At 37.6% G+C, this 72,089-nt stretch overlaps 4 protein-coding genes and 1 non-coding gene across 6 annotated transcripts; 1 reads left to right on the forward strand and 4 right to left on the reverse strand.

Moving 5' to 3' along the window:
• Positions 1-1,639: 1,639 nt before the first annotated feature.
• Positions 1,640-2,098, reverse strand: LOC147938070 (uncharacterized). The gene has a single exon (XM_087465450.1). It carries the CDS (start codon positions 2,096-2,098, stop codon positions 1,640-1,642), a length of 459 nt encoding a protein of 152 aa, XP_087321576.1.
• A 3,402-nt stretch (positions 2,099-5,500) lies between these two features.
• LOC147938071 (uncharacterized) lies at positions 5,501-7,185 on the reverse strand. The gene has a single exon (XM_087465451.1). It carries the CDS (start codon positions 7,130-7,132, stop codon positions 5,501-5,503), a length of 1,632 nt encoding a protein of 543 aa, XP_087321577.1. The 5' UTR covers positions 7,133-7,185.
• A 12,057-nt stretch (positions 7,186-19,242) lies between these two features.
• LOC104710821 (uncharacterized) lies at positions 19,243-21,593 on the forward strand. Its single transcript, XM_010427481.2, has 6 exons — positions 19,243-19,494; positions 19,601-19,933; positions 20,017-20,162; positions 20,258-20,534; positions 20,629-20,901; positions 20,970-21,593. The coding sequence occupies exons 2-6, from the start codon at positions 19,622-19,624 to the stop codon at positions 21,447-21,449; spliced, it is 1,488 nt and encodes a 495-aa protein (XP_010425783.2). The 5' UTR covers positions 19,243-19,494; positions 19,601-19,621; the 3' UTR covers positions 21,450-21,593.
• Positions 21,594-21,703: 110 nt separating this feature from the next.
• Positions 21,704-27,971, reverse strand: LOC104710822 (ABC transporter G family member 38). Of its 2 annotated transcripts, none has more exons than XR_015566888.1 (21): positions 27,568-27,971; positions 27,345-27,465; positions 27,079-27,167; positions 26,829-26,913; positions 26,572-26,731; positions 26,419-26,495; positions 26,185-26,329; positions 25,795-26,096; positions 25,085-25,683; positions 24,836-24,996; positions 24,645-24,748; positions 24,433-24,568; positions 24,283-24,354; positions 24,090-24,193; positions 23,710-24,008; positions 23,287-23,577; positions 23,127-23,210; positions 22,918-23,051; positions 22,439-22,838; positions 22,103-22,357; positions 21,704-22,011 (listed from the first exon to the last, which is right to left on the reverse strand). XR_015566888.1 is itself a non-coding variant. In XM_087467106.1 (21 exons), the coding sequence occupies exons 1-21, from the start codon at positions 27,873-27,875 to the stop codon at positions 21,754-21,756; spliced, it is 4,218 nt and encodes a 1,405-aa protein (XP_087323232.1). In that variant the 5' UTR covers positions 27,876-27,970; the 3' UTR covers positions 21,704-21,753. The 2 variants fall into 2 exon arrangements, 1 of the variants encoding a protein (XP_087323232.1); XM_087467106.1 differs by having other exon boundaries at positions 23,676-24,008; positions 27,568-27,970.
• Positions 27,972-41,415: 13,444 nt separating this feature from the next.
• Positions 41,416-41,522, reverse strand: LOC147938072 (small nucleolar RNA R71). Its single transcript, XR_015567686.1, has one exon. It is a non-coding gene; the product is annotated as a small nucleolar RNA R71 (small nucleolar RNA).
• Between the last annotated feature and the right edge of the window lie 30,567 nt (positions 41,523-72,089).

Raw genomic sequence — 72,089 nt, forward strand, 5'->3', positions numbered from 1 at the left:
TTCTCATATACCCAAGAGCTTGAGAAGAATAAGGTAATTGAAGTAAGATATGTTAGATCATCTGACAATGCAGCAGATCTTTTCACAAAGTCATTGCCTACTTCAATATTCAGAAAACATGTCCATAACATTGGGATGTGTCATCAACGGGACCTCTAGAATGTTGCACTAAGTTATTTGAGGGGGAGCAAGTGTGATTGTATCTTTTACCTTACTAGGATTTTTCTCGAGGAGTTTCCAAAAGAGTTTTTAACGAGGCTACAAAACATTTCAGAAATACACAAATGACAATAAGCTCCAAGGGGGAGTGTTATAGAAGTCAAGACTTTGTGTATTGTTCTTAAAGTGGAGCCCATTAACATTTATTACCACAGTAGTATATGTCTATTTCCTTCTCTATATATACGAATGTTTTTGTATGATTAAAAATGTACTATTACCTTACCATAAAAGATCAATGTGAAACTCTCTCTCCCTATGTCTTTTCTCTTCCTCCGTTAGTTTATCATACATACTTCCATCTCCTTTTATAATACTCAAAGTTTTATTTACGACATAAAATTACTAGATTAAAACTGTTTCTTCTCTCTTTCGTGTTTTTTCTTTTCTTGTTTTTTACCTAAATTCTTTGTTTTTATACTAGTAAGAGTGTAAGACTATTTTGTGTTTTCTTGTTTATAAGACTATTTTGTATTTATAAGACTAGTTTCTTCATTATAATTTTTTTGCGAGATGCATATTTGCTTATTGAAATTACAATTAATAATGCCTAAACATATCTGTACATATATATTTGACATAATCTATAAAACTAATGAATTATATTTAATTTAATATAAAACTAGTCTTCTATTAAATTCTAATTAATCCCTGATTTTTTTTGTTAGGCGCTAGACCCATTCTTATCGCCCGACTAATACCTAGCAATTTCTTAACCAGGATCTAATAGCATTAATTAACAAGCAATACAGAAAAAGAAAAAGAAAAAATTACCGCCGACTCACCGAAAATAAAATAAAAAGCCGACCAATTGTTCAGAAAGATATTAAAGTGTTTGTTTAGGTCATAGGTCAACTAATGTTTAGTGGAGAATGAGATGTGCAACTTGATCACTTCGTAATCATATGTACCCAAATGCAAGTTTTCTCTTTCAACGAGAATATTATTATATTCCAAACAAAGCGAGATTCTCATGAATCTAGTCATAATCTATTGGTCGCTGACTATGTATATAATACTTTCATAATATAGAATGTCTTGAAAAATATTTTATTTCATAATATATATGATGTTTTCAATTTTCAATGCAACTTTTAGATTAATTTTATATTTTATATTATACAGTTTTGTATATAATTAGTCAAACTTTTTAAAAGTTACTCTTTTTGTTTTAATATAGTGGATGTTTTGAGGTTTATTTATATTTTAAAATGAATTACTTTTTTTTAAAACGTTTTTATCTTCAAAGTTCACTAGGTTTTGAACTCATGCTATGCGTGGGTTTTTTTTTTTTTTGTCAACCTCACATTAAATAATTAAAATAAAACTCTTCGATTGGTTGCCCAAACTGAAGGAAAAGTATTTACAAAAGACGATTCTGAAACTAAATCTCTAGAAGAACGAGCTAAGCAATCAGCCTTCACATTGGACGTCCTTGGGATCTTGATAAGGGTGAAAAAGGCATTGAAGAACTAAGCACCTGAAACTCCTCCAGAAGCGTTGAGAAGGCCGGCCACTCCTCCGGAACTTGCACCATTGATAGCAACTCTGCAGAATCCGTCTCGAATCGCCGGCAATCAATCCCTCTGGACCGGATACACTCCATCGCCCATAATAATGCTTCTAACTCTGAATGAAATGGGGATGTACTGCGACGCTGACATTTGGCACCCATTACCAAAGTCTGATTCTCACCATCACCACACCACCAGCCTAACCCTGAATGAGGCTCCGTGGCTTTCCACGAGCCATCCACCTGACAGTGAATTGACGTCTCCAGCGTAATCAGCGAATCCGTCGGAATGGAGTTGACCCTTGTGGTTAATTGTGATTCCTTCCACCACAATTGCTCACGTAAAGCCTGATTAATAATATCCATTGGCTCTGATTGTAGTCTTTGAAAAACTTTGTTATTCCTATCCTTCCATAAAAACTAGACCAACCATGGGATCGAGCTATGAGTAGTGCCCAAAGCCATATGAGCTAAACCTTTGCCATATATAAAATCTAAATTCGAATAGATTGAACCAACCGGAAATTTATCCATGTCAGGTCCATCAAAAATCCTCTCCCAAACCTGACGTGAATGAGGACACTCAAATAAGGTATGATTAATAGACTCTTCCTCCAATTCACATCTCTTCCATATTGTGTCACAATTAACTCCCCGGGAGGCTAATCGCATTGTCACCGGAAGGGAACCCGAGGCGATCTGCCAGAAAAAGTGTTTGATTTTAGGTGGTACCCTGAGGTCCCATGCCATAGCCTTTAGGGCATTAACATTAGGACCAACCTCAATTTCCGTCTTCATAGCTTGAGCTACCTTATAACCTGACTTAACCGAATACCGACCCGATTGTGTGTAATGCCATACCAATCTATCTGGCCTAAAAGAATTGCTAATTGGCAAACAAAGAATAATTTGGATATCCTCCGGATCCATATATTCCTGAAGTATAGGTAAATGCCATTCTTTAGTCCGAAGATTAATCAGATGGTTTACCATTAAATTTGGGTGCAGATGCTGTCCCCTACCCTGTGCAGGTTGAGGGTGTTGGTCAGGGATCCACGGATCACGCCAAACCGATACATTGAACCCTGAGCCAATCGTCCATCGGGCTCCTTTTTCCACTATACTTTTAGTTGAGAAAATGCTTCTCCATCCAAGGGAGGGAGAATATGGTTTTTTTGCCATTAACGGATGCTTGTTCCTGAAATATCGACTCCTAAAAACTTGATCAAACAAAGAATTTGGAAATTGTATTAAACGCCAATATTTTTTGGCCAATAAAGCATCATTAAAAATCTCTAAATCCCGAAATCCCAATCCTCCCTCAGCTTTATCTTTACACATTTTATCCCAAGCCACCCAGTGGAGCCCCCGATCGTTCCCATCAGAGCTCCACCAAAAATTGGAAATAGCACTCGTCAATTTGGATGTTAATCCTTGAAGAAGTTTGAAACAGGACATAACATGCGTAGGAAGGGCCAAGGCCACCGACTTTAATAAAACTTCCTTTCCTCCCTTAGATAAAAATTTTGCCGTCCAACCATTAACCCGGTCGTTCAACCTATCTCGAACGTAACCAAAAACTTGTACTCTTGAACCACTTAGGCTCTCTGGGATTCCCAAATAGGAGCCCATTCCCCCTTCATTAGAAATTCCAATGACAGATTTAACCTTGTCGTTGACCTCTGCAGGCACCTTTTTACCAAACATGATCGATGATTTATCTAAATTTACCTCCTGGCCGGATGATTTACCATAATTGCCTATGACATCCATAACCGTTGAACATTGTTCTTCATCCGCTTTGCAGAAAAATAGACTATCATCCGCAAACAACAAATGAGAAATAGGGGGGAATCTCGGGCAATCTTAATGCCTGATATTTTTCCTTCCCTCTCTGCCTTTTTGATATTAGCGATCAGCACCTCTGTACACAAAATAAACAGATAAGGAGATAAAGGATCCCCCTGTCGCAGGCCTCGTTTTGGCAAAATGGAGCCACGTGGTTGGCCATTAAGCAACACCTGATAGGAAACCGAGCTCACACACCACATTATCCAAGAAATCCATTTGGAATCAAATCCTAGCCTTATTAAGACCGCTTTCAGAAAATCCCATTCTACTCGGTCATATGCCTTACTCATATCCATTTTGAAAGCCAGAAAATCCGAATTGTACATCTGATTAGTCTGTAAGCTATGAAACATCTCTTGTGCTACCAGAATATTATCTGTAATAAACCGTCCAGACACAAAGGCCGATTGTGTTTACGAAATAATCGAGGGCAAAATCTTTTTTAAACGGAAGCACAGAATCTTCGATATAATTTTGTAACCCACATTACACAAACTAATAGGCCTAACGAGAGCAACCAGATCCCCTTTAAGATGCGGCCAAAACCTCTGAAAGAAAAGTGCGGTCATCCCATCCGGACCCGGGGTTTTCTCCGGATGCATTGCAAATAAGGCCTTACGAACTTCTAACTCTGATATATCCTTAGTTAACTTCCGATTCATACGCTTGGTGATAAAACAATTGACCGCTTGAACCATTTCTGAAATACCACTCACCTCTGATTGAGCAAATAGTTTCTTAAAGTAATCGGATGCAATCCTCTCTATACCTTCATTCGATTCATCCCAAACATCCTCTGAATCAAACAGTCCCACAATCTTATTCCTAGTCCTCCTCTGTTTAGTAGACACATGAAAGAAACTAGTATTCTTATCCCCCACCCGTAACCAAAATTTTCGACTTTTCTGTTGCCAATACAGTTCCTCATCATGATATGCATCCTTTAACTTCTTCTCAATAATGTGAATCTCCGCTTGTGGAATAGAATCATCGTTTTTAGCATCCTCTAAAGCCGTCTTTAGGGAAGAGATAAGAGTGTTACTATTCGGAACATTCTGCTTCCTCCACCATGAAATAGAATTCCTACAATTTTTGATTTTATCCACAAACATTGGTATCCTGATATTTTTAGTACAATCCCACCCCGATTCCACAGCTGCGGAGAACCCGTCTTTCCCATCCACCTCTTGTCGAAACGAAATTGGCGAAAACGTCGTCCCTCAGCTTTCGCACAAGAGGCTAATATAGGACAATGATCCGATCCTATCATTTCCAGATAATCCACCCGCAAACACGGAAAGAGTGTATGCCAATCTTCATTCCCTAAAGCACGATCCAACCTACAACGGACCACATGGTTATTGCAGCGATTACCTCGCCATGAAAGAGAATCTCCATAACACGGAAACTCTAACATCCCACATTCTCTAATCATTGAAATAAACGGAAGGAAGGATGAAGCCGGTCTAATTGCACCTCCCAATTTTTCATGATTACCAATTAGTTCATTAAAATCACCAATCATAAACCAAGGATCCTACCGAATAGCACCAATTTGAATTAATTTGTCCCAAACCACCTGTCTACACCTGGGGACGGGATCTCCATAAACAAAAGTAATAAAAAAGATTTGAGATCCCAAAAAAGTTTGAACATCAATTAACCGATCACAAGCAGAAAGAACTTCAAGTTTTATATTATTATTATAAAAAATAGTTAAACCACCACTAGACCCACAGGGTTCAACCGTATACAAATGATGATAACGAAATTTATTCTGAAACTTTTGTAAATATGAAAAACATTTTTTTGTTTCTGATAAAAATAAAACATCTGGTTTATTCTGCTTCCACAAATCCTTCAAATAGTTCTCTGTCAGATCCGCACCAATGCCCTAACAGTTCCAACTCATGATCTTCACGTTTGAGCCGGCGGTTTCGGGAGAGCCACCATCCCTTTCTTCAGTTTGCGGGTTCCTCCTCCCATATTGCCACCCTCTGACTTCTTCTGGTTTGGCCTGGCAATCCCTTTACTCTTTGCAGCATCACCTGCAGTTTTCAACAATAGAGCCTTAGCTAATAATCTTTTACCAGGCGAAGCTATAGCTACAACATGTCTTTTATCCCTACCACCCTTAGAGGCCAAGAAACCAGCTCTCTTTACCTTGACAACCTTAGAATTTCCCAACTCAATTTTTTTCATAGCCTTATTAACATGCCCCAAATCCTTAACAAGGGAAGGAGAGAGCGAAATGGTACCTTGTGGAGTGTCATCATCGGTCTCTGATACACCCTTCTCTGTATCCGACTGAGCATCCTCATCATCCTCAGCATTATCATCAGCTTGACCCTCACCCTCCTGGTATTCCCCATCCTCAAGGAGACCATCAGAACTCATGGAGAAACCAGCCTCATTGTCTCCTCCACTAGCCCCAGTAGCATCCTCCATCAGTGCATCCTTCTCTCGGTCCACCATATCAGCAGCCAAAGGGACTTCAGGCTCAAGAACACCCCCAACCTGCGAACCATTATTCTGCTTCGCCTGATATAAAGGCTTAGGCCAGGCCGGTCCATTCCCCTTCCTAGGAGGATGCGATCGTGCTTGTTGAACCATAACAGTACCCGGACCCTCTCTACCCTCCGAATATCTCCCAGAAACCCTTTGCTGACCCATAACTCCCTGATTCTTTGCCTGATATCTGAAACCACTCTTTGAGCTCTCACCAATACGCTGCTGCTGATGATCCCTATCTCTGATTACCTCTGAATTAAAATCCAATGAGCGCTTAGCAAACTTCCTTGGCTTTTCCCAGGCCCCTTCAAAGTGTTGAACAATTGGTTTTACTAATGGCTTATTCCATGGACCTCCTCTCCTATCAGCACCTTCACCCTGACCACGACCCCCCTCATTCTTGCTTAGCTCTGGACAGAACTTCACATCATGTGTTAGCCTGAAACAGTGACTGCAAAAACCAAGGAGCTTCTCATACTCTAGTGAGGCCACCACCTCATCACCAGTGTTAAACGGAACCACCAGGTGAAAAATGAGAGGATTAAACCCATTTACAGTGACAAACAAGCTACCAGATTCCTCATCTACATCACGGAGAATTCCTACTTTCTTACCAATAGCCTGGAGGGTTGCAGCCTCCCAAAAGTGCATTGGGATCCCTAAAACTTTCACCCAAAAGTTAATAGCAGAAGGGTAAGTATCGGAGATGATGGGTTCCCACCGAACCAATGATAACATCCAGTTATCGAAATGGTAAGGACCGTTCCTTAGCACCCCTTGAAGATCTTCCTCGGTTTGAAAGTTAAACTGAAAAGTGTCCTGTCCCAAATCAGCACCGTCAACCCTCTCTTCAAGCTTCCAGATCTTTGGCAAATTAGCCAATAGAGATTCCATACGCTGGACCGTCGGGTTCATCAATCTCCCAATGAGAGTGAGAGAGAACTGCTGAATACGTTGAGCCATCAAAGACTTTGAGATTTTCGACGTCTCAGTTCTGACCAAAGCCGCCTTGCCTTTGTTGAGATTCATTTGAGCCATAACAACCTTAACAAAACCCGAAAACGAATAAGAGACCCTTGAAGTCACGAAAACACACCACAATAACAACTTGAAAGCAACTGTGTCTCATAAGAAAATTGAAGCTTCGAAAAAGAATGAAGAAAGTGAGATGATGTAGCCGAACACAACACAGAGCCAAATAAATACCCAAGGACCACAATCGGGAACCACTATCTCCAATAAATTAAAAATCCTGAAGCCAGCTAGAAAATCTCGAAACAGAGACAAATACGATATTTGCGTACCCGAAACCATTTGAAACCAAATCTTCCTCATTTCATTTTCTTTGTCACATTTGAGTCACCCATTAATACGATAAGCAAACCCCCATAAGACCAGAATCAAATCCAACGAAATCATATCTTTCACCATCGGTGATAACAACCAAGCGGCCGATTGCGGAATCAGAAGATCGAGATCCCCCATCTTCCAAATCCCAGCTTCCTGACCCACTGAGAGAATCCAAATCCGAATCTCCCTCTTTCCAAATTCACATCCGAACCACCCTTTCAAACCCCAATCGAATCCCCAAAAAGCCAGAGCCAAATCCAAGCTCATCATAATCTTCTCAAGCAATGAAATCTGCCTCAAACCCAATCGCAGATTCCGGAGAAAGAGATCCCTCTCTCCCCAATCCCCTGTTACCGGATCTTGATTCACCACTATTAAAGGCAATAGAGATCGCAAATCTCCATCGATACTTTCCAAAAACCCGCTTCGAAACCACCAAAACACATCTCGTGAACCGCTGTCGAGAACCATTCAATACCAAACCCTAATCGCTATGCGTGGGTTTATTTGATATATTTTGGTGAAAAATATATATATGATTAATGACAGTTATAAAATATTATCTTATAGAAAATTTAAATTAATATAAAGACAAAATTTTTATTTCAGATACACAATTAAAAAAACAAAATATAAATTAGTTGTGTTAAAAAATCAAATTTGATCAAAAGAATCATGAATTTAACTGGACATCCAGGCAAGACGGATCGAACATTCAAACTGGTGACTTTGCATATCCTAAAATTTTAGAATAATGAATTAATCTTGTTTTCTCATATTTAATTGACCGCCATCATCTATGTATTCGTGTTTTTCCACTGTTTTCTTACTATTCATATTCTTTCTTGTCATTTTCATTGTCAAATTTTTATGATAATTGTCATCATTACTTTTGCCGTCCGGTTCTTCGTTATACTCTTCTTCTTCCTCTTCCTCATCAGCTTCCTCACATTCTTCCACTGAATAATCATTTAAAACCATTTTTTAGACTACCAAAAAACTTGTTAACCCATCAAACTCCAAGACAAAAATCATTGCCTATTTTCTCATAAAATTTCATGGATCAGCATAGTCACCACATGCACTCAATTATTGATACTTTCCCCTATATACTTATTCGGTTTTAGATCCACATGTATTCAAACTTCTTGAACCAAAATCTTTAATTAATACTACAAAATTGCAAATTACTTGCAGAAAAAGTAATGTGAATAAATGTATAGCTAATAAAAGTGTGTTTGTCGTCGATCCTTTTTATTTAAACCTCAAAAATTAACTCAAACAACATCAAATCAAGGTCTTGCGATGTCAATCCTTCTTCTTTAGACCCAAAAATAAAATAAAAAATTTACCGAAATAATATCAAATCACCTATAAAGTCATATACAAAAACATGTTTTACAGTTCATAAGAGATGTAAAGCACAAAAAGGGATAAATGATACTTAAACTTTTAATAGAGTTTAAATATTTTTAATATTTTAAACTTTAAAAAGTGTTAATCAGTAACATATCGAATCCCGATAGCTCCAACTTTTAATTATAATATTTTAAAGCTTCCTTCTCATTCGTAGTTGTAAGAATATTAGTCTTATTTATAATGGTTCTCAGTCATTGTCTAAAAACTTTCTAGCCGATGTTGGACGTTGTACATTCACTTATTTATAAGTATTTTGATATAGAAATTTTACATAATTTCAAAAATGTTAAATATTGAGATGTTTGATCCCGATTGGTTATTAAAAAAAATCTGAATATACAAAATCCTGGAAATTTTAAAAAATGTTAATTAATGACATGTCTAATCCCTATTAGTTGTTTTAAATTCCATGTGGACAGCTTTAGGAGCTTATAGCTTCTACTTTTATTAGTATAGATTGCCTTTACTTTCCCAGGTTACAACTTACCATAAAGTCGACAGAGTTTACTTTTTCAGATTTATTACTTTTTTTAGTCCCAAAAAAATTTATATGTAACAACAAAATCGTAACTAATTTTAAAAGAGCCTATATAATTGGAATATTAGAACAATTAGAAAACTATCCTCAAACAAAGAATACGAGAACGTGACTAAATAAGAAGAACTAATAGAGAAAAAGTAGGAACTAAAAAATTAATCAGTAACCAACTTCAGTTTTATTATGCCAAAAAAAACAAACCTGGAACAACTGCAAAGTCTCCATTGCTATTAACTACAAGAAAATAATTTTACTGAGACGTATTTTGAGACATAAAATTTTCATCACAAATTTGTGACATTTTAAATACGATATTATGACTTAGTTTATGTGTCACAAATTCATAGGAGTTTCCAGAGAGCCTGAGATTGTTTCCATAGGAGTTGTAATATGAGAGTTATGGTCCAATATGTGAATCTGGTCAAATTCATGATTTATTTGATTTATAAGAATAAAGATAGATTATAATGTATATCAAATGTTTATGATTATAAAAAATGTGTATGATTATAAATTTTAAAAGGAATATCTTTTTGAGATTAAGTTTTTAGTTATAATTTTTATCATATGCAATGAAAATTTTATAATAACTTGTAACTATTTGAAACTAACTTCTAATGATGGGATTGGACATTATGATAGTCACAAAATATCATATTTTTTTGAGTATTTGTTAAAATCCTGCTACAAATTTTTAGTTATCATTTGTGATCATTTGAGACTATAGTTTCGTAATAATAAGATACATAATTAAAACGTTATTTTAAATACGAATTGTGACGATTTAAAGACGATTTGTTAGTCTTTAATTGAGGCAGTTTTGTTACTTTTTTGGGACGTAATTACTTATGACAAAATGGTTACTAATATATTGGTTGCAACTTTTGTGACGTGTTTGTTACAAATAAAAATTTGTGACCATTGTATTGCAACCATTCAAAAATCATCACAAATTCGTAACAATGTTTATATTGTGACTAAATACCTTTTTTTTTTTTTTAAATATGTTAAATTAGATTCAAAAAAGAAAATAGCGTTTTTACATCTAGTGCAACAGAGTGATCAATAGGGAAAGCTTAAAACAGAGGAGGTTGAATAAGTGTGTAAGAGACTAATTAGAATCTGGATGCTAGCCAAATGCTCAGACCATCATTGTATCGGTGATCGCCCTCGAGCTGGATAGCAAGTAGCCGGTTGCGGACCTGCCTATCTATCCGCTGAACAAGTTAAGCCTGGGTGGATGGAGGAACAGCGTGTCGATGATCATTCTGCTCCCGCCAGAGAGTATAGACCGAGATCTGCAAAACGTAACGCACAAGGAACCCGATTGTCCGGTTAGGCCATTGAGCAGAGGCTGCCTGGACCACAGTTTGCCAGTCTGTGGAGTGTCGAGTAGTGAAAATACGTGAGGCGAGGTTATCCCAAATTCCTGTTGCAAACCCGCATGAGAAGAAAAGGTGTTCTCTCGTTTCAAGGGCGTTGTGACAGAGTACACAGCTTGCATCCACGCCTCTGTTCCAGAGCAGCATCTGTTCTCCGGTGGACAAGCGATTCTGAACAGCTAACCACATGCAGAAAGAGAATTTAGGAGTGGCGTGAGAGAACCACACCCTAGTTTTCCAATCAACAACACCAGAAACCTGTCTGATATTCTGCCAGGTGTCTCTAGAGGAGAAACGTGGTCTGTACTGATCATTCTGGCCCTTCCACAGTATTCTATCCTCTTCCGGTTTTCGTTTTATCCAGTGCGAATGCAGCTCAGTCTCCATTAAGTTGAGCTGGTTTGTACGATGGTGTCGCCTCCATCGATTCCAGGCCTCAGCAACTGTTGCGTGTTGGCCGATTCCCATATCAATAAATCCCCGTGAGCCAGTGATAGATATAAGACGCCCCATGCTTGACCAATCATCGTACCAAAATAAAGTCCTCTGACCGTCATTCACACTTGTCTTGCATAGTGGTTTAGCAACTTCCCAAAACTTGAGGATTTTTTTCCACATCCAGGAGCCTAACTGTGTTGCCTCAACTGCCCAAAAGGACGAGTGCTTTTGGAGATTTTGTTTGACCCATGTAACCCATAACGAGTCTACACTGGAGACTATACGCCAAATAAGCTTTAAGCAGCACCACATCATTTGCATCATGTAGAGACCGTAGTCCCAAACCCCCTTCTGACTTCGGTTTACACACATCTTGCCATGCGACCTTAGCTTTGTTGGTATTAAGGTCTGGACCCGACCAGAGGTAAGCAGAACAGAGGCTTTCCACAGTCCGGATACAGTCCCGGGGGAGACGATAGGCGGCCATCCAGAAATTGCATATACTCCAGAGAACAGAGCTTATTAAGTTCAGATGGCCAGCATACAAGATGAACCGTGCTGACCAAGAACCAATTTTGCGTTTTACAGTCTCGATAAGAGGAAGATAATCCGATGCAGAAAGGCGCTTCGTTACAAGGGGAAGCCCTAAATATCGTACTGGCAAGGTGCCCACAGCAAAAGAAAACAGCTCTGTGATCTCTTGATGAACCTCAGGGGAAACCCCCGCTAGATAAACCGTTGTTTTCTCCATACTGATTTGCAGACCAGACCACTTTGCAAAGTCTTCAAAAACCTTAATAATTCCGTTGATAGAGCGAACAGTACCATCAGAAAAAATTAGGAGATCATCGGCAAAACATAAATGTGTTAAGCCAAGAATCCTACACCGAGGGTGATAACCAAATTGTTGAGTCAATGCTGCTTTGTCCAACAGTTTTGAGAGAACATCCATATCAATTACAAACAAATAGGGCGATAGCGAACAGCCTTGCCTCAGCCCACGTTTACTGTTGAAAAACCCTGCAAGTTCACCATTCACTTGGACTGAGAAGGATGGAGTAGTAATGCAAAGCATTATCCAGTGAATAAAGTCAGAAGGAAACTCCATTGCCTCAAGGGTGGCTCGCATAAAACACCATTGAACCGAATCGAATGCTTTGGAGATGTCAATCTTAAGAGCACAGCGATTTGATATTGAAACGACCGACCTTTTTTTGTTAAATAATAAATAATAAATAATAATAAAATATAATAAATAAACTACAACTAGTGGTCCCATATCCACTAGCCACCTAACCATAATCACAACCAACAGCGGAATAACCAATACCAATCAATATCCAAATAATAATCCAATAATAACCAATAATCATAACATCAACAATATCCAATAATCAAATAGCAGAAATCATAGAACCAGCAACCTAGCAATGTTCTAATGACTCAACTCTAGCAACCTAGCAAGCCAGACAACATCAAATTGAGTCCCTAGAACATCCTCCTCTTCATTGCCTTGATTCCATGATCACACTTTGCCTTTACCTACACCACAAACACATATTGCAATGCATGAGTATTTTATAAACACTCAGTAAGGCAATCCTCCCATCTACTGGGCTATACACACAAGCAATAGAGACATCTCTAACCATCAAACAACATTCAACAATCAACAATAACAAACCAGGACTCTGCATCGACCGATACCAACATGCATCGACCGACACCAGATGGAGGTTGCGTCGACCGATGCAAGATCTGCCTCGACCTATGCAAGGTTAACTTGCATCGACCGATGCAAGATATGCATCGACCGACGCATGCTTGACATAACACGAAAACCCTAGTTTACGCGCCGTCCTCGCATCTGCATCGACCGACGTACAAAGTGCATCGACCGATGCAATGCCGAGCATCGTTTTCCTCCGAAGCTTCTCGCCGGATCTTTGTTCCTGCAATCACGAAACTCGATCCCAAGCCACAAGAAAGCTTCCTAACGTCCCAAATAACAATCTAACCAGCCTAACAACACATAACAAGCAAATCAGAGAGATCTCTAGCTTAGATAAGCCATGGTCATGCACTTACCTTTGCCAAGACGAATTTGAACCTAATACAAGGAAGAAAACGCTTCTAGGAAGCTCCTACAACGATCCCAGCTACAGATCTCTCCAGGAACAGCCTCAAATCTCCAGAATCACCAAGAACACTCAAGAACTCTTTCTCTCTTTCGTTTTCTCTCAAAAACGGCCCAACAAGACGAATGAGACCAAAAACCGTGTTAAGGGTTTTCCTTTACCCAAAACGTAGCGTTTGACTTAAGTCAAAACGCACAGAATTGAACATGCATCGACCGATGCACCATCTGCATCGACCGATGCAACTCCCAAACCGGGATTCCTGTTCACAGATGTTACAATTCTCCCCCACCAAACTAGATTCGTCCTCAAATCTCGAACAACCATTAGCCAAGGACTTCCGTGCAACCGTCTCCACGGCCCGCACTCCTCCGTTTGATCTACAGAAGGTCACCTTTAGGCGATAGACTCACGCTCCAGGCGTCATTTGCTCTCGACTTTTGGACTTTCCTTTACTCATAGGCCTAAACTTTGAGTTTTTATTGGCTCCTCATCAGACCTAAGTCTGCATGCCATAATGTTGGCTCCTCATCGGGCCTAGACCCGCATGCCATAATATATAAGGAACATCCAACTCGTCTCTCGGGTTGCCACCCTACAGCGCGCCCCCGGATCGTCATCCAAAGTCGATATACCAACCATATTCCCAAGTCACAAAGTCTCTGAATATAGCAGTACTAGGAGACCCAAGTCCCCAACAGTCGCGAGCAAACGATTCTCAACACGTCTGAGTCCTATCCCTATCCAGGTTTCCTTCCCGTGGCTCGCGTAAAACATCTCAATGTCCTACCAACCACATATCCCCTCACTGGAATACCACATGACCACACAAGGATCATATACAGGCCACAAGGGCCGCCACAAAGGCCGAACAAAAGTCCTAAAGAGGACCGCCACCAAGGCCAAACAAATGTCCTAAAGAGGACCGCCACCAAGGCCAAACAAATGTCCTAAAGAGGACCGCCACCAAGGCCAAACAAATGTCCTAAATAGGACCGCCACCAAGGCCAAACAAATGTCCTAAAGAGGACCGTCACAAAGACACTCTGGCTAAAAAGCCCGTCACGAAGACCATCTGTCCCGAAGGACCGTCACAAAGACCATCTGTCCCGAAGGACCGTCACAAAGACCATCTGTCCCGAAGGACCGTCACAAAGACACTCTAGCTAAACAGCCCGCCACAAAGGCCAAACAAATGTCCTAAAGAGGACCGCCACCAAGGCCAAACAAATGTCCTAAAGAGGACCGCCACCAAGGCCAAACAAATGTCCTAAAGAGGACCGCCACCAAGGCCAAACAAATGTCCTAAAGAGGACCGTCACAAAGACACTCTGGCTAAACAGCCCGTCACAAAGACCACACCATGTCTAAAAAGACCGCCACACACTGGCACACTGACTCAAAAGTCCGCCACTAAGGCCACACACAATCCCCTCCAAGGCTCTCCACCGCTAATATGGACAAATTCTAACTCCCGTAAAACTTTCCATATTTAGCACTTTCCATCTTTGGAAACTTCCACTTTTGGAAACTTCTATTTTAGGAAACGTCCCTCCAAAACCCCGCCTCACGGAAACTTTGTACCCCGAACACCACCTCATCTTGTTACTGAGTCGCACAACCAACCACCCCAAGCGACCGAGTAACAAGAGAGATGGGCTGGAATACTCCATTCCCGCTCCAGCCACGGATTACAGATGGGACCAGGCTAAACAAGCTCAAGTCGCGGCTTGCTTCTCATACCACTTCTTGAACCTTGCCTTCATCTTTGCCTCAGGCTCCCAAGTCTGCTCCTCAACACCATCACAGTCCCACAGGACTCTCATCAAAGGAATCTTCTTCTTCCGAAGTTCCTTGATCCTCCTCTCGAGAACCCTCACTGGTCTCGCCTCCAAAGTCAGGTTAGGCTGAAGATCCTCAGGAATTCTTAGCCAACACTCTCTCACCCTCACGGAGACACTTCCGCAACATAGACACATGGAAAACCTTATGGAATGCACGCATAACATCAGGTAACTCTAATCTATATGCCACTGGTCCAACCCGCTCAATCACTCTGAATGGACCCATATACCTCGGACTCAACTTAGTCTCTGACAATGACCTGTTTGGACCCCGCAACATGGCCATCTTGAGGTACACTCTGTCTCCTACCTGAAACTCAAGATATCTCCTCCTCCTATCAGCATAACTCATCTGTCTATCCTGAGCCTCCTTCATGTTCAGCTTGAGAACCTGAATCTTCTCTGAGGTCTCCTGAACAAAACTAGCACCAAACATGCTCCTCTCCCCCACCTGAGTCCAGCATAATGGTGTACTACATGGCCTCCCATACTAAGCCTCATAAGGAGCCATCTTAATACTCGCCTGATAACTGTTGTTGTAAGCTAACTCTACCAGGTTCATGTGATCTGCCCAATGGCCACCCCAATCCAACACAGACATCTTCAGCAAATCCTCCAACGTCTGGATCGTCCTCTCAGACTGCCCATCTGTCTGGGGATGATAAGCTGTACTCATATGCACCTTAGTGCCCATCTCTGCCTGAAAAGCCTTCCAGAACACCGAAGTGAACTTAGAATCCCTGTCAGACACAATGCTCGCTGGCACCCCATGCAATCTGACTATCTCTCTCACATACTTCTTAGCCAAGACCGCTGCTCCATCAATCTTCTTAATGGCCAGAAAATGTGCTGACTTGGTCAACCGGTCCACAATGACCCAAATAACATCAAAGGTCCATGACACTGGCAATCCTACCACAAAATCCATGGTGATCATATCCCACTTCCACTCAGGAATGGGTAAACTCTTCAGTAAACCGCCAGGAACCTGATGCTCAGCCTTCACTAGCTGACATACATCACACCTCGAAACCCAACTAGCCATGTCCTTCTTCATCCCAACCCAATGATAGTACCTCTTGAGGTCACGGTACATCTTAGTCGCTCCTGGATGAATGGACAACTTGCTCGCATGAGCCTCTCTCAGAATCTCCTGCCTCAACTCCTTATCCTTGGGCACACAAACCCGACCGTGCACCAAGATAGTACCATTATCTGAGACCTGATACTCTGAATCCACATCCTTAGAGGCATTCACCAGCCCCAAATCCTTCTCCTAAGCCAACCGCACCCTACTCAGAAGATCTGCTCTATCTACTGCTTCCAAACCCAACGGTTCCTATGAAACAGCACACAAGCTCAAAACACTGATCTCTCCTACCAGAGACTCCATCTCCTGCTCCTGAGCCGAAGCTACCCTCTTCCGACTCAGAGCATCTACAACCGTGTTAGCCTTACTAGGATGATAGGCTATCTCCTAATCATAATCCACCACAAGCACCATCCACCGCCTCTGTCTCAAATTCAGTTCAGGCTGAGTGAATATATACTTCAGGCGGTTATGATCTGTAAACACCTGTACCTTTGCACCATAAAGATAAGATCTCCAAATCTTCAGGGCAAAAACTACAGCACCCATCTCCAAGTCATGAGTAGGATAGTTGCCTTCAAAAATCAGAAAATCAAAATAATTTCTTCAAAAACGCAAACTCACATTTTTCCACCAAAAACATAAAATCAGATTTTCCGCCAAAATCGTAAAGTCAAATTTTCTCGCCAAAAACGCAAAATCACATTTTCCCACCAAAACCGCAAATTCACATTTTCCCGCCAAAAACGTAAAATCACATTTTCCAGCCAAAAAATACACAAAATCATATTTTCCCGCCAAAACGCATAATCTAATTTTTCCGCTAAGCCTGCAATATCACATTTTCCCAACAATACCGTAAAATCATAATTTCCCTCCAAAATCGCATAATCACAATTTTTCCGCCAAAATTGCAAATCACATTTCCGCTAAAATTATAAAAACATATTTTTTTCTGCCAAAGCAAATTTACATTTTCCCACCAAAATGTAAAAATTACAATTTTGTCAAAAGCGCAACAAAGATTCTTGAAATTGAAATTTATAAATGCCAAAAATAATAATATTGATAATAGGATTTTTAGAACTTTTGTTTGGTATTGAATACAAATATATTCATATATATATATATATATATATATATTTTAGATCAGTAATTAAAATTAGTATGGTCAAGATTAAGATTTAAAAAAGTATTAAATCAAAACATGGGCATATTAGTCATTTTTCTATTCAAATCCATTTAGATGATAATGTAAATAAACCAAGAGGATTTTTAAAAATACTTTTTTCGATGTCATTTTACAAAAATACCCTTTTAGGGTGTTCATTTTCAAAAATAATCCTTTTAAATACATAAAATGATAAAATTCTAAACCCTAAACCCTACCCCCTAAAAACTACATCCTAAATGTAAAATATTAGAACCTAAACTTAAAAAAAAATTCTAAAAATTAATTTAACATATTGTAATTTTGTAAAAAATGATAAAAATAAAAATGTTCAAAAAAAGATATTTTTTGAAAATGAATATTCAAAAAGAACATTTCTAACAAATTATCATAAACTAAACAAACTCATTTGCATTTAAATACATCATCTAAATGAACTATTTTTTTATTTTGTTTGTTAGGTCATTTGACATTAAAATGAATTATTTAAATTGATTATTTAGATGAAACAAACAGGGCCCTAGACTTAGTAAGTTGCCCATCAACTGTCCATATAATAATCAAAAGTTCTAGACCCATTCGAAGGCTGGTTTAATCTTAACCGGTCAAATTTTTTGTTGTTTCGATTCGGTTGGGTTTAAAAATCTCTAAGGGGGGGTTATTGGATCCTTGATTTTAATGGATTTAGAAATCCTTATAAGATTTGGAAATCCACATGGAATCCATGGATTTTTAAATCAAATAATATGGATTTGAAAATCAAATAATGTGGATTTGAAAGTCAAAGAAAGTGGATTTGAAAATCCTAGAGAATAGAATTCAACATTTATAAAAGGAAAATAGAATTTATAAAAATAATCTCTCATGTATCACTCTCAAGTGAATCAGTCAACATGTTTGATGTTATTGTCTCTCTCCACTAATTGGCATATTTTCTTTGTTGTTCTTGGGTTGTAAGAACAAAGAGAGGTTTGAAAAAAAAGTTCTTAATTTGAAAAAAAATGTTCGTTACGATGCAGTTAAAGTGATTCACCAGTTAGGAATGAAAGAAGTCTTTGTTAGCATGTTGACTGATGAGCGTTATGGTTGGATTAAGCGTAACGTGATGGTGCTAATTATTATTACTGACTATCACTGGCCGAAGAACACCTTTTCTGCTTTCTCATTAAAGAATTTCTTTCTCTCAGTATTGTTATGTCTGGTCTTATAGGTGTAATTCTTCATGATCTTTTTGTCGTTGGTTTGCTATTACAATAATGCAGAAATATTATGTTTAATATTACGATAATATTATGTTTAATATTACATTTCATGATCTGTATGCTTTTACGTTTCATTATCGTTGGTTTAATATTACGTCAATTGTATATAGGCGTACAATGTCCTTATGTTCAATTATTAACAATTGTCTGCATTTGGTTTTGCAGAGCTGTTGCATCTGCTTGACTAGATATGGAGATGACAAAGATGTAAGAGAGCTGCCATGCGCACATGTCTTCCATGTAGACTGTGTAGAAAAATGGCTTAAAATCAATATTACGATAATGCAGAGAGGAAAAATATGTTTGTTATTATGATAATTCTGTATGGTTTGCTATTATACGTAGGGGTTGTTTTTTTTTTTCCAAATCCACCCAAATAACTAGGTCGAGACCAAGGATTTCCAATTCCTATATTTACAAGTAAAACATCTTTTCAAATCCATCTAAATCCAATATGAAATCAAATCCATACTCAAATCTTTAATAATGAATAAGGGGTCATTTTAATTAGGATTTAGAATTCATAGATCCAATAACATAGAATTTTAAAAAATATTTTAAAATGAATGATTGAATAACACATGATTTAACTTGGGTTTCTAAATCCATTAAAATCAAGCATCCAATAACCCCCTAAATCCCTTTATTCGTCTTTCCTTAAAGATACTTTTAAAACAAATAAACAAAGAGAAAGCCAAAAACCCAATCTGTCATTGATGCTCGAGAATTACATTCTCTCAATTGAAAGATCAGTTCTCTGTTTCTCAGGTAAAGAAGTTGGAAATTTTGATTTGCGTGCGATCAGATTATATCGTTTTTGTTCTGATGTTGAATTCTTAAAACCTCTTCCCTTTTTTTTTATTTCGTTTTCAAGATTACCCATTTGAACAAAACAATGGAACAAGGTCACGGAGAAGTGAAAAAGAGAGTAGCTTTTGTCCTAATCGATGGTTTAGGAGATGTATCAATACCAAAATTAGGTTACAAAACTCCATTACAGGCAGCAAATATACCTAATCTAGATGCACTTGCATCAGCTGGGATCAATGGTTTGATGGATCCAGTTGAAGTTGGATTAGGATGTGGTAGTGACACAGCTCATCTCTCTCTCATGGGTTATGACCCAAGGGTGTATTACAGAGGTCGTGGTGCGTTTGAGTCTATGGGTGCAGGATTAGCAATGTCACCAGGTGATATAGCTTTCAAGGTTTGTGGTGCTTTTAATCTTCTTGTTTCATAACATTGTTTTGTCATTTATAGTTTGTGAGGACCCTGTTTTTGTTATTGCAGTCTAATTTTGCAACTTTGGATGAGAAATCTGGAATTGTTGTTAGTAGGAGAGCTGATCGACATTTCGAAGAAGAAGGTCCTATACTTTGTGCAGCTCTTGATGGCATGAAACTTGCATCTTTCCCTGAGTATGAAGTGAGAGTCAGGTTGCAAAATGTTTTCCTGAAGCTTTGTTGATTTTGGGTGGCTTGTGTTTTTCTTGGCTAAAGGTTGGCTTTTTTTTTTATGTTTGTTCCTATAGATATGCAACGGAGCATAGATGTGGTGTGGTTGTAAAAGGGCCAAGACTTAGTGGGAATATATCTGGAACAGACCCACTGAAAGATAACCGTTTGCTTCTTGAGGCTAAACCTTTGGATGAATCAGAAGAAGCCAATCACACTGCTAAAGTAGTTAACGAGTTATCCAGGGAGATATCACGCATTCTTGTTTCCCACCCGATTAATTCAGAGAGAGCTGCACAAGGCAAGAATATTGCCAATCTCGTCCTTTTACGAGGCTGTGGTATTCGAATCGAGGTCTGTGTTTCAGAATCCTATTGCCTCTCGTAGAAATGCTTATTAGTGCTTTCATGTATCATCATCTCTGTTTACGGGTTTTGTATATATTTAGGTACCCCCTTTTCAAGAGAAGCACGGCTTGTGGCCGTGTATGGTAGCACCAACAAAGATTATTGCCGGACTTGGTATGTCTCTTGGTATTGACATTCTAGAAGCTCCAGGAGCCACTGGAGATTACCGGACGCTTCTGACATCGAAAGCAACTGCTATAGCCAATGCGCTCTCAGCTCCAATGAATCCCTGCCCTAATGTCTTTGTACCGGGAGAGGACGGGCACAAACCAGGAAGATCAGATGGTTATGATTTCGGCTTCCTTCACATAAAGGTAACGACCTTTTTTCTGTCTTTTATCACAAAAAATCAACGATCCTGTCTGATTTTATATTCTTGCAGGCTATAGACGATGCTGGCCATGACAAGGCGACAATGTTCAAAGTTCGAGGTTTAGAAGCTGTGGATAAGGCGATACGTCAGCTTGCTAAGCTTCTATGGCAAGCTGAGTCTTGTACAAATTACCAGTATTTCTTATGTGTGACTGGTGATCATTGTACTCCTGTTGAGTATGGAGACCACAGCTTCGAGCCTGTCCCATTCACAATGTGCCGATTAAGAGACTTTGTGAGCGCAGTTGGAGGAGAATCAGTTCTATTAGAGACGTCTTTGGACCCTTTTCCACTTCCAACGGTTGTGGAATCAGGTGAAGTTGTCACCGGAAAAGAAGAAGACAGTGGGAGTAGGGAAGCTCTTCCAGCAATTGGTGGAGATTCAGTTGCAGAGCTGAATGAGACTGCAGCTGCAAGAGGATGTCTTGGCCGTTTCCATGGCGGTGAAATGATGGGAGTCATCACTAAGTTTCTTAAACTAGAGGTATGATTTTATTTTCGCATTTTTCTTTGAGAATATTGGAAGTGTAATAAATCAAACTCTTGACAATATAGGTTTAGTTATTGTCGTTCCAAGTTGAAACATGTCTAACCCGGTTCTTTTGGTTTTATTTACATCACTTTTTTCCTATAAGGATTTGATTGGTAAGATGGTTCCAACGAGGACAAAGAGTTTGTTAAGCTTCCAGTGATACATTCAAAAACTAAATTACCAAAAGATATCATCCGATAACAAAAACCTAATTTCATAACAAACAAGTAGATAATGCGGTAATATTGGTGTTCACAAATTCTCATCTCTTCTGGAAATTCAGAGTCTTAACAGAGAAAGCATAAATAAATACAAAAAACAAAGAGAAAGCAATGAGGGCAAGTGAAACAACCCACAAGAAGCTGTATTCGTAACCATAATAATTTTTCATGAACTCAACAACCTTCTCACCCGTATCGAGCTGCGTCTCTACATCCCCGTATTGAGCTATTGTCGCTCCGTACAATCCCCACCACCCTGGACACACGTACGTGAACCATCTTAACCATACCGGCATTCTCTGCAAAATATTTCAATATCCATTTAATTGTGAATATTTTTGTTAAAACATTTTTAAAAAGAGGCTCGATAACTAAGGGTTGGTTACTTACTGGGCGAGGAATAGCAAATCCTGAAAAGACGTTCCATGATGTGGATATGATACCATTGAGTATCGAAGCGATTTCTTGATTAGGACTTACGGCCATGACCATAAAACCAGTGTATATAGAGTACAAGACGCTGATGAAGGTAAAGAATATGTTCAACAAAAATTTGGAAGCTGTCCATTCATATCCTATCATCCCGTAGACGATAGCTCCATAGATACAAGCTTGAGCCATTGTATATGGAATCTCGATTATCACCTTCAAAATGGTTTTCATGTTTTCAAGATTAGAAACCAAAACATGCATATGATAGGATTAATTGGTACAGAAATGAAGTACCTGTGAAAATGCATAGGGTAGAGCCGAGTACATTCCAGCACCGGCTTCTCGATAAAAAACAGTACGTTCAGCGATAGCGACAGGACGCACAGTTGCCGCACTTTGTGAGCTTAAGAAGCCAATAGTAGTTGACATTGCACCTACACTGTTGAAGATATCTTGTCTTGTTGCTTTTCTTTTGCCGAGGCTCCAAAAGATGACTCCATACATGATTCCAACAGCAGCCCCGAAACTGAGACGCACTGCGTTATAAGGAACATTTCTCCAATATGACTTGTGCTGTTTCCACAAGCAAGCTTGGAACTGAGTGAAATAGGATGTTGAATATTTTGTTGAGAAATGAATGTCTTGTGCATGAGGAGGAACCACGTTCAATTCCTTAATTAAATCTTTGTTTCTCCTGGCATCCATAGACAAACAATACTTATGAGATTTTTCAAGACTCGAGCAATGTTTTTTATGAATGCAACTCCACTTACATGTAAAGGCTTGAGTTTTTGTATATTTGAGCAAATCTGACACCAAGAACATCTTCTTTTGCCTTTGTTGTAACTTCAAGGGCCCATGTTGCTGGATTGTAACCTTCCTTTATTTTTCCTACTCCTCTTATTCCCTAAAAAGTATCTTGTTCAGTTATTGTGAGGAACGAGATGGTGTTAATCGAATAACTTCACTTATTATCTTTTACCTCAAAATATTCAATTAGTTGAGAGGAATGGTGGCCAATTGGACCAACATAGATCTCTTCTCCTCCTCTTGTCAACAAGAAAAGCTAAAAAAAATGAAAGTTAGGTGCATAGCTAAAGATAGAAGTAGTAAAAACACAAAGAGTAAAAATTCTGAGTTACCTCATCAAAGGATTCAAAAATATCGATACTCGGCTGATGAATGGTACATACAACAGTTCTTCCAGTGTCAACAGTGTTTCTAACAGTCCTCATGACAATTGCGGCCGCTCTTGCATCCAATCCAGATGTTGGCTCATCCATGAATAGAATAGAAGGATTGGCTACAAGCTCTACTGCAATTGTCATTCTTTTTCTTTGCTCAGTCGAAAGCCCACTAACTCCCACATGTCCAACCAACATCTCCCTCAATGCTTTTAACTCTATCAATTCCATCACCTCTTCAATAAAGAGCTGAAACGTTTCTATGTTAGTTAATTATATGGTTTCTTGAATCTTATAACGGTGATCTTTTGATTATACTATTATATAACTAAAACACTTAATTTTACTTCTCGAGTATGTGTGTCAATATTAGGGGGCAACCTTAACCACGCAGAATAAAGAAGAGACTCATAGACTGTTAATAGAGGGGAGTGGATGTCAGATTGTTCACAATAACCCGAAACACGGGCAAAGGTATCCTGTTTTTTAGGAACTCCAGAAACATGTATATCTCCGTGAATGTATCCTGTGTTCTTACGCCCGGCTAAAACATCCATCAAAGTAGTTTTGCCTGCGCCACTCACGCCCATAAGTGCAGTAAGAACACCCGGCCTAAAAGCACCGCTTAATCCATTCAATAGTACCAGTTTATCCTCTGCTATGCCCTTTTCTTTCATCTCCTACAAAATCCTCTTTATACAAATTATATACTTGAGTCTTTGAATAATCTCTTACGCTTATTGAAAATGTTATTCACATACCTTGGGAGTATCAACAGAATATGTGATGTTCTCAAACGTCATGTATAGAGGCTTGAATGGTATAAGAACTTTTTTGTCGTTGCAAGTTCTCGTTGTTGCCACTCCTACATATTTTTAACCATTTTTGTGATCATGATTTTTTTAAAGGAGATGAAAAGAGAGAATGATTGCGTCGTTCTTGAATAGTTTTTACCCGTTATAATATTGTTGCTATCAGTCTCTCCACATTCATCTGGTATAACGGCATACTTGGATACTCCATATTCTACAAAAGTAAAAAAATTTACGTTTAAAAGTATTGATCTAATACATAGATGTAGGAAGAGTAAGTGAGGACACTCACGTTTAAGATAAGCCAGACTCAAAGATGTAATAACGTTGGACATGATTGTAGATACGATCAATGCTAAAAGTCCAATCCAATACCAGTAAGTTTCTACAAAAAATCCTCGCGATTTTAAGACCGCAACTCCTAGACCCTGCATATATTACATAGTAAAGTTTGGATCCGAAAAACTGTGTTGACAACTTAAGAAACGGTTTCCAGAAAATTACATCTTTCCAGGACTTGCTACGGAATTCGTTAACCGAAACAGCTGTCTGTATATACATCATTGGTGATGTCCAATACGCCCATGTTAACCATTTGTGCACTTGATCTGCGCATCACAATGCATCACTAATTAGCTTATGGATCATACACTTAAAGAATGAATATGGACAACAACAACCTCCTTAAAACTTACTTCGCGACAACACATAGCCGCTGAATGTCATTAGCCACATCACAGCAAGACATCCCATTGTGTTTGCAACCACATGATTTCGAGTCACTGCACCGATGCACCGAAATAGTCCATACGACATTTGTCCGCACAATGCTAGAACTAAATAATGTTTAAAGATCCTATAGTAACAGAAACAAAAAAAGAGCAATTAATAGTAAAAATATATAGAGCAAAGAAAAAACTTATGGTTCGTTAAGACAAGCTTACGATGTGATGGTAAAATCATATCCAATGAAGTAATAAGTAAAGAAGACCACAATGAAGACTTCAACGAAGGATAAAGGGAAGGTTATGATTGAGGTTGGTAATGAGAAGGCCCATGATGGGTAAAAGCTGAAATGGCGTTGCTTGTAGAACACTGGAAGCTTATCAATAGTCATGGGAAGTTCGAAAAACCCAGAGAATACAATCATTTGCACTTCCAAATAGATAGCTCCCATGTATATGATTCCATCCTCTACCGTACTGTGATGTTCCTTTTGTTGTGAAAACACAACTGTGATTATAACTGCATTGATGAAGAGCTGAAGTGACTTCAAGAGAAAAGTGCGTAAGTTCCTCTTCATGAAAATTCTTTCTCGTTCTAAGCATGTCTTTAGTAGCTCCAACTTGCTAGCTCCATATTTGGTCCTTGTCAGGGCTGCTCTGTGATTATCCCATCGATCAAAAGGCGTTGCAAGCTGGGACTGTATTGTGCTCCCGAAATGGTGCATTTTGAAGCCTTCCTTGAATTGTTGTGCTGATACATAACGATATGGCAGCTCTTGATTAACCCAATACTGTTCTTGATCTTTCCTGGATAAAATCTAAAAATGAAAAAGTGTAATCTCTCGATTAGTATATAATGCAAAGTAAAATATACATATATATATATATATATATGTTTCACTAAAAAGTGTTGTACTCGGAGAACTCACTTCCTGCAAGTAATCAGCTATCCCTTTTCTTTGGGGACACTTAAACCCCATAGATTCAAAAAATTCGAGGACGTTTTCCCGAGGGCCTTGGTAAACGATGTGGCCTTCTCCAAGAATAATGACATCATCGAAGAGCTCAAATGTCTCTGGAGGAGGTTGAAGAAGAGATATAAGAGCGGTTTTATCGAAAACATGGATCATTTGCTTGATGCTCTTGACGATCTGAAACGTCGTCGAGCTATCTAAACCATCTGATATGTTGTCCATGAAGAAAGCTCCCACTGGTCCAACCAACATCTCACCTACACACAACAAACCAAAAACCTTAAGAACACATTTCAATACCGTCGAAACACTATTAATAAGAACTCCTCATCGATCTATCGATACCAGTCGTTACGCGTTTCTTTTGCCCACCAGAGATTCCTCTTTTCATATGATTCCCAACTATCGTATCAGCACACATCTCAAGTCCTAAGACTTTTAAAACGTAATCTGTAACTACATACTCCTTGTGACCTTTCATAACCGATGCCTGTAAATAATATCATAAAATTATAAAGATTCAAAAAAAAAAAATCTATTTTAACTTCTCTCAACCTACCTAATAATTTCTCTTTGTACCTTCATTAACGCATCGAGGTAAGGCTCTGGCTTGATATTTAAGTCTTTCTCCCGTCTCAGTAACTCCGCAAGCATATCTGTTCTCAACCATCCATGTCAATATTCAGTTTGGAGAGATCATTACAGAATAAAGAGGATCATGTTTTTTTATACCGTAGCCTGTTCCCACTCCTTGGCATCTTGCAGAAAATTTTAATGTTTCTCGAACTGTTAAGTCCGGCAAGTGAACATCGTATTGGTCAATGTAGCCGGCAGTTCTTTCTGGCACGAACTCATGCAATTCATGCCCATTGTATGTCACTTTCCCTGTAGACTAACCATTCAACAAGTACACTATCATATCACTGCTTCATACCAATAAAAGCATTTTTTTTGGATATCTTTCAAAGATTGAAGTAGTGTCTATTTACTTTTAGTCCAGTTTCTGTCTTTCCAGACAATGCTTTTAGTAAGGTAGACTTTCCAGATCCCGGTGGTCCCAAAAGTAGAGTCAGTCTGTGTAGTAAAAAGAGACAAAATGAGAAATTGATTCATTTTTTTTGTAAATTATATGGTGCAAAACACACAAATATCTCGAACAATATCAAAATATCATAAACGGATTTAGAATCGAAACAAAAAATGAAAGAAAAAATAGCTAGCTAAGGATGGTTGATGAACCTGCCGGGTTTGATGATCCCGCTCACATCCTTAAGAATGGAGATTCTCTTTTTCTGAATCCTAAGAACTCCGATTTTCGTCCCAATACCCTTTTTTTTAATATAAAACTAGACGATTAGGCGAGATCAGAGAGATGCCAAAAAAGATGGCTTTACAAATTAATTTCTTGCTATACAAGAAACGTAATGAGGACTAAATGGATTTGCAAATGATTTTTTTTGTTGTTGTTATACAAACAAGAAATCCAATGAGGAAGGAGATGTTACTTTTACAACGTTAACGAATGAGTTCATGACTGTGGGAACAGCTTTTCTTCCTGCATAGGCTTCTGTGGTCAGGTTTAAATCCTCAAATCGGACTTCTATCGTTGGTAGATTCAAATAGACTCTGGTTTTTTTTTTTTGTGCAATAGTAACAAAAAAAAAGTTTATTATCTAACAGATTAAACAATCTTACACATAAGAAAATTATATTTTTAAGTAGATTTACCTATCGAAACGACTCTTTAGCCTCTGTAAATACTCTCCATGCCAATCCTCGTCATCCATCGGCATCACTCTATCGAATAACTCTCTTCTCTCCGCGAAGCCAAGATCTTTCATGTCAATCTCCTTGAAACCTCCTGTGATCCCTCTAAGAACAGCCTTCCTTGCCCGGTCGTACGTCGGAAGACGCTGCAACTTCTCCATAGCCGCTACGTTCATGGCTTCCTCTTCGTCTTCTTCTTTGATTTTTCGGCGACTACTCGCCTTGTTCATCATGTTCTCTTCCTCTGAGCTTGCTCTGTAGTGTGCCATCGCTTCTTTTCTCGTTCAGTCTTTCTCTCACAACTCTTTTCTTACCTGTGATTAGAAGCTAACAGGACAATTGAATTTCATAGACCCCTGATTATTTATGATACACTGAATCCCATGTACAATTTTGAAATAATTAAGATGGTGTGGATTCTGGTGACTAGTGTAATCTAGATCTATTTATTACTGTATCTATGTATCATTGATTCAAATATTTGGACTATATCTAATTAATGAATTGACCAAATCTTAAACAGATTCTATACCCCACCGAAATAAAACAAATGTCTGCATTCATACAACATACACTAGATTAAGACCCGTGCTAGAGCACGGATTGAAATTATTTTTATTTATATTATAATCTTATATAATAAGAGAAGGTTTCTTCTGAACTTTGTTTGAGAAGATGACATCTGGCGCTTTATATAGCTGACATGTATCCTCATATTAATTTTAATTTATAATTTATTATACACAAATGTTTAAGATCCATTGCTAATTAAATAAGGCCACAATTGTCAACTTAATTCCTTGGTAATTAAAAAATTTGCTTTAACAAACAAACAAATAAAATCTGAACTTGCAGCCCCTATGTTTCTCTTCCTCCCATATAATATTTAAATTGAAACTCAAATTTAGTTTTAGTTTTGCATTCTGCTTTTGAAAACGTAAGTCATGCCATCAAAGTAAAATAAGTAATTTGATAATTGTTTTCTTATTTACTTTAATTAAATATTAGTAATCTGTTTTCCATAAAATTATACAATATAATTCAATCTCTAATTACTTTTATTATTATTAAAATAATATTTTTCCCTCACTACTGGGAATCAACACCCCCACACACTAACTACAATTTTAAAAATGATACAACCTTAAAAAATTGCTCTATACTCTACTCTAGAGTCACTCTCTAATGATAACCACCGATAAAAATATGATTGTTTTAGGGAAGCTCCATACTTTAGAAAAAACAATCTCTTACTCAGCTTTAAAAGTCTTTTTCTAGACGAAAACGTAAATCAACTACTTAATCCACACCACACCTATCTCACCTACTGTACATTAAAAAGTTCCACTCTAACTAATTTTTTACTTGCTTTCAGGCATGCAACTCGCCTATCTAAGTTCGAAGATATGTTGATTCAGGGAAACCAGTGTCTCTCTTTGGGAAAACTTTTCACTGAAAAACATGCCAAACTTCTTACACTCTGGATAGACTATTTATATTTGAATGCAACATCGTCAACCCAAATGTCTTTTTTAACTCCAACGATTCCGCAAAAGGTATTATATTTCATATACATATGGTTAATTATGTATTTGTTTTTCCCCATTCTCCCACATGTAATATATATTGCTTCCATTTAAATCAATTTTTGTCTTACTTTTCACATCAGTTTTTTCTAATATTCTTACAATAATCTTCTAAAATGAACAACAATCTTATAGTCTTTAATATTTTCCCCAGTAAATATTTCATGGCAAGTAATGTCTCGTCTTATATAAGAAGAGAAGGTTTCTTCTAAAATTTGTTTGAGACGATGACATATGGCGCTTTATATAGCTGACATGTGTCCTCATATTAATTTCAATTTATAATTTATTATACACAAATGTTTAAGATCCATTGCTAATTAAATATGGCCACAATTGTTAACTTAATTATTTGGTAATTAAAAAAATTGACAAACAAACAAATGAAATCTGAACTTGCAGGCCCTGTGTTTCTCTTCATCCCATACGGTATTTAAATTGAAACTCGAATTTAGTTTTAGTTTTGCATTCTGCTTTTGAAAACGTAACGTCTTGCCATCAAAGTAAAATAAGTAATTTGATAATTGCTTTCTTATTTACTTTTAATTAAATATTAGTAATCTGTTTTCCATAAGATTATACAATATAATTCAATCTTTAATTACTTTTATTATTATTATTATTATTATTATTACTATTATTATTATTATTATCTTTTTCCCTCACTACTGGGAATCAACACCCCCACACAATAACTACAATTTTAAAAATGGTACACCTTAAAAAATTGCTCTCTACTCTACTCTAGAGTCACTCTCTAACGATGACCACCGGTAAAGATATGATTGTTTTAGGAAAGCTCCATACTTTAGAAGAAACAATCTCTTACTCAGCTTTAAAGGTCTTTTTCTAGACGAAAACGTAAATCAACTACCTAATCCACACCTATCTCACCTAATGTATATTAAAAATTTCCACTCTAACTAATTTTTTACTTGCTTTCAGGCATGCAACTTGCCTATCTAAGTTCGAAGATCTGTTGATTTGGGAAAGCAGTGTCTCTCTTTGGGAAAAACTTGCCATTGAAACACATGCCAAACTTCTTACACTCTGGGCAGACTATTTATATTTGAATGCAACATCGTCATCCCAAATGTCTTTTTTAACTCCAACAATTCCGCAAAAGGTATTATATTTCATATACATCTGGTTAATTCTGTATTTGTTTTTTGCCCATTCTCCCACATGTAATATATATTGCTTCCATTTAAATCAATTTTTGTCTTACTTTTCACATCAGTTTTTCCTAATATTCTTACAATAATCTTCTAAATTGAACAACAATCTTATAGTCTTTAATATTTTCCCCAATAACTATTTCAAGGCAAGTAATGTCCCGTCAATTTTAGTTGACAAATTTTATTTAAACCCAAAAGATTTGTATGTGATTGACCAAATAGAGACTTACGTCAGACAACAAGGATGTAGGCCAGGTAATATGACCAATTTTAATTTTATTTTGAGAATTTGTTAAAAATACCATTTTTGATATACCATTTTTCAAAAATACCCCCTTTTGCTATTTTTATTTTTGCCCTCCTTTAATTTTTAATGACCATTTTACCCTTAGATGAAAAATATTTTAATCAATAAAAAGAAAAACAAAATTTTCCCGCCAAAAATTTTTCGAAAAAAATTTCCTGCCAAAAATTTTTTTGTCAAAAAAAATTCGATAAAAATTTTCGACAAAAATTTTCCCGCCAAAATTTTTCCCGCCTAAAAAAATTTACAAGGTTTTTTAAAGGTTTTATAAGGTAGAACTTTACAAGATTTTTTCAAGAGTTTTAAAAGGTTTTTAAACACCTTGTAAACGCTTTTACAAGGTTTTTAAATGGTTTTTCAAAGGTTTTTAAAAGGTTTTCAAATGGTTTTTATAAAGATTTTTAAAAGGTTTTTAAACACCTTGTAAACACTTTTACAATGTTTTTAAAAACTTTGTAAATGTTTTAATAAGGTTTTTAAAAGGGTTTTAATAGGTTTTTAAACATCTTGTAAACGCTTTTAAAATCTTTTTAAAACCATTTTCAAGGTTTTTAAAAGCGTTTACGAGGTTTTTAAACACATTGTAAACACTTTTAAAAAGTTTTTAAAAGCGTTTACACTGTTTTTATAAGGTATAAATTTCAATATTTTTGGCGGGAAAAATTTTCGATTTTGACAGGAAAATTTTTTTTAGCGGGAAAAATTTTCGATTTTGGCGGGAAATTTTATTTTATTTTTGGCAGGAAAATATTTTCGATTTTGATGACTGTACATTGTTGCTGTCACTCAAAAAAAGGTAATTTGGTCATTTTTTATATAAAGTGGGATAGTTTTAAAAATGGTCAACTTTTTGAGAATGCCCCTTTATTTTTACTACTATTACTTAAAACATCGTCTTGATATTTTTAAGGAACATTTTTTTTTGGTGTAAAGTGAGAATGGTTGAAGTTGTGTATTGCGCATTGGGTGGCATTACATTTCATGCACTAACTGTAATTTGAAAATAAAAAAATCTGGTTCGACCTTGACATGTCACAGTTTTCCTCCATCCGAAGCTGTGGGAATACTCCGGTGTGTTGTTTTCAATGAGTCCGGATTGTGGCAATCCATTGTTTCATAGTTCTTTTAATATGTTTTTTATTTTATTTTGTGTATGTACTAACTATTTGAAGGTACTATTCAAACTGAAATTCCCAACCCAAGTCACTTTTTTATTCTTAGGCCAACTTAGATGAATTGGACGACGAGGTGGCTCAGCTCATCAAAGACTTAATAGGGAAGACATTGTATTCCAATGTCAAAGAGTCTACATACAATTTCACGGCTCTATGTTCCAGAGTTTCACTGTCAGTCTGTCACATCCATGAAAGATGATCAACACCACTTTCCCCTAGAACCTGAGACACACATGTGAAAAAAATTTCAACAAGGAATCATAAATTATTTACGCTTGAATTTTAACATTTACAATTTTACATTTTTCACTTTGTTATTTTAATAGATAATTACTGATGATGTAAACCGAAGTTTAAAACCGAGGTTGAAGTCTCTTCAAGATTTGCAAGGGGTAAGGCATTGAAGAAACAACGTTCTGCCAGATATTAAAATAAAAAACATATGTAATTTAAATTTTGTTGTTCAAAAAAAAAAAGAAAATGTAATTCATATTTAATTTTAAATTTTAGTTCTGCCTTCACTCACTCAATAGGAAAAACAAAGATGAAGGTGATTTTGCCCTTATCAATGTTGAAGAAAGAACTCCCCAAAAGGTGATTATCTCTAAAAGGTAATTCATATTTAATTTTAAATTTTAGTTCTGCCTTCACTCACTCAACAGGAAAAACAAAGATGAAGGTGATTTTGCCTTTATCAATGTCGAAGAAAGAACTCCCCAAAAGGTGATTATCTCTAAGTATATTTAATAGATTCACTAAGTAAATAAAAGCCACTAAACAGGGTTTGATTGGTTTTTAACATTACTGGTCTAATGTTGACAGGATATACAACAATAAAGGTAAAACAACTTCTGATGTTGGGAGAAACCAGCAGACAAAAGGAAGAAAATCACTTGTCGTTTCATCTGCAAAGGAAAGACAAATACAAGCCACATAAAAAGAAGACAGTACAAATTTCAAATTTCACCGTATATGTATTACAAATTGGTAGCATCCCAAAACAACACATTCTAATTGTAGAACAGAGAGATATTTTAATCTTTTCTACGTTTCGTTATTTAATAAATTAAACAAGACTAATAAATGAAATTAAACATCAAGGTTGCTTTTAGTAATGGTGTGACATCCCAGTTTCAGAGACTTGCGGAAAGGTTTACAAGAATTGATTTGGCCACCTATGTCACCAAAGTGCAATTATTTTTTTGGTCAAAGGTCCTGAGAGAACTCCACAGTTAAGCGTACTTATGCTGGAGTAGTCTCAAGATGGGTGACCTTCCGGAAAGGGATTGTTGGAACTGTGCGAGTGAGGAAAAAACACAGGAAAAGATCATGTGGTGATTTATAGGGACGGTAACAAGTCTTTAAAGCCTCTCAGATGTAGCAAACCGGCAGTCGGATATGGATGGGCTCACGGGCCTAATGAGAGGACGTGAGGCCCATTAAGGAAGGTGGGCCCATGGACTAGGATTGGACATAGAGCCCACTAAGAGGTGGCGGTCGGGGCGTTACAAGTGGTATCAGAGCCGAACCCAGATAAGTGTGAAGTCGAGTTGGCTCACACTGTCGGGGGTTACGGTCTTGATGAGCAACGAGGATGGTGCGATCTGTTAGTGGGGGTGAATTGTGACATCCTGGTTTCAGCGACATGCGGAGAGGTTTAAAAGAATTGATTTTGCCACCTATATCACTAAAGTGAACTTATCTTTTCGGTCAAGGATCCTGAGAGAACTCCACAATTAAGTGTGCTTATGTTGGAGTAGTCTCACGATGGGTGACTTTCCGGGAAGTGATTGTCGGAACTATGCGAGTGAGGACAAAACACAGGAAAAGATCATGTGGTGATTTGTAGGGACGGTAACAAGTCTTTAAAGCCGACGAATATGGATGGGCTCATGGGCATAATGAGAAGACGCGAGGCCCATTAAAGAAAGTAGGCCCATAGACTGGATTGGACATGGGGTCCACTAAGAGGTGGTGGTCGGGCGGGCTGTTACAAATGGAGTCTGTTGGAGTTTTTTTTCAATAATTCAATATATGAGGTTTGATTGTAAAACAAAAGTAAAAATAAACTCGTGCGTAGTACGGGGTAACCTCTAGTTTTATAAATTATATTTTATTTTAAGATTATAATATAAATAAAAGGAATTTCAACCCGGGCTCTAGAAGGGCCTAATCTAGCATTAAGGTTTAATTTTTAATTTCTGAATACGATCCCGAAGATCACAATTAATCTTGTTAAATTAGCGAGATTTGATTACTTTTTATGATTGAAAGTATATTTTTATTCCTTTAATAACTTTTTTATTGATGTGGTTTATCAATAGAATCTGTGAAAAATAAATTGGTAATATTGTGATTCTAGATATTTGGAACCATATACGTGATCTTCCGAAAGAAAGTTTGGAATATCCATGAACTATCAATTTAGAATAACTCGTTTAAGATTTTCTGTTACAATTAAGGTTTTATTTGTTACAATTAATATATGGAGTAATTTATAATATATGTATAACCTATTTGTAACCATTTATTAAAATTATAAAGTCTACCAAAATAATGTTGTGTACTTCCGTTTTATTATAAAGGAGATGAATTACTTACTAATAAAAGAGTGTTTGAAGCTCCCCAAGCCATCCACATTAGTTTTTACTAAATCACTTTCAAGATGCCACATCATCAAAATAAAAAATAACCAAAATAAGAGAAAAATATGAAACGTTTCATATCCACTTCAGCTAAAGAAACCGCTTTTATTCTTTGCATATCTATATAATAATAACAATCCGAATAAATGCGATCGACAATTGTGTTTTTTCAATTGTACCTTTTAGATATTTTATGAAAAGTCGTGATGGATCATTGAAACGGTTATTTATGAAAAGTTACAATTGTTCACTGTAAAGTTGTGTTGATTGGAACATTCATATCTTTTGAAATCTATATATATTTGTCTGTTTGAACTGTTTTCATTTTTTTTTGCCATGACACAAAATCAACTAAAATTTCAATCTCAACGGTTTATACATTTTTTCTAAATTATTTTCTAGCATTAATTCTTTTAAAAGCCAAGAAATTCCTTTAATTCTTGATTTAACAAAAGATTTTGGGAATGATGAATCTAATTTACATATTTTAGTTAATTTTAAGTATAAAATTTTAATGAAAATACCTAAAATGTTTTTCCAAGAGTTAGATGGATTACATAGTGAGTTTTTGGATTTAACTTTTCAATATGGTAACAATCCGAGTAAATGCCACCAACGGTTGTGTTTTTTCAATCATACCTTTTGGATAATCTTCCAAAAAAATCTGTAGAAAATTTAAATTATGTGTTTAAGAAAAACTTGTAATTGTTCATTGTAATGGTTTTTTTGTAAAGTTGCAATTTTTCATTGTAGAGTTGTGTCTATTCTAATATTTGCATCTTTTGAAATCTATATTTTTGTCTGTTTGAACTGTTTTTTTTGTCATGATACAAAATAATATAAAATTTCAATCTTAACGGTTTTTACAGCTCTTTAAATTATTCTTTAGCATTCATTCTTTTAAAAGTAAGAAACTCGTCCAATTCTTGATTTAACAAAAGATTTTTGGAACGATGAATCTACTTTACAACTTTTAGTTAATTTTATACCTAGAGTCTTTTTCGAAGAGTTAGATGATTATATAATAAGCTTTTTGGATTTGACTTTTGAATATGATTATAAAGATGCCTTCTATTTAAAAGTAGTTTATATGAGTTTGTAGGTATAAGCAATTGCAGACACAACAATTGCGATTTTTCGTAGTACATTTTCGTAAAAAAATGTTTTAATTTGTTTTTTTTTAATTCAAACGGTTGCATCTATTCATTGTAGAGTTATATCTTTTCACTATATTTTATTTATATTTTTTCATCGCATCTTTTCGTTTTAATAGGTGTGTCTATTTAAATAGTCATGCTTTTTTAACTCTCTTTATATTTGTCTCTTCATCACTAACTAACAAGTTCGTTGAAACAAATTTTTCATTTTATGTTGAGTCTATGAAACGACCGACCTTTTTTTTTTTTAAAAAAAATAAAAATAAATAATAAATATAATAAAATAAAATAAACTACAGCTAGTGGTCCCATACCCACTAGCCATCTAACCACAAACACATTCAACAGCGGAAATAACCAACCAATATTCAATAATAATCCAATAATAAAGTATAACCATATTCCAACATAATAAATATCCAAAACAACAGGAATCATAGAACCAGCAACCTAGCAATGTTCTAATGACCCTACTCTAGCAACCTAGCAATGCCAGACAACATAAAACGGAGTCCCTAGAACATCCTCCTCTTCATTGCCTTGATTCCACGATCATACTTTGCCTTTACCTGCACCACAAACACATAGTGCAATGCATGAGTATTTTATAAACACTCAGTAAGGCAATCCTCCCATCTACTGGGCTATACACACAAGCAATAGAGGATCAATAACCAACACACAACAATCAACAAACGACAAATAACAAACCAGGACTCAGCATCGACCGACGCCACACATGCATCGATCGATGCCAAATGGGGAAGCATAGATCGACACAGAAGCTGCATCGACTGATGCAAGTGTAACTTGCATCGACCGATACCCAATCTGCATCGACCGACGCATGCTCGACGTAACACGAAAACCATAGAGTTTTACGCGCCGTCCTCGCACTTGCATCAACCAACGCAAGATATGCATCGATCGACGCAACCTCGAGCACCGTGATTTCCCCGAAGCTTCTCGCCGGATCTTCGTTCCTACAACCACAAAACTCGATCCCAAGCCACAAGAAAGCTTCCTAACGTCTATAGCAACGAACTAACAAGCCTAACATCACACAACAAGCAGATTAAAGAATCTTCTAGCTTAGATAAGCCATGGTCATGCACTTACCTTTGCCACAGAAGAATCTGAACCTTAAACAAACAAGAACAAGCCTCTAGGAAGCTCCTACAACGATCCCAGCTACACATCTCTACAGGAACGCCTCCAATCTCCCAGAATTCTCAAGAACACTCAAGAACAACTTTTCTCTCTTTCTCTTTTCTCAAAAACGGCCACACAACCACGAATGAGACAAAACTCGCATCTAAGGGTTTTCCTTAACCCAAAACGCAGCGTTTGACTTAAGTCAAAACGCAGCGTTTGACTTAAGTCAAAACGCACAGAATTGAACATGCATCGACCGATGCACCATCTACATCGACCGATGCAACTCCCAAACCGGGATTCCGGTTCACGGATGTTACAGTCTAGATGATTGAATATATTCTATAATCTAACTAAAATTTTAGAAATGATTATAGTAATAGAGAAATTTTATACAACTTAATATTTAATTTATAGTTGTGTCTATTTATCTTAACTTTCCGTTAAAAAATATTTTAGCATTTAAAAATAATAATAACAATCTAAATAAATGAGAACAACAGTTGCGACTTTTCGTAGTACTTTTTTGTAAAAAAAATGGTTTTGTTTGTTCTTTTTTTAAAACTCAAACAACTGTATTTGTTCATTGTAGAGTTGTGTCTTTTCACTATATTTTATTCATATTTTTTCATCACAACTTTTCGTTTTAATAAGTGTGTCTATTTAAATAGTCATATTTTTAAACTCTTTATATATTTGTCTCTTTATCAATAACTAAAAAATCATTGTTCGTTGAAACAACTTTTTCATTTTATGTTAAATGTAAATAATTTGAATATTAATATTTAATATTGAATGTTATTCTATAATCTATTTTAGAAATGATTATAGTAATATAGAAATTTAATAAAACTTAATATAGAATTTACAGTTGCGTCTATTTATCATAACTTTTCGTTAAAAACTATTTTAATATTTAAAAGTTATTTTATTTTGTTCGTAAGAGTTGTGTATTTTAATTTTCCGTTGATACTGTTTGACTCATTATTAAATATATTTTTAATTACTCATTATAACCATTAGTTCAATATTCTAAGTCCTTCTCTCTCTAATCAAATCAGTTTTTACGGTCGCAACCATCTTTTATGGTCGAATTCAAACCTCTCCATCTCGTGAGTTTTTCCACTCTCTTTATTTCATCGCTTACATGAGACTTTTACCAATTTTGTCTGATTCACGATCTTCTTCAGCTAAATATATGCTACAATTGAATTCTTAAAATCAGTTAGAGTTGTCGATCCACCAACATTCCAGTTCTAGATTGTGGAAATAGTTTAAGAGAACATCAATGGACGTGATGGGATTGACACCGTTCAGTCGGAAGACGATTCCATCTCCCATCGTGTAGAATGTCGATTATATCCAATGGAAAAACTCACCATCTGCACAATTTTTGTTTTTGTTGAGGTTCAGTATATAGGTCGGAGATGAAAAGATTGCCATTTGATTTAGAAGAGGATATTTCAGTTTGCTACCGATCCATTCAACTCGATCGGGTCAATCTTTCTTAATTCTCCTATCCACATATTATTCAGAATTTTTTCTAGGTAATCTCATATTACGGTGTATAAACTTGCCATTTTCTATTATTTACAGTTGTATTTATACTAACGAAATTGATGTATGCGTGTATATAAACAAGGTCATCAAATGAAGAAAGAAAGGGCTGCTACCCTCCAAACCTGTGATTCGGAAGAGAATATCCAAAAAGCATGGAAAAGCCAAACATGCATACAACTCCTACTATCTATTGCCTCGAATGTATATTCAAATCTCCTTTGAATTGGTCAAGTCAAGCAGGGTTTAACCAAGGTGATTAAGATTACAAACTTGACCCTCCCTTTCCTATGACTTCTTACTAATTTCTTTATTTTTTCAGACCATGGTTAATGTAAAGAGGAAAAGTATCCACTCACTCGAAGTCTTGAAATGATTTTTCTGGGTACAAGTTTCAAGCAATACTTGATAACACATTGCAAACATGAGCCACATTACAAAATTTAGAGTGCTAGATGTTAAGATCCCACATGTGGTTTTCGATTTGAAGGGGATATTGTTGGATACAACCCAAGTCCCATATCGGAAGTTTGAAGGGGCTATCATTAATATATAAAGGGTTAGGGCCAATCCACTAGTTACCAAATGGTTCCCAAATTTAACAAGGTATCAAAGCCCAAGTTTCAAGTTCTCGTGGACCTAGAAAAGTGGATACGAACATGCATCTTGTTAACCCAAGTAAAGAGGCCCAAGAAGGAATTTATTATCGGTCCAAGTGGGATCGGTTCGAGATGTAATTATCACGAAGGCGTGTTAAGATCCCACATGTGGTCGAAAGTTCGAAGGGACTATCATTAATGATATATCATGGTTTTTGCGGTTTTTAACCATGGTATAAGTGTGCTTTTTGAGTCTTTTGATTTGTTTTCTAGGTTGTTTTTGAGTCTTTATAGGTTTAGGTACTCATTGGCATGGATGGAACACAAAGAAACTAAAAGAGGACGATTTGGAGCATAATCAAAGCATGAAGGCTGATCAACGAAGCTGGGAGACGAGTTCAAGAGTATGCATCGACCGTTGCAACCAAAGCATCGATCGATGCAGGTGCCACAAAGCCAATCAGATGTTTTCTCCGCAAGTTTTGAAGATTTACAAAAGTTGCCCAAGTTTGCTTTATTTGCATTTAAGGCCCAAGACGTGTTTTAGAGTATTTATAGGATTTTTATGGTCATTGTTAAGACCTAAGTTTTATTCTGCAACCTTTTTGAGAGAAGAGATATTGAGAGCTTTGGAGAGATAGATCTGATTTCATCTGTAAAGAGAAGATTCTTGAACTCCCTTCTTACTTCTTAATATCAATTGCTTATTATTCAGAAAGATGTCTTGTTCTTGATTAAACATGTCTGAGTAGTTTGCTTGTTAAGTTCAGGTTTTTTCATAGAGATTTATGGTTTATTAGATCTATTATTTATAGGGTTCATTATCTTCTGTGATCTTCATCTTAGGTTGTTCTTCATATTGATTCTTGATTGATCACCTAGAATTAATACTTTTTTTTTTTTTTTTTTTTTTTTTTTTTGTCACGACCTAGAATTAATACTTTAGGAAAATAAATTGATATGAGAATATAATTGATTTTCCTGATAAAACCTTTTTTTTTTGTCAACCATTGGGCCACAACTGGCCGGCCCATTAGCCAAATTCCTACATTCGTAGGAGCCGGGACTCGATCCCGGGTGTGATGGTGCCTTCTACAAATGGACTTACCTCCTGCCACTGCACTAAGGTCACTTCACCCTGATAAAAACCTTTTGATGAGCAAAATTACTTTCTGCAAAGAGATTTGATTTAGTGATTTTGTGAACAATCTAAACTTGTTTTTAAAGCTGATTTATTACCTAGAAATTTGCAAAGAGATTTGGATTTTTTGGTTTTAAATTTAGAAAATATTTGCAGTGAGAACTAATTTATTTTACAAAAGAGTTTAGAGTTCTAGATCTGATTTTTAATTGTCTGAACCCTAGTAATTTATTGATTTAATATTCTATAATTTCCTGGGAAATTCTCTAGGCCTAGCTCTTTGATCCTTGAATTTACAACACCTTTATTCTGTTTTTGCTTTGTTTTTAATTTAATATTTTGATTTAGCATAATTAAAAGAGTAATAAGTCTATTGTGTGAACTAGAGTCTCTGTGGATTCGACCCCTAGAGTATTACAACTGCAAGGCTGTTAGTATCATTAGGATATTACAATTTGAGCATATCAAATTTTGATGCCGTTAGATTAAAGTCTTTGATTTTGTCTAAATTTTTCTTTTTCTATTTTACTTACACGCTTTTTTTTTTTTTTTCTCTTGTGTGTTTCAGGTACATGCCTAAGCCTAGCACCAGGAAAAATCCTACTGGTCCAGTTGTTAAGCTTACAAACCAAGAGTTAGGACAACTAGAGCGTGATAACACAAAAGCAGCCAACTCAGGGAAGATGGCCAAAACAATCATACTGAGACCTGATGCGGCTGGAATTTTGAGGGATCAAGGGGTCATATGCCCAACGAACAAGGCCAAAAACTTGATGCTGATGGACGGGTTAATTAGGAAGAACTCGTCGAGGTCGGTGAGAATGCAGGTTGCGTTGACCGACGCAACGATGGCATCGATCGATGCAATGCTGGCGTCGATCGATGCAATGTCAGAGCCGATGCAGAGAACCTTCAGCCTAGACGGGATAACAATGGAGAGCTTGTCAAGACTCTTGCGGACTTCAACAGGCCAGATTTGTTCTATGAGAACCACTCCGCAATTGTTCCTCCTCCATTCCCAAGGAATGATTTTGAACTGAAGCCTGCCTACTTTGCTCTTGTTGGCCAGAGACCATTCCAGAATTTGCCACATGAGAAGCCTCTAGACCACATTGAGCACTTCGAGGACATAGTTACAAGCATCAAGGCTAATGGAGTCACTGAGGACTATCTCTACTGCAAGCTTTTCCCCTACTCTTTTGTTGGGGAAGCTTCTCATTGGCTAAGACAACTCAAACCAGGATCTCTAACAACCTGGCATGACCTCAAGGTGGCGTTATTGAATTATTTCTATGATGATGCGATGTCTGATGAGCTGAGGATCAAGCTCTCCACCTTTAGACAAGGACCTGCTGAATCTTACAAAGCTGCTTGGGTAAGGTTCAAAGCATACCAGAGAGATTGTCCGCATCATGGTGTAACACCCGTGTCCCAAAGAAAAGTGGAAGAACCGATCAATTTATGTGAAATCATGAAATTGCACGGTTTGGTTTAAGTTCAGCCGGTTTAGAGCCAGTTTTGGGAAACCCTAAGTGATGTATTTATAATTATATAGACGCCTTTTCTCTCTATTTGGTCGTGGCTGCTATTCAATACTTGTGTTGAGAGGAAGAAAGAGATATAGAGAGAGGAGAGAGCCTATTGTGGTGTGAAGGAGATTAAAGGAGAAGGAGCAGAATCGTTAGGGTTTGGGAAGAAACAGTTTCGATATATCAAATCGTTGTCAAAGGTAACGAAATTTGGTAGTTTTATTCTCAAGCCTTTCTTCGTCGTTCTCCTTTTTACAGAAGTGGATTTGGATTTAAACTCGATGAGTTATGTGCAGTTTCGTGAGACACGTTTTATCAGACGCGAGTTGGAACCATCGGGGATTATAACTGAGATCGTGGTCTCGTCTGGTTTCTGATCGGCACAAGATTTTGTGGGATGCTTTGTGACGTCTCGGACTAGCTTTTCACCGGAGGGATTTGATAGTTAACGGTTGGTTTTTATTTTAGGGTTTCGTCTTTAAGACTGTTCTTTTCTAATGTTTCTGTCTAGTTTCACTATAAGTCGTTTTTGGTTGTGTGGCTTGTTGTAGGGAATTGCTGGGCTGTTTCAGACGTTAGGAGAGTCTCAACTGGTTATATTCGTTGTTATAATCAGTTTGATAAGGTGAGTGCGTGACCATGAGCTTATCTAAGCGATTGGGTTTTATAACTTGTTTTGTGTGAAGTTGTGTAGGTGTGATGAATGTGTTATTGGATGTTCTGTTCAATGTCTGGTTTGTTATGTTTTATTTGTGGTTGTACTCTTGATTTGCTTGTGTGTATAGCTCGTAGATGGGAGAATCGTCTCACTGGGTATTTCTGGTAATACTCACGCATCTCATTGTGTTTATGGTGCAGGTATTGTGTAGTGTGGAATCATGGCGATGAGGAGGAGGATGATCTAGGGTCTCGGTTGTGTGTTGTTGGACTTGGTTATATTGTTTATGTTGGAACCTTGGATAGAGTTATGCTAGGTTGATGGATAGAATGCTTAGGAATGTTATTGCATTGATGATGTGTTGGTTCTGTATGTTGGTATGTTTCCGCTGTGCATATTGGTTGTTATCGGTATAATGAGGAATTGTGGTTTGGGTGGTTTAATTAAGTAGTATGAGATGCTTAATTATGTATTGTACTTATTTTTAAAAAAAACGGGTCCGGTTGTTTTAATTTGGTATCAGAGCCCTTACGGTTCTAGGATGGTTAAATGGATGGTTTAGAGCAGTTTAGGAATTTAATTGGTTGAATTATCTTCCTATTGTTTGATGCATGATGATGTGTGATGGAATTGATTATGAGTAGTTAGTCAATTTGTATGTGGTATGGAGTCCTAGTATCATCCTCTTCGAGCCTTCAATGAGATTCCACTGTAAGTTGTTTTATGTGTTGTTAGTTGTGTAGTGTTTTTAGCTTCTGTACGGGAGGTGCAGTTGGCTATTGACAAGTTGTTGGAAATTGGTGGATCACGCCGATATCGGGAAATACCGTTGGCGGTGATTTGTGAAAGTGGATGTGTTGGAAAGGGATTTCCAAGAAGTTAAGTTGGAGACTTACTTCGCCTAGAGTGGCTGGAGTGCCACTATTTAACAAGATGAGGACATGAGGTGGTGTTCGGAGTCCGAATTTTCGTGAAGCGGTGGTGTTGAGAGAAGTTTCCCGAAATTGAATTTACTATAAGTAGAAAGTTCCAAAAGAGGGAAGTTTTAAAAATGGAAAGTTTTATGGAAGTTAGAATTTGTCAATTTTTAGCGGTGTGTGCCTTGGAGGGGCTTGTGTGGCCTTTGTGGCGGAATTTTGAGTTAATGTGTGCCCGTGTGTGGCGGTCTTCTGAGACATTCTGTGGCCGATGTGCTTACTGGTGTTGTTGGAGGTCCAGCAGGTTCTGTGAGTGTGGTAACAGGTTTTGCTCAGACCGAGATGACCTTATTGCAGATTTAATAAGATGATTAGTTCTTATGAAATTTTGACGAGGGATGGGTTAAGGGATTATGTGATTCTAGGAGTGGGAAGTTTCCATAAATAGAAAGTTTCTAAATATGGAAAGTGTTTAGGGAGATAGAGCTTTGCTGTTTATGGAAAGTGTCGTTGCAAAGGAAAAATAAAAAGTTCCAGAAAAGGGAAGTTTCCATAAATAGAAAGTTCTATGAATAGATAGGACTTGACTATTTTTGGAAAGGGGATGTGGAATGCCTGGAGTGGCGGGAATGTTTAGAGGTTGACCTGAAGAGTGGTCACAGATTAGATGATCAGTTCTCATGGATTTTTGATTGGTGATGTCAGGGTGCTACGAAATGTGCGGGTTCTAAAAATGAGAAGTTTTATGAATAGTTAAAGCTTGCCTATTTATGGAAAGTGTGATTGCAAATAAATAGAAAGTTCTATGAATAGTTAGAACTTGTCTATTTATGGAAAGGGCGTGTGCAAACACCCAAATGGTTGAGATGTTTTGAGTTGGCCTGAAGAGTGGTCATGGTGGTGGTGATATTCTGGTGAGAGAATATGGTGATTGGTAGAGCATTGCGATGTTTTACGTGAATCACATGAGGTAGTTCCCGTCGGGAGATGCTTATTGACGTTAGGACTTGTTTGCTCACGTGGAGATGATTAGTTCTTCAGAGGAGATGATTAGTTCTCCTATGGAGATGATTAGTTCTCCTGAGGGGATGATTAGTTCCCCTGGTGCACCGCGGGCTTGACGGGTTGCGACCCTGAGGGCGGCAGAGGAGATGATTAGTTCTCCTAGGGGATGATTAGTTCCCCGGAGGGGATGAGTAGTTCCCCTGGTACCGAGATCTTGAGGGTGACTATCCGAGAGTGAGACAGTATGGCTCGAGGACGACGGTCTGAGAGTGCAGGCGGTGCAGTTCGAAGGTTGCGACCTAAGAATGTATGAGTGAGAGAGCAAACAATGTCTAGAACGTGGTTATGAGCGTAGTGACTGGATGTAGACCTCGGAGGTCGGGATTGATCTCGTGTTTTGGGTTGTCTTGACTAGTGGGGCCAGGGTTATGTGGACCGTTGGGTCATATGGATGTGCGGGCTGTTGCGACAGTTGCACGGAAAACCTTTACTGACGGTATTCAGTCCGGTCGGGGAATGTGCGGGCCGTAGTGACGGTTGCACGGAGGTCCTTGGTGGAGGGACAATGTTCTCAGATTCGAGGACGAATCTTTTGTTAGAGGGGAAGAATTGTAACACCCGTGTCCCAAAGAAAAGTGGAAGAACCGATCAATTTATGTGAAATCATGAAATTGCACGGTTTGGTTTAAGTTCACCCGGTTTAGAGCCAGTTTTGGAAAACCCTAAGTGATGTATTTATAATTATATGGACGCCTTTTCTCTCTATTTGGTCGTGGCTGCTATTCAATACTTGTGTTGAGAGGAAGAAAGAGATATAGAGAGAGGAGAGAACCTATTGTGGTGTGAAGGAGATTAAAGGAGAAGGAGCAGAATCGTTAGGGTTTGGGAAGAAACAATTTCGATATATCAAATCGTTGTCAAAGGTAACGAAATTTGGTATTATTATTCTCAAGCCTTTCATCGTCGTTCTCCTTTTTACAGAAGTGGATTTGGATTTAAACTCGATGAGTTATGTGCAGTTTCGTGAGACACGTTTTCTCAGACGCGAGTTGGAACCATCGGGATTATAACTGAGATCGTGGTCTCGTCTGGTTTCGGATCGGCACGAGATTTTGTGGGATGCTTCGTGACGTCTCGGACTAGCTTTTTACCGGAGGGATTTGATAGTTAACGGTTGGTTTTTATTTTAGGGTTTCGTCTTTAAGACTGTTCTTTTCTAATGTTTCAGTCCAGTTTCGCTATAAGTCGTTTTTGGTTGTGTGGCTTGTTGTAGGGAATTGCTGGGCTGTTTCAGACGTTAGGAGAGTCTCAACTGGTTATATTCGTTGTTATAATCAGTTTGATAAGGTGAGTGCGTGACCATGAGCTTATCTAAGCGATTGGGTTGTATAACTTGTTTTGTGTGAAGTTGTGTAGGTGTGATGAATGTGTTATTGTATGTTCTCTTCAATGTCTGGTTTGTTATGTTTTATTTGTGGTTGTACTCTTGATTTGCTTGTGTGTATAGCTCGTAGATGGGAGGATCGTCTCACTGGGTATTTCTGGTAATACTCACGCATCTCATTGTGTTTGTGGTGCAGGTATTGTGTAGTGTGGAATCATGGCAATGAGGAGGAGGATGATCTAGGGTCTCGGTTGTGTGTTGTTGGACTTGGTTATATTGTTTATGTTGGAACCTTGGATAGAGTTATGCTAGGTTGATGGATAGAATGCTTAGGAATGTTATTGCATTGATGATGTGTTGGTTCTGTATGTTGGTATGTTTCCGCTGTGCATATTGGTTGTTATCGGTTTAATGAGGAATTGTGGTTTGGGTGGTTTAATTAATTAGTATGAGATGCTTAATTATGTATTGTACTTATTTAAAAAAAAAAACGGGTCCGGTTGTTTTAATTTGGTGGTCAATTGGTGGCAACTTGTCATGTGGGAAGGTTGTTAAAGGGTGGGGACCAGGGTTCGAGTAACGCCTGGCGCACCAATAACCTACTGTGGATTTGGATGAATAGTTCCATTTGCCCAGTGAGGGGTTAGGATCGATGCCCTGCAGGGCCAGCTTCGGGCCTATGGGGGCAAGCTAGCGGTGGGCTAGTGGGGTCAACGGGACGGGTTGTCACACATGGGTTCTCAGAGGTACAGCTGATTAGTATCTTTTTTAGCGGGATTGACTGGAGATATCAGATGGCTTTGGATGATGCTAGTGATGGGAACTTCAAGACAAGGTACCCAGATGAGGCAGAAAAGTTGATAGAAAGGCTAGGATCCAACAATAGTACTAAGAATGCAGACTTGGAGCGGAGAAGGGCACATGAAGGGTATGATTCAAACCAGTTTGCTACAGTGAATGCCAAGTTGGATACAGTGCATAACCTTCTTGTTGGAAAGAAGTCAGTCCATTTTGCAGAAGATGTTGAGATATTTGAACCAGAGCAGCAGAATGTAGAAGAAGATGGCAACTTTGTGTATGGTATTCAAGGACAAAAGTTTGGAAATCAGCAAGGCAACAGGTCTTTCAGTGGAAACAACCAGCACAACAACTATCAGTCTAATTCTACAGGCTACATTCCTAAGCAAGATTATCAGAAGCAGCAGAAAAGTGGATACACCAGGACCTATGGCAACTCCTCTTACCAATCTCCTCCTCCTAAGACAACTAAAAGTAGGATGGAAGCAATGCTTGAGCAGATTCTTCAGGGACAAGAGCAGTTGACAGTGACATTCAATGGGAAGATTGACAATGTCTACACTGAGCTTACTGGCAAGTTTGATTCATTGAATGTTCAAGTTAAGAAGCTGGAGAGCCAAGTTGCACAAACTGCTGGAGCTGTGAAGAGACAAGAAGGATACTTACCATCAAGAACTGAATCCGACCCTAAGCACTCCTGTAATGTTGTGACCTTAAGGAGGTAAGTAGTTATAGTCTGAAGCTGAGCAGAAGCAGATATCCCAAGAATTGCAGGACCTGATCGATGAGGATGATGAGTTTGACGATCCGGAACCAGCATCGACCGATGCAGCTGCTAAGCATCGATCAACGCAACCCTCGGTATTCGTAGAAGAGTTGACTTTGCGAGATAGCATCGACCGATGCAACACAAGCATCGACCGATGCAACGTCGAGACCAAGAAGGAGCTTACGAAAGCTCCGATTCCAGTTGCTGAGAGAGTGTACAAGCCTAGAGTTCCTTTTCCCAAGAACCCAAGGAAGTCTAAGCAGGAGATAGATGATGCTAAGTGCAAGGCTATGACGGATAAGCTTGTTATTGAGTTGCCATTGATTGATGCAGTTAAGACTTCTCCAATGCTTAGGAGATATGTCAAGAGAATGGTAACCAAGGATTTGAATGCTGAGCAAGTAGTGATGATGATTTCAGCCAAAGTCAGTGCCATCATTCAGAACAAGATCCCAGAAAAACTTCCTGATCCAGGTAGCTTTGTTCTTGATTGTACAATCTTCAATGAGAGGTTTGCTAGATCTTTGTGTGATCTTGGTTCCAGTGTCAAGTTAATGCCTAGATCAGTAGCACTCAACCTTGGGATGACAGATTTCCAACCCACCAAGATTACTCTTATACTTGCTGACCGTTCATTTCGCATTCCTGATGGTATCCTTGAAGATGTTCCAATTAAGATTGGTGATTGTTTGATACCTACTAATTTTGTGGTCTTGAAGTATGAAGAAGAGCCTATGGATTCTCTAATCTTGGGAAGATCATTCTTAGCCACTGCTGGAGCTATTATTGATGTCAAGAAAGGACAGATTGGCCATAATGTTGGAGACTTGCAGATGCGTTTTGACATGGATAAGCTGGTTAAGAGGCCAACAATAGATGGTCAAACTTTTTATGTGGATACATTATCTAATCTTGCTGAAGAGATTTTCAAGGAGCTGCATCCTGAAGATCCTCTTGAGAGAGCATTGGTTGCTTCTACTGAAGAAGCTGAGCATTTAGATGACATTGCTGCTGGGTATGTCAAGTTACTAGATGCTAATGAGCAAGTGAAGAAGTTGGTTGCACAAGAGGAATTGGTTGGTACTTCTTCACAAGCTGAGAAACTATCAGATTGGAGCCTTGAGAAAACTCCAAAGCTGGATCTCAAGCCACTTCCTGCAGGTTTACGGTATGCATTTCTAGGTGAGAATTCTTCTTATCCTGTTATTGTTAATGCTTCCTTAAACAATGCAGAGCTCACTTTATTGCTAAGCAAGCTGCGCAAATTTCGCAAGGCTCTTGGCTATTCTCTTGATGATATTGCAGGGATTTCTCCGGACTTGTGCATGCATAGGATTCATCTTGAGGAAGGAGCTAAGACATCTATTGAGCATCAGAGGAGGCTAAATCCGAATCTGCAAGATGTTTTTAAGAAGGAGATCATGAAATTTCTGAATGCCGGGATTATCTACCCAATTTCTAACAGCAAATGGGTTAGTCCGGTTCATGTTGTTCCTAAGAAGGGTGGAGTTACAGTGGTGAAGAATGACAAGAATGAGCTGATTCCGATACGGACTATTACCAGACACTAGATGTGCATTGATTACAGAAAGCTGAATGCCGCAACAAGCAAAGATCATTTTCCGCTACCCTTCATTGATCAGATGCTTGAGAGGTTAGCTAACCATCCATACTACTGCTTTTTGGATGGTTACTCCGGGGTTTTCCAGATTCCGATTCATCCCGATGACCAGGAGAAGACAACCTTCACTTGTCCATATGGTACTTTTGCATATCGCAGAATGCCTTTTGGTCTCTGTAATGCTCCTGCAATATTTCAGAGATGTATGATGTCCATCTTTACAGACATGATTGAAGATTACATGGAGGTTTTCATGGATGATTTTTCTCTGCAAAGTGCTAGCTAGATGTGAGGAGAAGCACTTGGGAGAAATGCCATTTTATGGTTGGAGATGGTATAGTGCTTGGTCACAGAGTTTCAGAGGCTGGTATTGAAGTAGACTGCGCTAAGATAGAAGTGATGACATGTCTTCAACCACCAGATAGTGTGAAGTTGGTAAGGAGTTTTCTTGGACATGCTGGTTTCTACAGACGGTTCATCAAGGATTTCAGTAAGATATCCAGGCCACTTTCAGCTATACTATGCAAGGATGTCAAGTTTGAGTTTACTGATGAATGTCGTTTCGCTTTTGAACGGATTAAGAAAGAGCTTGTGAGTGCTCCTATTATTCAACCACCAGACTGGGATTTACCTTTTGAGGTAAGGTGTGATGCCAATGATTTTGCAGTGGGAGCAGTGCTAGGACATATGAAGGATAAGAAACTTCATGTTATTTACTATGCTAGTAGAACACTTGATGATGCTCAAAGGAATTATGCAACAACAGAGAAGGAGCTGCTAGCAGTAGTGTTTGCTTTGGAGAAGTTTCGCTCTTACTTGGTTGGGTCAAAGGTAATAGTTCACACAGACTATGCTGCACTCAAATACTTGATGCAGAAAAAGGATGCCAAACCAAGGTTACTAAGATGGATTCTTCTTCTTCAAGAGTTTGACATTGAGGTTAAGGACAAGAATGTTGGTTCTCAATCTACTTTGTCTCATGAAGATTTGCAGACTCTTGGCAATGCATCGATCAACACAGCTGGTGCATCGATCGATGCTGCATCTCGATACGAACAGGACTTGGCGATTGCGTCGATCGATGCATCATCAAGCATTGATCGACGCATGGTTCAGGAACCTTCGGGTTACAAGTTTGACGACGACGTGGCTGCTGTAACTACTTCTGATCAACCGTGGTATGCTGATATCGCGAATTACCTTGCTGCAGAGGTGGAACCAGACAAGTTTACATGATATGCTAAGAAGAAATTCTTGAGAGAGCTTAGAAGATACTATTGGGATGAGCCATACTTGTATAAGCATTGTTCAGATGGAGTCTACAGGAGGTGTCTAGCTGAGACTGAGGTTCCTAATGTGTTATTTCATTGCCATAGATCAGATTATGCTGGACACTTTGCTACCTTCAAGACAGTGTCCAAAGTTCTTCAAGCAGGATTTTGGTGGCCAACAATGTTTAAGGATGCTCATGAGTTTGTGTGTAGATGTGATGCTTGTCATAGAAGAGGACAGATTAGTAAGAGACATGAGATGCCACAAAATTTCATCCTTGAGGTTGAAGATTTTGATTGCTGGGGCATTGATTTTATGGGACCATTCCCTTCTTCTTACAAGAACAAGTACATCCTTGTAGCTGTTGACAATGTCTCCAAGTGGGTAGAAGTTATTGCAAGTCCAAAGAATGATTCTGCTGTGGTTCTTAAGCTGTTTAAGACCATTATCTTTCCACGGTTTTGAGTGCCTATGATTGTTATCAGTGATGGAGGTAAACACTTTATCAATAAAGTGTTTGATAAGTTGCTGAAGAAGTATGGAGTTCAACATAGAGTAGCCACTCCATATCATCCCTAAACTAGCGGTCAAGTTGAGGTTTCCAACCGCCAAATCAAGGAAATCCTTGAGAAGACAGTGGGTGTTACAAGAAAGGATTGGGCTGCAAATCTAGATGATGCACTTTTGGGAATATCGGACTGCATATAAGACACCACTTGGCACTACTCCTTTTCATCTCCTTTATGGAAAAGCATGTCATCTTCCAGTGGAGATAGAGCACAAGGCAGCCTGGGCTGTTAAATTGCTGAATTTTTATGCCAAGACAGCTTCAGAGAGAAGGTTGGTTCAGCTGAATGAGTTGGATGAGTTTAGACATCATGCATTTGAGAACTCTAAGCTATACAAGGAGAGAACCAAGGCTTATCATGATAAGAAGATCATCTCCAGAAATTTTGAGCCTAATGATCAGGTACTTCTGTACAACTCTCGCTTGAAGCTGTTTCCAGGAAAGCTTCGTTCTCGCTGGTCCGGACCATTCACCATCCAAGAAGTCCGCGCCTATGGAGCTATTGTGCTGTTTAATTCCAAGGGAGAGAAGTTTACTGTCAATGGATAGATGGTGAAACACTATTGGGCTGAAGCCAGGATCCTAGATGGAAACATTGTGCGTTTGGATGATGCACCTTCTGCCTAATCCGCTGCCAAGTCAAGCTAATGACTCAACAAGCGCTTAGTGGGAGGCAACCCACTGGTAGGATTTAATTATCTAATATATTAAAAGAGAAGTCGAGAGAGCACACAGCCAATCTCACATAAATTGACGTCGTTTACCCTTAATGAAAATTGCCCCTAAAAAATTTTCGGACAAGCTTTTCTTCTCTATTTAGGTTGCTGAAACGCACCACATTCATTCTCAGACTTAAGATTACTAATTTGCCATTAATGAGATTCAAAACTGGACCTTTTTACCCTTCAAATTAATTAAGAAAATTATAAAAGTTTAAATTTTTAAAGTATTTAATCTATATAATCGTCAAAACGTAATTTTATAAATTAAAAAACCCTAAAACATAAAATAATAGGCTTTATATAAAACCCAATCAAAATATACCGACCTATTCGAAACCCTAAAATTATAGGTTGTTAACTAATATATAAATAGGTACAACCCTAACCATTCTCCATAGTTTAAAATCTTTTTTTTAAAAAACACCCTAAAATTCTCTCATGTTCTTGAAATTATATATGTATTATATTCCTGATGATCCTTCATATTGTTCTTCATATTCGTGTTCGTGTTCTAATGATTCATATCCTCTTTCTGTAGTATTTGTTTGGAACGCGAGTTCCATCATTACCAAAACTTTATGTATGGTTAGAACACAAATACGAAGAATTATATTGTATATGTTTCTTGATTTATTTAAAGTTTTGTAAAAACTAATTATACTAATTCTTATGTTTCAGGTGAGTTAGTAGATGGTCGTGATCTTAGTTCTATGTTCCCGTACAAAAGATCTAGGTATTTTATTTTTTGTTATACGTAAAACTTAATTCTTTATATCTTGATGATGCTAAATTAAAAGGCTCATGTTTATAGTTGCAGGAAAGCTTCTGAAGATGCTGATATTAATGAGATATGTTTGGTAATTTAAATAGTAAATTATTCTATCATCGTTATTGAATTTTATTCATGTGTTTGTAGCTCTAATAAATAAACATAAATCAATAGGTAGAGGTGGCGATGACTATTGAACATTTTTATTTGAATTCTGCATCTTCATCGTTGATAACAGGTATGTTGTTAAATTTAAAATTCTTTTGTTAATATTTATAACTATTTCTAATGCTTTATTAAAAAAAACTGATGATTAAAATTAAAACATTATTTAGATGATTCTACTGATGATCGTATGGTGAAAAACAGGTTTGTTTTAATTTTTATAAGAAAGATTATTAATATTATATATCTGATTCAGAAAATCATATTAATATTTATAGTTATTGATTATTGTTTCAGAACGACTATGGATGGTGCTAATAATATCCCAACATTTATGGTATATTCTTAAATAAATTATTTTGTTATTGTTTAAAATTATCTTCTCTTTTTTTCTCAGATATAACATCATTAGTTTGATTCATCAATATATTAAAGATCAGAGTTAGCAATACAATGTCTTTCGGCTATTTCTCGGTAGTGGTTTATGTTAAAAAAGCAGACTTTACCCTAATTCTTTGTTTAAAACATGTTACAACATTTGTTACTAATTCCTTATTTTGGTATTAACATGGTAACAATTTATGTTTAAAAGTCATCCTGATACTAATACTTTAATAACAAAATGATACTATCGTTTATGATCAATCTCTTTAACTCTATCCCTAATTTTTGGTGTTATATGCAGAGAAGCTATTAATCGCAAAGAATCTAAGCCGTTTCCTTTCCATTTAAGATACACGGTAATTATCTAAATATATTCTCATTAGTTTTTTTCTATTAGATCTAATATATGACATTGTTATTTTTTAAAAAATAGACTGCATATGGAAGAAGAAATGATTGGTGTCGTAGCAAATATTCTGGCGTGAAGAGAGGAGAAGAACGAAAATTAGAGAATAATAGGATGAATGTTCTGAGATCTTATAACTATTGTTTTTTTGATATTTTTTTAGATGGATTAATATTTTATGAAAGTGAAATGTTTTGAAAGTTTTAATTATTTTATTAATGAAAATCTGGTATTTTTTTAATATCGACCAAAAATAAAAATCGTGGAATACAATTATTAACAATACAATCGAACGGATACTAAAGTTCTTGATCATTATCAAAATTTGAATAAATTAATGAATTGCTATATTGATAACTATTATTTTTAAAAAAAATGTGATAACAATTATGTTCTAAATTTTGAAGATTATTGTTAAGTTAATGGTAAGGTCGTTAATTTAAAATAATAGTTATAAATGTTATCATAAAATATTAAAAATTATTTATTTTACGGTATGTAAAGTATGGTGGATAAATTAAAGAAGTATTCTATATTCAAAACAGAATAGAATACGTTGTATTATCACGATTAATGTAAAAATAGAAAACGTAAAATAAGCATTAAAAGCCGTAATGATAAACATTAAGAAGTTTACAATTTATCTCTAAACTAAAGGGAAGTGTAGAGATATTATGTCTTGAGATCTATACAAATTAGTTAAATGATTTGCTAAACATATATTCTTAAATATCACTTACAAAAAAATGTAAATAATATATTTATTAAATTACGTCTATTCAACTCTTTTTGACTTTTAACCTAAATCAAAGAAGAAATAAGAAACAAAAAAATTATGGTTAGGTATAGCCTTTTCGATGATGTTTCGCGATTGAATTATTCAAAATACGAATGGAAAATTCGTGTGAAGTTTTTGTGTCTGTGGGAAGAGAAAGGTCCAAGTTTGGATATGGTTTAATCTGATATTAAGGTTTTTTAGCTTATACTATTCCCTAGCTCATTATATATTTCAAAAATAAAGCGTATATGCAATTATACCTTAAAGTTATATTACCATGTTTTGAGAATATTGTTTTGACATATAAAATTATATTATGAGACAATTGTTAATTCTATGTTTTATTATGGTGTAAAGGTCCAATGCTCCTTTCGTGGAGATGTTTATGATCGTTTTGTCTCAAAGTTCAAGGTTGGTGATTGGCTTGATTTCGAAGACTTTAAGGTTGTTGAACAAAATTATTCATGTTTAGCTACTAAACATCGTTACAAAATTGTTATTTTGTACAATACCAAGATCAAAGAGAATTCAATTGTTGAAGGGGAAGATTTCTATGATTTTGTCGATTTCAAACTCATTCATGATGATACCCAATGTGAAGATTACTTAGTCAGTGAGGAATTATTTTAGTTCTTTTAAAATTAATTTCAATTATTAATTGTAAAATTCTTTGTATTTGAACTAATTTAAATTTTATATAGACGTCATTGGCGAGGTTGTCAATGTTGGCAAATTCAGTTGTAATTTCAGAAAATTGCAGCAAAAAGAGGAAATCAAGAGGTTGGAAAATAATAAGAAACATGTAGACGTAACACAAAGTGATAATATCCGTATGTTATTTAAGTACTGTACTCGATACGGTTCAGATAAAAAGAAAAAATTTCTTATCATGATCACTCTGAATCAGATTGCACAATCTTTGAAGAATCTGATGATGATAGTGATGTTGGAGATCAGGACGATGATGATTATATACAAGAAGGAAGCGATGAGGAAGATGATGTTAGTTATGATACAATGATGAAGAAGAGGATGATACTGAAGAAGAAACTGATGATGAGGGCGAATACCAATCAGATAATAGTGGTAACAATGATCATAATGACGATAATTATGTCCAAGATTTAGAGGAGGATGAACAGGACGATGAGCTGCAAAGTACTGAAGAAAATCTTAAAATAAATAATAGAGCAGAGGATTACTCAATTAACCACAAAATCTCTTTTGATCTTTGTGATTTCAGGTAAATTATAATTCTCATATATATTATATATATATATATTATACATAATCATAATCATGAGCCATTATATTGAAACATACAGTTTTAATTCTTGAAACTTTAGTGGAACCCTAATAAAGTGTGAATTATTCGAAACAACGGCTGCAAAATTTTATGATGCTTTCAAATCTTTCCGGGGTGATTGTTTAATTTGTGTTATTCGATGGGGTGTTATTGAAGACTTCCAAGGTATACATTTAATTTGATTATATTTATTGCACAGTTTTGTTGATCGTGTATTAAAAGAATAAATTATGTTATAACTTTGCAGGAAAAAGAAGTATATCTTCTACGGTTTGTACGCGAATAACACTCAATCCGCAAAATTCAGATGTTGCAAAAATGATAGAATTGTAAGAGTATCATCTCTGTTCATGCTATATATTAGATGAAAACGAAATTTATTTCTAAACTTCTTTCATGTTCTACTTTATTGAGTTATAGGAGACCAAGGAAGAGGACTCGCAAATAGAAGACTGATTTCCTCATTTTTATGGCTTATTAGGGATTTTATGGGGATTTAATTATTTTATATTTAAATAGTAAATGGATTTTTAAAATTTCTTGCTTTAATATAAATGAAAGTTTTAGTTTATTTACGTATAACGATATATGGTTAAATTAACCATAAATGTTTCCTTTAAACAAAAATTTGAAAAATGGCTACATATAAAATACTTACAAAAAAATTTGAAGAGAAAGACTTTTAGGTTTCCAATAAAGTTTCAACAAAAATCTTAACAAAGAAACGACAGCCCAATGCATGGTAATTAAAAGATGTCAACATACAAGTTGAAAAAAAATTTAAAGTTAGACCTGCAATCTGAAATTTATAGTTTCAACCGTCCAATTTAATTTTTTTAAAATAAAGTATTTTGAAAATACGAAAACATTGTTCATTCTTATCGAACAGATACTCGTGCAGCTTTCCCTGTGTAGACCACGTGTTTTAATACAATCCACACAAATTTGTATCTCTGATTGTTATAATCCTTATCTTCTTTTGTTTATGAATATATGAACTACAACAAAAAATATTGAAATATTTGAAACTTCTCTCAGAAACTTTTTCTTGCTTCTAAATACACGCAAAAAAAGGGCAATCGGGATGGTGCTGTACTTGAATGATGTGAATCTTACTTTACGTAACCCGAAAGTTGCTGTGAAAATACTTCAAGAATGGTCACCTCATTTTATTTAAGGAAAGCTTTTTTATCAAAGTTTGATTTTGGTAGACGAAAGGGTAAATATTATACCTCATCCCATGTTGCTGTTATTTTTTTTTTCAAATATCAAATGAGATATACAACAAAAATAAATCAATGAAATGTTATATTATGTTTATATTATAGGGAAATAGGATTGATGCCAAGATAGATGCGGGACTTTATGTAGACTGTTACTATGGAAAGATCAATGAAGGAGACTGGTCCGAGAATTCTGGATTTTTAGTGATTGAAGGTCAACAATCATTCCGAAACTCAAACCATCCGTTTGAGATCCTGATCCAGGATAAAACAAAAATGATTCCAATAAATCCCCGAAGTTCTGACAATTTTATTCTTATGTATGATGCATTGAAAATGCATAATTCGACGCCTGACGAGAAGAACCGTTGTGTAGGTAAGTTATTATACTCAAGTCATCTTAATAAAACCATCCTTATTTATTCTATATTTTTTTTTAATTGAAATTATCTTTTATGTTAGATGCCTTAGGAATGGTGGTACATGTAAATTAAATGAGCCGCAGACAATTGATTTCCTTGACCATCAAAATAGCTACATTTCAGAGAATGAAGTTGTGACATTCACTATCCTTGAACATGAAACAACCGACCTTTTTTTTTTAATAAATAATAATAAATATATATATTAATAACTACAACTAGTGGTCTCATATCCACTAGCCACCTAACCACATTCACAATCAACAGCGGAAATAACAACCAATAAATATCTAATAAACCAATAACCAATAATCAATAAAATAATATCCAGTATTGATTCCAATCTCAATCTAATGATCCAAACAGCATAAATCAATTAACCAGCAATCCTAAACAATGTTCTAAGACTCCACTCTAGCAACCTAACAATGCCAGATAAACAATCAATCGAGTCCCTAGAACATCCTCCTCTTCATTGCCTTTGATTCCACGATCACACTTTGCCTTTACCTGCACACCACAAACAACAATTGAGATGCGTAAGTATTATCATAAATACTTAGTGAGGCCATCCTCCCATCTACTAGGTTATACACACAAGCATTTAAGACCCTCACGTTCAAGCAACAAGTAAACACACAACAATACATCAAACCAGGAAAACGAGTCACGGAATTAAACAAGTGTCGACCGATGCTACATAGGTGCCGATCGATGCCTCAAGACCTGGTGCCGATCGATGCCCACAACATGGCGCCGATCGATGCCTCACGAGAAGGGTGTCGACCGATGCCACGAGGTGTCGATCGATGCTCCACTGCAACCACGAACTGCACGACGCGAAATCACGAACCTTCGTCTCAATACAACTCGAAACCGCCTCAAATTCACCCAAACACCTCGGAAACCTATAAGAAACATGAAAACAACGAACCCAAGCAACCAAACACCACAAGCAACAAGCAAATCACTCAAACCCAAGAGATCTCATGCTTAGATCAACCATGGTCAAGCACTCACCTCAAATACAAGAAGATTCAGGCCAAGAGCAACGAATCCCTCACTCCTAGCAAGCTTCTAGCACCTTCCCAGCCTCCAATCTCTCAAGAACAGCCAAGAAATCTCCCAATCTCATTCAAAAACTCAAGAACACTTGTTTTCTCTCTTTTTCTCTTCCTCAAATGAAAACAGCGAGAGAACAACAAAACCACGACCTAGGTCGTTTTTCTTCCTTTTAAGACTCGGTTCAATGGTTTCCTTAAACCAAACCGGTCCAAATCGACGATTAAAACAATCTGGTCGAACCAGAATTAGTGGTGTCGACCGACACCACCTTGGTGTCCATCGACACCCATCCCCAAAAACCCATTTTTGGTTCGCGGATGTTACAGAACACAAGTAAGAGATTTTTCTAAACTTTCTATAACATTGAAAATACATACAATTATTATTTTAAACAGTTCTTGATTAAATTATACACAATCAAATTTTTTCTGAAAGTGGCCAAGAGATTGAATGTGTTGCTGTTGGTTCAGTTTGTACTGCATTTCTTGAGAAGTGGAAAAAATTGTTTCTTCCCCTACCTATGCTAATCAACCAATAATGTGTACTCTTCTGTTTTGGAGGATCTCTGTTTACGAAGGTACTGTTCAATATTTAGTCTCATATACCACTCAAAAATATCATTTTTTTACTTAAATTCTACTTTGCTAGGTATGCAATGTCTAATGTCTCAGTTACGATGCTCAAAGGTCATTCTTGAAGATGAAGTGGCTGGAATTAATACTGGCGATATGCTGTAGTTTCATTAATTTAATAAATTGAAAAAATAGTATAAACAAAATTATGTGGGAAGTTTAATCCTGAATTATTCAATTTTTACAGACGCTGGCTAGACGTTGATTCCAGTGATGAAGACAATGAAGATGAAGATTGATTATATGGTTCAAGCAGCAAGCTATAGTTTGTTGAAACTTTGGACATGAATATTCGTTTTTATTTATTTAATTATGTTTGGATTGATTATTATTAATTTCATTAAGTATTTTACTAAAATAAAATATCTTTACAAGTAGTCTCACTTGATTCTAATTAAAATTTATTCTAAATTTTGACGAAGAGGAACAAATGTTTTACTTGGTTAATAACCTATATGGGCCTGGCCTTATTAGACGCCAATATGAGAACCTTCACCGCTCTTAGAACTAATATTTAAGCATTCTACGTCTTTATATTAATATTGTGACCTTTTGTTTTCCCTTGTCAACAAAGAGAGAGAAAAAAAAAGTTTATTATCATCCATATCCTTGTGGTAAGATCTCAAACTATATTTACTTACTTTTTTTCGTTTCATCAATTCTTAGTTTGTAAGTTTAAAGTTTTTCATAAATATTTTTTCAGAATTTGAGATGGAAGGTCGAAGTTCTAGGAAACGGAAAGAGCTCCTGTCAGATTTCGAATGGGAAGATGGAGCAATCAACATGGTTAAACAAACGTTTCGAAAATCGAAAGACGTGGTTCTAAAGGAAACGACGAGACATTTCACTTCGATCATTGATATGTTGAAAGAGTATATATCAAGAAAAAGGAAGAATCTGTTGGCTTAATCTGTCAACTTGAAACAATCGATGCTCAGATCTCGCTAATAAACGATATCTTGGAGGGGCAAATCGACTTGGTTAAAGAGCGTAACAGGCTAGAAGATGTTAGGGTTGTTATTGAGAAAGATGTCAAAGAATGTGTTGTTCCTAATATTGATTGGGATAAATTTCGTGTTCCTTTTAGTGGTTAACAATATTAAGAATTTTATCTTAATCGTTTAGAGTTCTTGAATATTTTTATTTTTATTATCTGATGTAAAATATAATCGGGACTTTATTTTACTATTCTAAAACCTAATAATTCGTTAAAGCGATAATATAAAATAGAGATATTGACCTATTTACGAAATCTAAAAAATTATTTTAAAGTTATTTTTATAAATCAGAAATATTTTCCAAAAATGTTCATGGTTATATAGTTCCTATATTCATTGAATGAGATATCTATACAAATATTATAGACTTTAAAAAATCGTAAGTTTCTAAAAAGATTTGGGAAATATTAAAATATATTGGTGATTACTGACAAATATATATATACCATCATGTTTATCTAATGATAAAGAAATATTGAGTTTTGACAATATCGTAAAATGTAAAAATTCCAAAATAAAAATAAAAATATTATGTATATATATATTTTCGTTTACAACTTTATAAAATCAAGATCGTCGGTTTCGTTTTACCATAAGATTTTTTTCCCTTTTGTAAACATGGCAGACCTTCTGTCCAATCCTATTAAAAAAAAACGGGAAGAGAGACTATTTTTACGATGTGGATGACCTAAACCCTTTCATTCATGAGTGGACGATTAACGTCAAAATACTGAGCAAGTTTGAGGTCTGTCATCCTCTTTTCAAATCAACAGATCGATTGTAGTTGATGATAAGGTAAATTTACAGTATAAATTACGTTTGATAAATTTCAAAAAAAAATATGTTTCTTATATATTTCTTAATGTAGGGTAAAAAAATTCAAGTGATGACGCGTCCTCCTTATCGTGACATCTTTTTAAACGATCTGGAAGAAGGTGAATGGATAACTTTATCAAGATTCTCACTAACCATGGTTAATGGGGTTTTTAACGCTGCCAAAAGCCCATCTCACGCTGCCAAAAACTGCACTTGCTCAACTTAGCAAACAACTTCTGCTCCCGCAGCTTCTCCATAACTGCCGTCAGATGCACTGCATGCTCTTTGGGACTCTTAGAATAAACCAGGATATCGTCGATGAAAATGATGACAGACACATCCAGAAACTCCTGAAACACACTGTTCATCAATCTCATAAACGCTGCTGGCGCGTTAGTCAACCCGAAAGGCATCACCACAAACTCATAGTGCCCATACCTCGTCCTGAAAGCAGTCTTCCTCACATCTGCCTCATCTACGGTATCTGATGATAACCCGACGCCAGATCTACCTTAGATAACCAAGTAGCACCCCTCAACTGATCCAACAACTCATCGATCCTAGGAAGAGGGTACTTGTTCTTCACAGTGACCCGGTTCAAACCCCGATAATCAATGCACAACCTGAAACTCCCATCCTTCTTCTTCACAAACAACATCGGCGCTCCTCACGGTGATACACTAGGACGGATGAATCCCTTACTCAATAAGTCTTCTAGCTGCTTCTTCAGCTCTGCCATCTCTGCTGGAGCCATCCTGTAAGGAGCCTTGGATAACGGCATCGTCCCTGGTTCCAGTTCAACGGTAAAAGGATCCGACCGAGATGGTGGTAATCCCTGCAAAGACTGAAACACATCCTCAAACTCCTCCACTACCGGGATACCGCTCACCGTAGACTTCCCCACTGACTCTGGCATAGATATAGTAACCAAATAAGCCTCACGGCCCTTCTCGATCATCTTCCCAGCCTGAATGGCTGAGATTACGAGACTCCCCGAAGTCAGTCTAATACCCTGAAAAACCAACTTCCCTCCTGAACGCTCAAACTCCACTCTACCCCGATGGCAATCCAAATGCACCCTATGCCGATGCAACCAATCCATCCCGAGAATAACATCATATAGCTCCACTGGACTGATAAGCAAATCCGCTGGCCACGACTCCCCTGCGATCTAAATATCAATTCCTCTAGCCCGTCCAATCACTCTCAGGAACTCACCTCCCGCAACCCTGACAACTCCTGCACGCTCTCCAGGATCCCCGCTGATCCCCGCACACTCTGCATACTCCGGAGTAATGAAGCTATGAGAAGCTCCAGAATCAAACATAACCTGGGACTTAAACCCGCCCACCAACAAGGTCTCTACACAAACCTCATGTGTTGAGAGCCTAACACTTTATCACAGGAAAACATAAAATCTGACCCTACTAAATTCACAAAGATTAAGTACCATAAATTATACCTGTGATCGCCCCAGCACTGGTTCCACCAGTCTCTACTGTCGTGTAAGCACGTGGCGTCTGCTCAATCCGTGCCACCTGCTGACCTCCAGGCTGCACCTGCTGCAACGCTGCCACTGCTGCCGGCTGCAACTTGGGACAAAAAGGCCTGATGTGCCCTGTTTCCCTACAATGATAACATACCCGAGGTCCTATCGTCGGAACACTCCTCTTGGGACAACTAGCAACCCTGTGATCCTTGCTCCCACAACCGAAGCAACCCGCACCACTCGGCTTCTGCGTAGCCTCCCACTTCCTCTTGGTTCCCTGAGCATGTCTACCGCCCCTACTAGAACCAACCTGCTGCTGAGCCTTACTAGGCTGAACTGCTGGAGCTACCGCCACTGACTGTGCCCGGATATCCTCCTCAATCTCTGCTGCAGTCTCAACCAGCTCTGCACGCATAGCATAACTCCGCCCTCTACAGTGAACTCTCAACTCATCACGTAGAGCCCTCAAAAACCTCCTGATTTGAGCCTCCTGATGTTCATATATTTTACCATGTTTTCCCTTAGTTTATTCACATCTTTTGCATCTTTTGCTAGCCATTTTCATCATTATTGTGTAGCTTTAGGCCAAATCATGCATTAGAGTTTAGTTGCATTGCATTTGCATCTTTTCATGCATAAACAGGTGATTTTGGAGTTTAAGGGGCATGGATGCAATGCTGAGGAGATGTGAAGCAATCATGAGGAGGAAAGCAAGAGAGTTAAGGCTGAAGAACCAAGCTCCGGAGTCCAGCTCGACAAAGCACTCGACCGAGTGGGTAGATGGACTCGACCGAGTGGAGTGTGCACGAGAGAAGCCAGCTCGACCATGGACTCGACCGAGCACTGGCCGAGTTGACCGAGCCGTTGACTACATTGACTTTTTTTATTTTTAGGGCTTCCACCTCCTCACCTATATAAGGCCTTGTATCTGCAGCCACCAAAGAGTCCAGCTTTTTAGATATTCCCTAAACCTAGTTTTTACCTTTTTTAGCTTTATTCCTTTTGCATTTTTATTTTTGAAGATCTTGTACTTCCTTAAGAGAGAAGACTAGATTCTTATATTTTGTTGGTTCTATAACTTTCAAGATATTGAGAATTTGAGTTTCATCCTTTCATCAATATTGAAGATCTTTGTTTAATCTTTCTAGTAATGCAAGTTTCAATATTTTCTGGGTTTTTGACTTTGTTCATCATGTATTGTTGTGAGTAGTTTGCTTAGGATCTTGAGGATGGGTTAGGATGGATTGATCTTGTGGTTTGTGTGATTTGGTCAAGCTTGATTGTTGTAGATCTCTTCTAGGGTAGATGATCTTAATGCTGATTCTATATCTGAGAGGGTAGAGTCTGATTTCAAGCTTCTTAGCATCACACCAATGTTTAGGAAGCATAGATAAGGCTAGATCTAGAGCTTACCATTAGGCTTGCTAAGAGATTAGAAGTCTTGTTTGGTTTGAGATGTATTGCTTAATGCATGCTTGTGTAGATTCTTTACTATGTGAGAACAAGTCTAGAATTGCATAGGTTTGATTGTTTCTTGACCATGAGAGTGGGAGAAACTTGTCTTAGATTTATATGTCTAGAGGTTAGCTCAAAGTTTGCTTGAGATTTGTTGACCAAGTTAGACAACCACAATGGTTAGTTCATCCCATGACTCCATCCTCAAGACCCTCTTTGTTTATTGAATTTACAGTCTTAATCATGTTACTTGCTTGTAGTTTGTTTTGTTTTAGCATTACTCTGTTTTTATTGCATTGCTCTGTTTTTCCGAATTTGTCTAGCTCGACCACTCACTTGACCTACACTCGGTCGAGTGCTGCTCGAGTTCATCCCCAGAACTTTGTGTTTCATGATTTGTGATTACCTTGTTTCATTCCTGTTTCATTCTAGTTGCATTTCTGTTGCATTTACTTAGTGTCCTGTTCATTACTAGTCTTTCATTAGTTCATTAGTAGAAGTTTCTATTTCTGTTCTTGCATCATTACTGTTATAATCACCCTGTTTCATTTGCATTTAGTTCTTAGTTCTTGTAGTTTACTTTCTGCATTTTACATTTTCATCTTAGGATTGTTAGTGACAAACAATCTTTACATTTGTCTTAACTTAGATTCATATGCATATCTTAACTGTTCACAAACACTCATTTAGGATTGATACCTCTTGTACTGCAATAGCATAAGGGGAATTGAAACACCCATCCATCATTCCATTCATATCTCACCATTGCATCATCATCATCATTCACCACCAACAAATACTTGTTTCAATTTGGCGCCGTTGCCCATTTGAGTGTGTTTTGTGACATTTAGGATCCATATTAGTCTAAGATTAAGTTCGTTTATACACTTGTGAGGCTGCTGTGCTTGAATCTTCTGTTTCTGGGTTGAAGTTCCATTTCAGGTACCACTAGACCAGTCACTCGACCACCACTCGACCGAGTCGTGATCGAGCACCTGCTCGAGCCAGAAGCCGGATCTCTATAACCATCATTTTCTAGTCGACTTGACCTCCTACTTCAGCACTTCCCAGTCAACTCGACCATCAACTCGAGCCTGTGCTCGACCGTGTGTCTGTTCGAGTCAGTAACCATGTTTCAAAGCAGTCAGTTCCATTATGCACCCATGCACCAGCAACAAGGTTTCCAAACTCAATGGTGTCACCGTCCAGCATTTCAGACCTACCAGGACCAAGAACCTGATTTAAGATCTATGATGCAACAATTGTTGCTTGGGCAAGCCAATAAGCAGCTTGAGGGAGCAAGGCAGTTTGGAGAGCTTACCCAGAAATTGAATTCTTATTCTCATGACTTGAGTAACCAGCTTGAGAGTCTGACCTCTTCATTCCAGTACATGGAGAGTCCCATTGCTTCTTCTTTAGCTCCTAGGCCACACCAACTTCCTGAACAAGCCATTCAAAACCCAAGGGAGATCACTGTTAAAGCTATCCATCTCCATGAGGAATATGTCACTAAGGACAGTGAAGTTCAAGGTGGGGAGGATTGGTCACTAATTGAAGCCTAGAGTGAAGGTTTTACTGAGAAGACTAAAGCAGAGAAACCACTCGACCATGTGTCCGACCACACACAAGATCGAGTACCTGATCGAGTGACTGATCGAGTTGCAGACATAGAAGCTGTTAAGCCTGCTAGATACATTCCTCCTGCTTACAAACCGCCTCTACCATTCCCAGGACGTTTCAAGGCTCAAAAGATAAGGGAATTGAGGGAGATGATTGAGAAAAAGGAGAAGATAGCTTTGCAACAAGAGAAAGAGAAAGCTTTGAAAGAAGAAGTTGTGGTTGTGAAACAAGAGGAAGTGATGGCTTTGAAGGAAGAAGTAGTCATTGAAAAGAAGGAAGTAATGGTCATACAACAGGAGGTAGTCATTGAAAAGAGGGAGGAAGTGCTTGCTTTGCAACAAGAGGAAGTGAAAGTCTTGAAGGAAGTAATGGCTATACAAGAGACTATCATTGCTTACCAAGAAGAAGAGAGAGGACCTGCTTTGGAACAGTATGCTCCATACCCTCTCTGTCAGGATTTTTTACTTGAGATGTCAAAGAAGAGGGTTCATGACCAAGATATGAAGGATTTGAAAGAGATTGGGAAAGGTATTGTCCCAACAAGGCTTGAAGATCCAGGCTCATTCAACTTACCCTGTTCCATCAGCTACATGCACTTCAATAAGTGCCTTTGTGATTTAGGAGCTTCAATGAGCTTGATGCCATATTCTGTGGCTGAGAAGTTGGGGTATGAAGACTTCAAGGATAGCAACTTCTATGTCAGTCTAGCAGATGGATCCAAGAGGGATGTGGTTGGAGTGATTGAAAACCTCCCTATCAAAATAGGAGAAGCAAGGATCCCAACTGATTTTGCAATCATGAGCATGGAACAAGAGCCTAAAGACCCTCTTATCTTGGGAAGGCCATTCTTAGCTACAGCTGGGGCTGTTATTGATGTGAAGATGGGGACTATCAAGCTCCACCTGACTGAAGACTTCACTATGAAGTTTGACATCAACAATCCCACTAATCTGCCTTCCAAATATGATCCACCTTCCACTATAAAAAGAAAGGAGGATCATGAGGTCTCAAGTGAGGAAACTGCTTCAAGGGGTAAGCTAACCCTTCAAGAAGATTCAGTGGAGAAGCTAAAGGGTTCAGTTCAAGTGCTAGCTGGTTTAGTCAAGGATCTCCAAGTCAAGCTGAACAAAAGGACTTTGAAGAGAGCAAGGCCAAAGCTCAAGGTTAAAAAGAAACATGGTTCAAGTGCTAAGGAGGTAGTATTCAAGAAGGAACACAAGGGTTATCAAGTAGAACCAGGGGGATTTCATCACCTCCTTGGTATCTAAACCAAGCCTGAAAAGGCATCAAAAGTCAAGCTTAGTGACTTTAAACAAGCTCACTAGGGAGGAAGTCCCTAAGGTATCCCTGTATATATTTCTTTGGAATTTTGGTATTTTGATTTTTGCTTTAGTATTTTCATGGTCAGGGAGGCTAGGGAGTCTGAATAGAAGAGGAAGGAACCGCTAATGGAGACTCGCGGCCCAGCTCGACCCCCCCACTCGGACATGCACTCGACCGAGTCACGGTCGATTGGCATTGTCGAGCTGCCCCAATCACCTTCCTCCAGTCACCAGCAGGACCCGAGCTACACCTTTGATAGTATGCAGGAGGATGTGGACAGCTTCTTCTCCAATCCTTGAGGTAACATTATCACCTTACCATTGTATATACCATAGCATTTCATATGTTGTGTTTTGTTTTAAATCTTGAATCCTCAAACAAATTTCTTTCACACAAGGGACTGTGTGATTTAAGTTTGGGGGAGGGTTTGAGATAGCATTTGATGTTGTGTTTTGTTTTCTTATTTCAAATTTTTAGCATAATCATGTTAGCACTTGCATAAGCATCTAAGGCATAGAAAAACTATAAAAATTTGAAAAATTTTGAAAAAATCTTCATAAAAAAAGAGTGTTCATGTAGTTTGCATTGCATATTAGGATCTTGTTTAGCATGTTTCATGTAGAATTGCATAATATTTGCATTAGGGATCTATGATGAGTATTTCCTTGTTAGCTTGCTTAATTCACTAGACTAGGATCAATGCCCAAGTTAATAGTACTTTGATGCTAGTTGAGTAGTTAGAAGCATAAGATTGAACCAAGCCTTGAATTCCTGTATTGCATTTGGTCTAAATTGAAGCATGTTATGATTTGATGCCATTTCCTATCTATAAGAACCTAATATTGACTGTTAATTATCAATGTATGCATTGCTTTAAACTCATGGATACCATATACATATTTGGATCATCTTTCTCCTTTTGCCACTCTTGTTGATCCAAGTAGCTGATTTCACTTTTAAATCAGTTTCCCTACCTCTAACCAAACCTTCTTTCAAGCCATGTTTATTCTTGTGTGTGTGAGGCCTATTTTTGGGATTGAGCTTGGTAGAAAGTGTTAGGTTTGAGCTGACAAGAGTAAAACCTTGTGTAGTTCTAGTTGCAATTTCTAAGCAAGATAGGACTAGGTGGTTCATTTGTTGGGTTTGGGACTTGGCTGATTAGTTAAAGAAAAGAAAAGGAAAGTGGAAAAAGAGAAAGAAAAGGGTAGAATCTTTAGGAGGGGAATATGTTTAAGCAAAAGCTAAAGTCTAGTGAAAGGATGGGAAGTAAAAATTGTTATCTAAGATGGTTCTAGTTAAAGAAAAGAAAAGAAAGCAAAGTGAAGTTTAGCAAAAAGCTTATATGTCTTAAGAATAAGAAGAAAAGAGAACCATAGCAATAAGAAAAAAATTCCCCATTCCACAAGAAAGATCAATTAAGAAACCTCTCCTAAGACTTGAAAACCAAAAGAGAAAAGGGTTAAAGAGAAAAGAAGAAATAAAGGGTAGCACTAGGATCATTTGGGTTTAGATTGCTAGGATAAACACTTTGGGTGCCTTTGGGTAGACAAGGTTTTATTCTTGTATGTGTTAGAATTGCGGAATTTACTAAAGTAGAATCAAGAGAATACTTAGAATTTATTAGAATAGAATACATCGATTGTTTGTTACAAGGATATATATAGGGAGACTATGAACTAGCCGTTAGGCATACAAAGGGAAGAAAAGAAGATATTCTCATGGGATTAGTCTCAATCTTCCTTAATGGTGATAGCGACCTTTCCTTATTTGGTTGACTCGACTTCACTCGTCCCCAAGGTAAACATGTGATCTTTCCTTGAGATATTTTGCTCTTCTCTTTCTTCTAGATCCTTCTCTTCTTATGGGCTTCTTATTGTTAAGGCCTCTCCTTCTTATACTACTCAACCTCAGCCTCATTGCTCCCTTGTATGGATAACCTTCTTATAGTTGTACCAACCTTCTTATAGTTGTACCAACAGCCTTGATATCAAGTCTCCTAGATCATTACTCCCCCTCAAGCTTAACCAGGTGAAACATTTAAGCTTGGAACCCCGTAAGCCATCACCTCATTAAAAACCTCAAAATAGAAAACCACATGGGACAAAACTACCTTGAGGGAAAAAGAGTGTGATGGTCACGGGTAGAAGACTTGATCAAGGGTGTGTCAAGTCCACCAGTCCGAGCTTGGGATGAATGTGATCACAAACTTTACGACAGGCGGCCTTGGTGAGAATGTCAGCGAGTTGGTCCACGCTTGGTGTATGATATGGGAGTGTGACTCCTTCTTCAATCTTCTCTCTAACTTTGTGGCAGTCCAACTCGATGTGTTTGGTTCTTTCATGGAACACCGAGTTTGTGGCTATGTGGATTGCGGCTTCATTGTCACAATGCATAGGGATTGGTGTTGATGGTTTGATGCCTAGCTCTTCTAACAATGCCTTGAGCCATGTGAGCTCGGTGGTCAGCTTCCGCATTGCTCTATACTCAGATTCGGCACTTGACATCGAGACCACCTTTTGCTTCTTGGTCTTCCACGTGACTTGGTTACCTCTTATGAAGGTGCAGTAGCCTGTGACAGATCTTCGATCCGTCCTATCGCCACCCCAATCCGCATCACAATATCCTACAAGCTCGATATTGTCATTCTTGCCCATCCATATGACTTGGCCGGGGCTCTTCTTGAGATAGTGAAGAATTCTTTGCAAGAGACTCCAGTGATATGTTGTTGGAGCTTTCATGTACTGGCTAACCTGATTCACAGCATAGCAAATGTCAGGTCGCGTAAGTGTTAAGTAGATAAGCTTACCCACTAGACGGCGATAGCGTGAGGGATCTTCGTATGGTGGGTCATTCCTCTCCCCCTTGCGTTCAACTTGGTAGCCATCAGGGAGCGGAGTGTCAACCGGTTTAGCTCCTAACATTCCTGTTTCACAAAGTAAATCAAGGGTGTACTTTCGTTGGGAAAGAAATAGGCCTTCCGGAGAACGACACACTTCAATCCCAAGGAAGTACTTAAGTTCACCAAGGTCTTTTATATCAAACACAGAATTTAAATGAGCTTTGATATCCTTTTTACCTTCTTGGTTGTTCCCAGATATGATAAGATCATCTACATAAACAAGGACAACCACTATACCTTTATCGCTTTGATGAGTGAAGAGAGAGTTGTCCGAGTGTGTTCTTTTGAAGCCATAACCAATAAGTGTGGTGCTCAACTTGTTGTACCAGGCTCGTGGTGATTGCTTTAAACCATATATAGCTTTCCTTTGTCTCAATACCTTTCCCGGAGCGATCATGTCTTCAAGACCCGGTGGTGGTGTCATGTAAACTTCTTCCTTTAATTCTCCTTGTAGGAAGGCGTTTTTGACATCCATCTGCCATAACTCCCAAGATAGATTCGTAGCTAAGGATAAGACTACTCTCACCGTATGAAGCTTAGCCACTGGTGCGAACGTGTCTTTGTAGTCCTGACCATATGTTTGAGTGAACCCTCGCGCCACTAGCCGAGCTTTGTATCTTTCGATGTCTCCATTGCTTAGATGCTTGATTGTGAACACCCACTTTGAGCTTACTGCATTTTTCCCTGGTGGAAGATCAGCTTCATCCCATGTGTGATTTCGTATCATAGCCTCCACCTCATCATCTACCGCTCCAAGCCATTCTTTGCTTTCTTGTGCTTCCTCATAGGTGTTTGGTATTGGTTGTTCGTCTAGCTTCCCAAGGAACACTTGATAATCGGGAGGTAAGTGTGCAAGAGAACAAACAGCTTGAATAGGATGTGCTATAGCTTGGTTGTTGTAGTAGACGCGTTTGTCCTTCCAAGTAGACGGATGTGATCGAATACGTGTGCTTTGGCGCAGCTGTGGAACTGGTTGTGGTGCAGGAGGTGGTTGTGGTGCAGGAGCTGGCTCGGTCAATGTTGGTTCTTCAGATGTCTCGGGCTCCTCCGCAGGTTCTTCGAGCCTGAGCTTACTACTATTCTCCCCCTCCGGCTCCGGAGGCACAACATTTGGCGGGGTGTCGGACTGATCGGGCAACGATGAGCCGGTATGCGAGTCAGGTGTAGAATCCTGGGACAATCGAGAGGGCTGAGCTGGGGAGATGCCAAGATGGTCGAGGAATTTGAGACCCGCTGACTGATCTGTAGGTGTCGCCAAATCTTTCAAGCCAGCCCAATCTTTCTTGTCAAAGTAGCCTTGGTCTTCAAGAAACTTGACATCGCGAGAGACAAAGGTGCGGTTGTTGACCGGGTCAAAACATTTGTAGCCCTTTTGAGTGATGGAATATCCTAGAAACATGCACTTGGTGCTCTTGGCTTCAAGCTTATTCCTTAGTTCACCTGGTACTAAGACAAAACAAACACATCCAAACACTTTTAGGTGATTAAGTGATGGTTTAAATTGATTTAGTACCTCAAATGGTGATCGATCTTCCAAGATCTTAGTTGGAGTTCGGTTGATTAAATAACAGGCTGTCATCACCGCATCTCCCCAATATTTTCTTGGTACATTGGTGTGAAACATCATTGATCTTGCTACTTCCATCAAGTGTCGGTTCTTTCTTTCTGCTACCCCGTTTTGTTGAGGAGTGTAGGGGCAACTTGTTTGATGTGCAATGCCATGATTTTCTAGGTGTTCTTTGAATCGATTGCTTGTATACTCGCCTCCATTGTCTGTTCTAAACACTTTAATCTTAGCATTAAAATGATTAGTGACATAGTATTGAAAATTTATGAATGCATCAATCACACGGTCCTTGGAGGGAAGTAATGTAACCCAAGTATATTTTGATTTTTCATCTATAAATGTCACAAAATACTTGTTACTATCCCTAGAAACACATGGAGAGGTCCAAACATCTGAATGAACTAAGTCAAAACATTTTTCATAAAAAGTAGTAGACTTAGAGAAAACAGTTTTACAATGCTTGCCAAGTATACAAGCCTCACAACTAGAGTGATCAAAAGAAACATCAGGAATCATTAACTCAAGAGCTCTAGAGTGAGGATGACCTAGTCTAGCATGCCACATTGCATTCAACGAAATTCCAAGACAAGAACTAAACGAAACAGTTTTTGATGAGTTTAGTGAGCTATCTTCAAGAATGTAAAGATCATCTTTGGTTCCACCCTCACCAATCAGTTTTCCAGTCTCAATATCCTGAAAGTAAACATCATTAGGCCCAAATATAGCATAGCAATTTAGATCATTAGTAGCTCTCTTAACCGACAAAAGATTTGAAGTAAACTTAGGCATATAAAACGCTTTAGACTCTTTGTTGAAAAGTTTTAAATTGCCTATGCCTTGAATTGGTATTTTATCCCCATTAGAAATAACTACATCTCCCTTAGTCGGTTCTACATTATCTAGCAAGTTCGAGTTACTAATCATATGGTGAGACGCACCCGAATCTACTACTAAGGAGTTGTTAAGCTTGAGGGTAGAAAATGTTTTACCACTTGACTCCTTAAGAGCCAAGGACTTGAAGAAGGCCTCCAGGTCAGATTTCCTCACATAGTCACCGGAAGCTGCCTCTTCACCATGCTTCAAGGCACCGCCAGTTTGGACTTGTTCATCCTTAGTGTAGGTCGCATTGGCTCTCGGATCTTTGTGATGGGAACTTGGGCGTAGGTGAGGATGAAGGAACCAGCATTTCTCCTTAGTATGGTTCTTCCTCTTGCAGTGCTCACATCCTCCCTTTGGCTTCCGATCCTCTTGCTTGAAGACACCTTTGTTAGCTGTGACTAGCTCCCCCTTACCACTAAACAAGCCGAGAGAACCTTGTTCTTTTTGAATCTGTGCGCATACATCGTCGAGGCTGGGAAGCTTGTCTGACCTTAGGATGTGCTTTATGAGGTCGTTGAAGGTTGGGTTGAGGGTGAGAAGCAAGGCG

This window comes from Camelina sativa, chromosome 9 (genome assembly GCF_030686135.1).
Source record: "Camelina sativa cultivar CO46 ecotype springtype chromosome 9, ASM3068613v1".
In the NCBI taxonomy this organism is placed as follows: Eukaryota; Viridiplantae; Streptophyta; class Magnoliopsida; order Brassicales; family Brassicaceae; genus Camelina; species Camelina sativa.

Excerpts from the sequence above, each read along its gene's own strand:
- LOC147938070 (XM_087465450.1), bottom strand. The coding sequence starts at position 2,098 with ATGGATATTATTAATCAGGCTTTACGTGAGCAATTGTGGTGGAAGGAA.
- LOC104710821 (XM_010427481.2), top strand. The coding sequence starts at position 19,622 with ATGGAACAAGGTCACGGAGAAGTGAAAAAGAGAGTAGCTTTTGTCCTA. Across the intron at positions 19,934-20,016 it reads CAGGTGATATAGCTTTCAAG|TCTAATTTTGCAACTTTGGA; the intron begins GTTTGTGGTGCT and ends TTGTTATTGCAG. Across the intron at positions 20,535-20,628 it reads GCTGTGGTATTCGAATCGAG|GTACCCCCTTTTCAAGAGAA; the intron begins GTCTGTGTTTCA and ends GTATATATTTAG.
- LOC147938071 (XM_087465451.1), bottom strand. The coding sequence starts at position 7,132 with ATGGCTCAAATGAATCTCAACAAAGGCAAGGCGGCTTTGGTCAGAACT.
- LOC104710822 (XM_087467106.1), bottom strand. The coding sequence starts at position 27,875 with ATGGCACACTACAGAGCAAGCTCAGAGGAAGAGAACATGATGAACAAG. Across the intron at positions 26,732-26,828 it reads AGACAGAAACTGGACTAAAA|TCTACAGGGAAAGTGACATA; the intron begins GTAAATAGACAC and ends TTGAATGGTTAG. Across the intron at positions 22,839-22,917 it reads AAAAACTCAAGCCTTTACAT|GAGAAACAAAGATTTAATTA; the intron begins GTAAGTGGAGTT and ends TATGGATGCCAG.